This window comes from Ranitomeya imitator, chromosome 2, assembly GCF_032444005.1.
Source record: "Ranitomeya imitator isolate aRanImi1 chromosome 2, aRanImi1.pri, whole genome shotgun sequence".
Classification (NCBI taxonomy): domain Eukaryota; kingdom Metazoa; phylum Chordata; class Amphibia; order Anura; family Dendrobatidae; genus Ranitomeya; species Ranitomeya imitator.
Window position 1 is genome coordinate 371,913,053 of NC_091283.1, and position 72,089 is coordinate 371,985,141.

Below are 72,089 nucleotides of genomic sequence, written 5' to 3' on the forward strand. Positions count from 1 at the left end.
ATGGTGTTTATATTTTACAAGGGGGAATATAGTATTTAAGAAAGGGTTGTCCGAGAAGTAGACAACCCCATAAACATCTAAATAAGGCTGGGTTCACATTACTTTTTAAACGTCCGTTAGATGTCCGTTAATGCTGCCCTTAAGCTCTATTTCGGGCGCATCGCTAGCGCATGCCCAAAATGGGCATGCGCTAGCGATGTGCCATCACTGAGCGACGGACCCTGAGACGCGGGCTGCAGCGTTTCCAGGTCCGTCACCACTAGCGTAGATAGAGCATCTGCTAGCTCTATCTGCACTAGCAATATGATATGTTGGCACTTGCGTTAACGCAGCCCGTTTAATGCATATGTTGAACGGGCTGCTTTAACACAATGTGAACCTAGCCTAATAGAAAATCCCCGCATGTAAGCAGATATGAAACATTTATTATGTAATGGTAACAACAAAATTTGAGATTCTTTTATACATATTAATAGAATATACATGGTTGATGCATTGGCATGATAAATATGTTCTAATGCTTTTTGGATAAAAAAAATATTGCAAATTGCATACATTACTAGTTCAACTGAGCAGATTGCATCTTGGAAACTTGGCCCATGGTCCTGATCAGTGGTTTCTGGGGTGCACAGGAGCTGCCTTACTGATAGAGATCCCAAGCTTGACTTATGATTAGTTGGACTGGACCTCTGCACCGGACAGACGAAGTCATGCCAACCCTGTAAACTTAAGAAATTCACTTAGCTCTTGTCCATGACCAGAAAGATCTAACCTGGATTATAGGCCTAGGTTGCGTGAAGCAATCTACCCATCTGTAGTTATTAGTCATAATTCAGTTCTCCGAATTGCTTTCCCTTTCTAGTTTATCACATGGATATTTACTTTGACTGTATTTGTACAATTTTTTAAACTATTTGTCCAAAAAAAATGAAGCAAAAAGTTAACAACTATTTCTCTGGGGAGTTCTTCTATTATATTTATTGTGGGTAAAAAATTTTCAAAATTCTGAAAACTGAATATGGCTTCTTTTCTCTGTGTTTTTGTATGGGCAACAAGAACATTGGTTAAAATTATTTCCACTTTCTGAACTCTTTTTGTTATTTTCCAAATTTCGAACATAAAAATAGCTTCTCCACAATTCTTTATTGTTCGATATATATATTTTTTTAAATGTATGTGTAAAAATGATTTATAAATACAAACCTGCCTTGACCCCTTATCTGATGTCGGGCAAGATTTGTCTTAATGCTATAATATTTTCTTTTTTATACTAAAAATCTTCTCAGTGTGACTTCTCTGATGTTTAAGAAGATCTGATTTCCTAATAAAACAATTACCACATTCTGGACAGGAATATGGCTTCACCCCTGTGTGTATTCTCTGATGTTCAAAAAGAGTGGATTTAATGCGAAAACATTTCCCACATTCTGAACATAAATATGGCTTCTCCCCAGTGTGAGTTCTATGATGTACAACAAGAGCGTATTTAAAACTAAAACATTTTCCACATTCAGAACATGAATATGGTTTCTCCCCAGTGTGGCTTCTTTCATGACTAACAAGATATGATTTATTATTAAAACATTTTCCACATTCTGAACAAGAGTATGGCTTCTCCCCAGTGTGAATTTTCTTATGTCTTTCAAGATAGGATTTATGGTTAAAACATTTTCCACAATCTGAACATGAAAATGGTTTCAACCCATTGTGAATGCTCAGATGTCTAACAAAATGCGATTTGTGGCCAAAACATTTACCACATTCGGAACATGAAAATTTTTTCTCCCTTGTGTGAATTCTCTGATGCTTAACAAAAAAAGATTGAGCGCTAAAACGTTTCCCACATTCTGAACATGAAAATGGTTTCTCCCCTGTGTGAATTTTCTGATGTGTAATTAGACTGTATTTTTCCTTAAAACATTTTCCACACTCTAAACAAGAAAATGCTTTTGCCGCTATGTGACTCCTTCGGTGTCTAACAAGATCTGATTTCTGGTAGAAACATTTTAGACATTGTGAACATGAAAATGGCTTCTCTCCTGTGTGACTTTTCTGATGTCTGACAAGATCTGATTTACGTTTATAACATTTACCACATTCTGAACATGAAAATGGCTTCAGCACTCCATAAATTCTCTGACACGTAACAAGATTTAGTTTACTGGTATAACGTTTCCCACATTTCGAATATGAAACTGACTTCTCCCCTGTATGAATATTCTCAGTTTTAACAAGATTTGATTTGACGCTGTAATGTTTGCCACAATCTAAAAAAGAATATGTTTTTTTCTCTATATAAGTTTTTTGGTGATCATAACCCATTTTGGGATTCTTACATTGCTTAAAAGTCTGTGAAGAATCATAAGGTAGGACATGTTTTACAGGACCAGATAAATCTTTGCTGTGAAGTGTGCATGGTATATTTTGTACAATTGCTTTCTCTTCATTTGTATCTTGTATGATACCACAATCATCACCTTTACAATCTGAAGACATTCCATTTCCTCCTGATTTTCTGGTACAGTCATCTGCCAAAATATAACTGATTTTATTATACTAGAAAAGTTCAATAGAAATTGCAAGGTATGTAGTAAAATTCAATTAGTAACGGGCTATTTTGGAAGTGATCAAAATCTAAGAGGAGACCTCAGAGTAAGACCAGCAGACTGACCTGCAATTTTTCACTTCTATGTCAGAGTCTATGTTTATAACCAACATTTTATAGTGAAAAATTTGGTAGAGAATCATAAAGGGACCTGTGACGTACTGCTTTAGGTGGTGTCCATCTCACAAAATCCCTGACAACTGCATAGACTTTAGCACAGAGCAGGGTAGACAGGAGAAGTCTGGTAATGTAATTAGAAACCATGACTTTGATGCATGAGCAGAGTGAAATTGGCACCCAGGTTTCTCATGCAAAATTTTAGCTCTAGTTCTTCCCCACCAAAATACACACACATAACGTCACTCTGACACCACTGACTACAACCAGTCTGTAACAGAGTCTCACGTATCAAATAGTTTATTCGTAGAAATATCAGATTGTGTGGCTTGCAAATGTTGTGACAATGATCAAAAACACAGAGACTCCAATTCATCAAAGGGCTTATGCCAGAATTCTGGAATAAATGGTTTTGAAAAGTTACAAAAATTGTTGGGACTTTTGGCATTTTCATTTCACTTACAACAAGCTACGCCAAAGTGGGTCGAATGGGGGCTTGACATGACAGCTCATCTAATGCATGACTAGCTCTGGGGTTCCTCAAGCCGAAATTTTACTCCAGTTTCTGACTGGAGTAATATTTGCGTTGAGACACACAGAGGCAAGTGTCTCTTAAAGACATCAACATGCTCCCTCTTCAAGACTGGATTGAATATTGACAAATCATGGTCTGAGTGCATCTGAAAATAAATTAAAGTTTAAGTTTTTGATGAAAATATACCATTGGTATGGCTAGGGAGATTTAATTTATCCCTATGATGTGCAAGCTTTGTTAGATTAAAGTGGACCAGCCTGGAGCGGAGATAACTGGATCGATGCGTTTTACCCCCGCACTATAAAATCTCTATATCAGAAACAGCCTATGACAAATGGCAAAAAAAGCATAGGAAGAATGCCAAAAAAGTGATCTTAGATCCCACATCACTGCTATGTGCATCATCTTAGTCACCAAATAGTGGCCACAAACTAGTTCTACACACTAAAATGAAGTGTATACAGTACATTCACATGCAGTGACTAACAGGTGCCAAGTTCTCTGTTCTTCTACTTTCCATTTTCATCTCTATCCAGCCCAGACCACCACAAAGCCTTCTTCCAGCTACAAATTCTTTTTTCTCAATAGCCCTTTCAGTATCCCCAAAACAGTAAGAGTGCCCCATTTTGTGGGCTGCAAAAGAGTGCACTAGTGCTTTGTTGGTCGCAAAGTAAAATTGCTCTGACACAGCAATAACTCCCCTATTGTGTCCAATGTCAGGGCTGTGAAATCGGTAAGCCTATGACTCATCAATTTCACTGACTCCGACTCACGACTCTGACTCCACACAGCCCTGCCTCACTACTGAGCATGTACATAAACTGCAGCACAGATTCATCTCCACTATGACTCCACAGCACTGGTCACTACTGAGCATGTACATAAAGTGCAGCACAGATTCATCTCCACTACGACTCCACTGCACTGGTCACTACTGAGCATTTCCATAAAGTGCAGCACAGATTCATCTCCACTACGACTCCACAGCAGCGGTCACTACTGAGCATGTACATAAAGTGCAGCACAGATTCATCTCCACTGCGACTCCACAGCATCGGTCACTACTGAGCATGTACATAAAGTGCAGCACAGAATAATCTCCGCTACGACTCCACAGCACTGGTCACTACTGAGCATGTACATAAAGTGCAGCACAGATTCATCTCCACTACGACTCCAGAGCACTGGTCACTACAGAGCAGCTCAGATTCATCTCCACTATGACTCCACAGCATCGGTCACTACTGAGCATGTACATAAAGTGCAGCTCAGATTCATCCCCACTATGACTCCACAGTACTGGTCACTACTGAGCATGTACATAAAGTGCAGCACAGATTCATCTCCACTACGACTCCATTGCACTGGTCACTACTGAGCATTTCCATAAAGTGCAGCACAGATTCATCTCCACTACGACTCCACAGCATTGGTCACTACTGAGCATGTACATAAAGTGCAGCTCAGATTCATCCCCACTACGACTCCACAGTACTGGTCACTACTGAGCATGTACATAAAGTGCAGCACAGATTCATCTCCACTACGACTCCACTGCACTGGTCACTACTGAGCATTTCCATAAAGTGCAGCACAGATTCATCTCCACTACGACTCCACAGCACCGGTCACTACTGAGCATGTACATAAAGTGCAGCACAGATTCATCTCCACTACGACTCCACAGCACTGGTCACTACTGAGCATGTACATAAAGTGCAGCACAGATTCATCTCCACTACGACTCCACTGCACTGGTCACTACTGAGCATTTCCATAAAGTGCAGCACAGATTCATCTCCACTACGACTCCACAGCAGCGGTCACTACTGAGCATGTACATAAAGTGCAGCACAGATTCATCTCCACTACGACTCCACTGCACTGGTCACTACTGAGCATTTCCATAAAGTGCAGCACAGATTCATCTCCACTACGACTCCACAGCACCGGTCACTACTGAGCATGTACATAAAGTGCAGCACAGATTCATCTCCACTACGACTCCACAGCACTGGTCGCTACTGAGCATGCACATAAAGTGCAGCACAGATTCATCTCCACAGCAAGGGCCACTACTGAGCATGTACATAGAGTGCAGCACAGATTCATCATCACTATGACTCCACAGCACTGGTCACTATTGAGCATGTGCATAAAGTTCAGCACAGAATCATCTCCACTATGACTCCACAGCACTGCCTCACTACTGAGCATGTGCATAAAGTGAAGCACAGATTCATCTCAACGAAAAGCCGAGATTCTTAGATCAGGAACAGAACAGACATTTATAGGACATTTCATAACTTTCAAAATTCTTATGAAAACATTGACAGCCCATCCTGCATCATACTACTGTACACAATTTATTATGCAGTTGTGGGCAAAAGTATTGACACCCCTGCAATTCTGTCAGATAATACTCAGTTTCTTTCTGAAAATGAGTGCAATCACAAATTCTTTGGTATCATTATCTTCATTTAATTTGTCTTAAATGAAAAAAACATAAAAGAGAATGAAGCAAAAAGCAAAACATTGATCATTTCACACAAAACTCCAAAAATGGGCCAGACAAAAGTACTGGCACCCTCAGACCCTCAGCCTAATACTTGGTTGCACAACCTTTAGCCAAAATAACTGCGATCAACCGCTTCCGGTAACCATCAATGAGTTTCTTACAATGCTCTGCTGGAATTTTAGACCATTCTTCTTTGGCAAACTGCTCCAGGTCCCTGATATTTGAAGGGTGCCTTCTCCAAACTGCCATTTTTAGATCTCTCCACAGGTGTTCTATGGGATTCAGGTCTGGATTCATTGCTGGCCACCTTAGAAGTTTCCAGTGCTTTCTCTCAAACCATTTTCTAGTGCTTTTTGAAGTGGGTCATTGTCCTGCTGGAAGACCCATGACCTCTGAGGGAGACCCAGCTTTCTCACACTAGGCCCTACATTATGCTGCAAAATTTGTTGGTAGTCTTCAGACTTCATAATGCCATGCACACGGTCAAGCAGTCCAGTGCCAGAGGCAGCAGAGCAACCCCAAAACATCAGGGAACCTCCGCCATGTTTGACTGTAGTGACTGTGTTCTTTTCTTTGAATGCCTCTTTTTTCTCCTGTAAACTCTATGCTGATGCCTTTGCCCCAAAAACTCTACTTTTGTCTCATCTGACCAGAGAACATTCTTCCAAAACGTTTTAGGCTTTCTCAGGTAAGTTTTGGCAAACTCCAGCCTGGCTTTATGTTTCGGGGTAAGAAGTGGGGTCTTCCTGGGTCTCCTACCATACAGTCCCTTTTCATTCAGACGCTGACGGATAGTACGGGTTGACACTGTTGTACCCTCAGGCTCCAGGGCAGCTTGAACTTGTTTGGATGTTAGTCGAGGTTCTTTATCCACCATCTGCACAATTTTGCGTTGAAATCTCTTGTCAATTTTTCTTTTCCGTCCACATCTAGGGAGGTTAGCCACAGTGCCATGGGCTTTAAACTTCTTGATGACACTGCACACGGTAGACACAGGAGCATTCAGGTCTTTGGAGATGGACTTGTAGCCTTGAGATTGCTCATGCTTCCTCACAATTTGGTTTCTCAAGTCCTCAGACAGTTCTTTGGTCTTCTTTCTCTTCTCCATGCTCAATGTGGTACACACCAGGACACAAGACAGAGGTTAAGTCAACTTTAATCCATGTCAACTGGCTGCAAGTGTGATTTATTTATTGCCAACACCTGTTAGGTGCCACAGGTAAGTTACAGGTGCTGTTAATTACACAAAATAGAGAAGCATCACATGATTATTCTAACAGTGCCAATACTTTTGTCCACCCCCTTTTTTATGTTTGGTGTGGAATTATATCCAATTTGGCTTTTGGACAATTCTTTTTGTATTTTTTCATTGAAGACAAATTAAATCAAGATAATAATACCAAAGAATTTGTGATTGCAATCATTTTCAGGAAGAAACTGAGTATTATCTGACAGAACTGCAGGGGTGTCAATACTTTTGGCCACAACTGTATATTTTAGTAGTCGGAGTCGGTCCAGTTTATACAGACTGCGACTCCACAAGTCAAAATCCACAGCCCTGGTGTCCATCACCAAATAATAATGCTGCCTTTGAGCTCCCCAAAAACAGTTCTCTTCTTTTTGCCCCCGAAATTAATAATACCGCCTATGGAGACAAACTGTGGTGCCCTGTGCTGCATCTGTGAGGCAGCCCCCATATCCTGACCCTTTTTTTGTCTCCTCCTCCACTCTGCAGCTTCAGATGTCCATAATTTGCTACACTCCGTTTTATGTGAGGTGGCAGTAAAGCAGCATGAGAGCTCTAACTCATAGTGCAATTTCACTTTTAGGAAAGAATTCCACTGCACTTTGTTGAGGTTTTTCATGCCTGAGCTAGAAGTTGAACCAAGCAGGAGGGATATTTACGAGTCCTCATTAATATATCCCATTACTTTTAAACTTCACTTTGACCCCAAAAAGTGCATCAAAAACTACTGCAAAGCCGGACCTGCGTTGGTGCTGTTTGCTGTGCTGTATGCTGGGTTATTGCATCCTTTCTGCCTGCTTCCCTCCCTGCTCTTTACATTTTCCTTTTCTTGTCTGAACTTTTTTAAAGGTGTTGTACACTACTAGGACAACCCCTTCTTAAACTAAATGCTTGGACCCAATAAAATAAAGCCGATACTCAGCTCCCGTGCCAGTGCCGTCACCACGGTGTTGGCAGTCGCGGTCCCAGTGGATGTGATGGAATGACACGTGATGCCCGATGCCCAATCAGCGCTGGCATCAGGGCCGGCGTCAGCACCCGGCGCACCTGGGCAAATGCCGGGGCCCTGGGAAGAGAGGGGGGCCCACTCACGCTGTCATAGATACAGCTGGGAGAGCAGAGCAGGAGAACATGCTCTCCCCACCCACAAAGTCACTGCTGGCTGCGTTCTCTTAACCCCTATGTGCCAGCAATGACACAAGCATCTTCTCCCTCAGTCAGTGCAGCCAGGCAGGCACACATAGGGGTTAAGAGAAGGCAGCCAGTGTGACACTGTTTGTGGGCGGAGAGAGCAAGTTCTCCTGCTCTGCTCTGGCCCCTGGCTGGCTGCAGTGCTGAGCTGAACTTATCAGGCAGATTCTGGAGGAGCTCCTACCAGTGCCTGAGTGAGTGCAAAGGTATCCAGCAGTGATTGCAGTTGGTCTTATGGCTCAGTCTGCTGCTGTCTGTCTCCGCTGCCTAAAAATGTGGGTGATGTCTGGAGGAGCAGCTGGTGGGGTGCAGCCTGCAACCTGCAGCTGCCCAGCTCACCCAGAACCCCAGAATACATGCATGCCACACCGAACCTGCACCAGTGGGGTAGGAAGAAGCTTAACCCCTTCCCATCTGTATGAAGGTTATTACTAAACCTTAAAGATAACAATCCGACCCGCATAAATGGGGTTAACCAAATGCCAGGAGGAAGGGGAGCTGCTGCCATGGATAAAACTGAGCTGTGGGCTGTAGGTTGGGGCCCCGTGGCCCCATGCTGGTGACTGGAGGGACTCTGCCCAGTGCTGGCATGTGGGTGATTTCTGCTCCGGAGTCTCAGCTTCTCTCCTCCAGGTCACACAGTGCAGTCACAGCAACATTGGTTGTCTCTGTCCAGGTCCCAGCAGCTGCCACTGCTCCCACCAAGGACATGGCATCACTTAACCCTTCCCCTGCTGCCACCGGCAACAAATCCACATTATTCCTTGATTAAATCAGGTTCCAACCCAATAGAGGAGCAGACATTTCCTGCTGCCATTAGGGTCCGGGAGGGGGTGACCTGTGACATTGACTGCCCTGATACTCTGTAGTGGGGGTGACAAGTGTAACATGGGGTAACGATGAAGGAGAAATGCACAGGATAATAGTGAGCGCGACAGAGGGCAGTGTATGGTATGGAGCAGTCAGGGGGTGGGCTGCAGGATCCCCCCATACTGTACATGACTGCTCGAGACAGGGAGGCGTTTAATGAGCTTTTAATGACGGGGCACTAATTGGGTCATTAGGGTTTGTGGAAAGGATTCAGCATCAGGTCCCTCATTAATGCCCGAGCCGCCTGTTACTTTGTAGCACAGATCTGTTAGGGCCACAAAACCAAACAACGTTGTTTATGTAGAAAAGTCTTTGTTTCATAGAAAAACTCAAAACAGAAAAGATTTTCTGATACAACAACGCCCTGCTCACGACACTGCACTGCATCTCTCCTGTATATATACACTGCACAGCACCTCTCCCCCTTTATATATATACTGCCCAGTACCGCTCCTCCTGTATATATATACTGCACAGCACCTCTCCCCCTGTATATATACACTGCACAGCACCTTTCCTCCTGTATATGTACACTGCACAGCACCTCTCCTGTATATATACACTGCACCTTTCCTCCTGTCCTATATATACACTGCCCAGCACCTTTCCTCCTGTATGTATACACTGCACAGCACCTCTCCTGTATATATACACTGCACAGTACAACTCCTTCTGTCCTGTATATATACACTGCAGAATTTACAATAGCTGTCACTCATGTAAGAAGTATAATCTGGCATTGTACTATACATTTCTCTGCCGTATCTGTGCATCATAAATTGGGGTATGTGTTAAAGGGGGGGGGGGGCCCACTGAGACTCTTTCGCCCGGGGCCCTCGAAAACCTGGAGCCGGCCCTGGCTGGCATCACTGTCTCCACCATCGAACAAACTGAACAAGAAGAAGTCCGGGCAGCAGCTGATCCCCGACTTCCTTTTCATGTTCAGCTTGTCCAAAGGCGGAGACAGTGACGCCAGCACTGACTGGGCGCCGGGCATCACGTGTCACAACACCGCATCACAGCCCAGGGGAGACAAAGTGCCGACAGCGCTGGAATGGTGTCGTTATGGGAGGTGAGTATAGGCTTTATTATTTTACATTTAGTTTGAGAAGGGGTTGTCCTGGTAGTGGACAATCCCTTTAAAGGCTTCCTCTTGTTCTGTTTATGGTTGAAAACTTCATAACTGGAAATGTTATTTCTGCCTACTTCTTCTATGTAGGACATTTACCTCTCTATTTTATGTTGGTCCTGCGCGGCCAAACTGTTAATAATGTAATACTTTCTCATTGCTGCTTTCTTATTTGTTAAAATTGACCTTTAACCCCTTCAAGACCCAGCCTATTTTGACCTTAAAGACCTTGCCATTTTTTGCAATTCTGACCAGTGTCCCTTTATGAGGTAATAACTCGGGAACGCTTCAACGGATCCTAGCGATTCTGAGATTGTTTTCTCGTGACATATTGGGCTTCATGTTAGTGGTAAATTTAGGTCGATAATTTTTGCGTTTATGTGTGAAAAGATTGGAAATTTGGCGAAAATTTTGAAAATTTCGCAATTTTCAAATTTTGAATTTTTATTCTGATAAACCAGAGAGATATGTGACACAAAATAGTTAATAAATAACATTTCCCACATATCTACTTTACATCAGCACAATTTTGGAAAAAAAAAAAATTTTTTCTAGGAAGTTATAAGGGTTAAAAGTTGATCAGCGATTTCTCATTTTTACAACAAAATTTACAAAACCATTTTTTTTAAGGACCACCTCACATTTGAAGCCAGTTTGAGGGGTCTATATGGCTGAATATACCCAAAAGTGACACCATTCTAAAAACTGCACCCCTCAAGGTGCTCAAAACCACATTCACGAAGTTTATTAACCCTTCAGGTGTTTCACAGCAGCAGAAGCAACATAGAAGGAAAAAATGAACATTTCACTTTTTAGTCACAAAAATGATCTTTTAGCAACATTTTTTTTATTTTCCCAAGGGTAAAAGGAGAAACTGGACCACAAAACTTGTTGTCCAATTTGTCCTGAGTACGCTGATACCCCATATATGGGGGGGAACCACTGTTTGGGCGCATGGCAGGGCTCGGAAGGGAAGGAGCGCTATTTGACTTTTTGAATGACAAAATTAGCTCCAATCTTTAGTGGACACCATGTCGCGTCTGGAGAGCCTCTGTGTGCCTAAACATTGGAGCACCCCCACAAGTGACCCCATTTTGGAAACTAGACACCCCAAGGAACTTATCTAGATGCATAGTGAGCATTTTGTACCCCCAGGTGCTTCACAAATTGATCCGTAAAAATGAAAAAGTACTTTTTTTTCACAAAAATTTTCTTTTAGCCTCAATTTTTTTCATTTTCACATGGGCAACAGGATAAAGTGGATCCTAAAATGTGTTGAGCAATTTCTCCTGAGTACACTGATACCTCATATGTGGGGGTAAACCACTGTTTGGGCGCACGGCAGAGCTCAGAAGGGAAGAAGCACCATTTGACTTTTTGAATGAAAAATTAGCTCCAATCTTTAGTGGACACCATGTCGCGTTTGGAGAGCCTCTGTGTGCCTAAACATTGGAGCACCCCCACAAGTGACCCCATTTTGGAAACTAGACCCCCCAAGGAACTTATCTAGATGCATAGTGAGCATTTTGTACCCCCAGGTGCTTCACAAATTGATCCGTAAAAATGAAAAAGTACTTTTTTTTCACAAAAATTTTCTTTTAGCCTCAATTCTTTTCATTTTCACATGGGCAACAGGATAAAGTGGATCCTAAAATGTGTTGAGCAATTTCTCCTGAGTACACCGATACCTCATATGTGGGGGTAAACCACTGTTTGGGCGCACGGCAGAGCTCAGAAGGGAAGGAGCACCATTTGACTTTTTGAATGAAAAATTAGCTCCAATCTTTAGTGTACACCATGTCGCGTTTGGAGAGCCTCTGTGTGCCTAAACATTGGAGCACCCCCACAAGTGACCCCATTTTGGAAACTAGACCCCCCAAGGAACTTATTTAGATGCATAGTGAGCATTTTGTACCCCCAGGTGCTTCACAAATTGATCCGTAAAAATGAAAAAGTACTTTTTTTTCACAAAAATTTTCTTTTAGCCTCAATTTTTTTCATTTTCACATGGGCAACAGGATAAAGTGGATCCTAAAATGTGTTGAGCAATTTCTCCTGAGTACACTGATACCTCATATGTGGGGGTAAACCACTGTTTGGGCGCACGGCAGAGCTCAGAAGGGAAGAAGCACCATTTGACTTTTTGAATGAAAAATTGGCTCCAATCTTTAGTGTACACCATGTCGCGTTTGGAGAGCCTCTGTGTGCCTAAACATTGGAGCACCCCCACAAGTGACCCCATTTTGGAAACTAGACCCCCCAAGGAACTTATTTAGATGCATAGTGAGCATTTTGTACCCCCAGGTGCTTCACAAATTGATCCGTAAAAATGAAAAAGTACTTTTTTTTCACAAAAATTTTCTTTTAGCCTCAATTTTTTTCATTTTCACATGGGCAACAGGATAAAGTGGATCCTAAAATGTGTTGAGCAATTTCTCCTGAGTACACTGATACCTCATATGTGGGGGTAAACCACTGTTTGGGCGCACGGCAGAGCTCAGAAGGGAAGGAGCACCATTTGACTTTTTGAATGAAAAATTAGCTCCAATCTTTAGTGTACACCATGTCGCGTTTGGAGAGCCTCTGTGTGCCTAAACATTGGAGCACCCCCACAAGTGACCCCATTTTGGAAACTAGACCCCCCAAGGAACTTATCTAGATGCATAGTGAGCATTTTGTACCCCCAGGTGCTTCACAAATTGATCCGTAAAAATGAAAAAGTACTTTTTTTTCACAAAAATTTTCTTTTAGCCTCAATTTTTTTCATTTTCACATGGGCAACAGGATAAAGTGGATCCTAAAATGTGTTGAGCAATTTCTCCTGAGTACACTGATACCTCATATGTGGGGGTAAACCACTGTTTGGGCGCACAGCAGAGCTCAGAAGGGAAGGAGCGCCATTTGACTTTTTGACATACATAGTGTACATCAGGTTGGTGTGTGTGTGTTGTAGTGTACGTCAGGTTGGTGTGTGTGGTGTATACTGCACCACACACACCAACCTGATGTACACCACACCACACCACACACCAACCTGACATACACTACAACACACACACCAACCTGACGTAGGGTCAGGTTGGCGAGTGTGGAGTAGTGTACATCAGGGTGGTGTGTAGTGTACGTCAGGTTGGTGTGTGTGTGTTGGATACTACACCACACGCACCAACCTGACGTACACTACACCACGCACTAACCTGACATACATTACAACACACACACCAACCTGACGTAGGGTTAGGTTGGCGAGTGTGGAGTAGTGTACATCAGGTTGGTGTGTAGTGTACGTCGTGTACATCAGGATGTGTAGTGTACGTCAGGTTGGTGTGTGTGTGGTGTAGTATACACCACACACACACCAACCTGACGTACACCACACCATACACCAACCGGACATACACTACAACACACACACCAACCTGACGTAGGGTCAGGTTGGCGAGTGTGGAGTAGTGTACATCAGGTTGGTGGGTAGTGTACATGTGGTGTAGTGTATGTCTGGTTGGTTGGTGTGTGTGTGGTGTATACTACACCACACACACCAACCTGACGTACACCACACCACACACCAACCTGACATACATTACAACACACACACCAACCTGACGTAGGGTCAGGTTGGCGAGTGTGGAGTAGTGCACATCAAGTTGGTGGGTACTGTACATGTGGTGTAGTGTACGTCCGGTTGGTGTGTGTGTGTGGTGTATATTACACCACACACCAACCTGACGTACACCACACCACACACCAACCTGACATACACTACACCACACATACCAACCTGACGTAGGGTCAGGTTGGTGTGTGTGGTGTAGTGTATGTCAGGTTGGTGTGTGGTGTAGTGTACGTCAGGTTGGTGTGTGTGGTGTATACTGCACCACACACACCAACCTGATGTACACCACACCACACCACACACCAACCTGACATACACTACAACACACACACCAACCTGACGTAGGGTCAGGTTGGCGAGTGTGGAGTAGTGTACATCAGGGTGGTGTGTAGTGTACGTCAGGTTGGTGTGTGTGTGTTGGATACTACACCACACGCACCAACCTGACGTACACTACACCACGCACTAACCTGACATACATTACAACACACACACCAACCTGACGTAGGGTTAGGTTGGCGAGTGTGGAGTAGTGTACATCAGGTTGGTGTGTAGTGTACGTCGTGTACATCAGGATGTGTAGTGTACGTCAGGTTGGTGTGTGTGTGGTGTAGTATACACCACACACACACCAACCTGACGTACACCACACCATACACCAACCGGACATACACTACAACACACACACCAACCTGACGTAGGGTCAGGTTGGCGAGTGTGGAGTAGTGTACATCAGGTTGGTGGGTAGTGTACATGTGGTGTAGTGTATGTCTGGTTGGTTGGTGTGTGTGTGGTGTATACTACACCACACACACCAACCTGACGTACACCACACCACACACCAACCTGACATACATTACAACACACACACCAACCTGACGTAGGGTCAGGTTGGCGAGTGTGGAGTAGTGCACATCAAGTTGGTGGGTACTGTACATGTGGTGTAGTGTACGTCCGGTTGGTGTGTGTGTGTGGTGTATATTACACCACACACCAACCTGACGTACACCACACCACACACCAACCTGACATACACTACACCACACATACCAACCTGACGTAGGGTCAGGTTGGTGTGTGTGGTGTAGTGTATGTCAGGTTGGTGTGTGGTGTAGTGTACGTCAGGTTGGTGTGTGTGGTGTATTGTGTATATCAGCCTGGTGTGGGTGAGTGCTGTAGTCGAATATCAGGATGTGGCTAGTCCACGGACGTGTGATGAATTCTGAAGCATTCATCCAAACACAGTCCAGGTTTGTCGGGACACGTTTCACATTGGAAACGAGTTTCCTTTCTTATCCCCCTTTTATAACATACCCGGCACCTTTTTCTTTTTTGCCCCTCACCGGGAAAATGTTGCCCTGGTACCATACGGGATCCTTGAGTTCCAGCAGTGCTGAGGCCCGCTCCTTCCTCGTCTCCAAACATCAGGGCCTTTATCACCGCCTCCTGGAACTGAAGGAAGGTGTTGTTGGTCTGGCCTGCACATCGTGATAGCACGTATGCGTTATACAGTGCCATTTGTACGATGTGCACAGCCAGTTTTTTATACCACACCTTTGTCTTCCGCATGGCACTATAGGGCTGGAGGACTTGATCAGAAAGATCAACTCCCCCCATGTGTTTGTTGTACCCCAGCGCACAGTCCGGTTTGTGGACCTGTGCTGTGGTACCTCGAACGGTGGTGGCCGTGGTGCCGGGACCATGGATTGTTGTCAAGAAAAAGACGTCCCTTTTGTCTTTGAACTTGACCACAAGCATGTTGCCACTACATTGGGCCCGGCTCTCACCCTTTGGGAGAACCTGCTCAATTAGTGACAAAGGGAGACCCCTCTGGTTTCTGCGCACGGTACCGCAAGCAACGGTAGCTCTGGCAGAGAGGGATTGAAAGAGTGGGACGCTTGTATAAAAGTTATCAACGTACAGATGGTAACCTTTATCAAGCAGTGGGTGGACCAAATCCCACACTATTTTCCCACTCACCCCCAGAGCAGGTGGACATTCTGGGGGCTGGATCCTGGTGTCCTTTCCTTGATAAACTCTAAAGCTGAGAGTGTACCCTGAGGTACTCTCGCAGATCTTATAGAGCTTAATCCCGTACCTCGCCCTTTTGCTGGGCAGGTACTGACGGAACTGAAGCCTCCCTTTGAAGTGGATGAGGGATTCATCCACACAAATTTCCCTTTGGGGAATGTACACTTCAGCAAACTTGTTGCTGAAGTGTTCGATGACCGGCCGAATTTTGAACAGTCTATCAAAATTCGGGTCATCGCGGGGAAGGATGTCCGTGTTGTCCCTAAAGTGGAGAAATTTATGAATCGCCTCAAAACGTTTGCGATTCATAACCATGCCAAATACTGGAGTTTGATATAAAATATCAGTACTCCAGTATTGGCGAAGTTCTGGTTTCTTCACAATTCCCATATGAAGGACCAGTCCCCAATATTTCAACATTTCTGCAGAGTTAACGGGACTCCAAGCAGAAAATGATGAAACTGGGTTTTGGGCAAAAAATTGCAGGGCATATAAGTTTGTTTGCTCCACCATGAGACTGACGATTGACTCCGAGAAATAGACTTTGAAAAAGTCTATTTCCCTGAGGTTGGCAGTCTCAAATTGGATTCCTGATTGGGGAATGAAATCAGGAATCCGTGGAGCAAAATTTTCAGGGACGGGGGTCCAGGTGGGGGTACTAGTGCTAGGTTGGGCGTGACTAGCACTAGGTTGGGGGTTACTCACACTTGGTTGTGGGTCTTCTCCCCCGGCCTCCGACTCTCCTCCCCTGGGCTCCGGCTCCCCTCCCCTGGGCTCCGGACGATTTCTCGACCTGCGACATCTTGGGGGTGGCGAGTCGGTGTCACTAGAGGAGGAAGAGTGGGAGGAATACAGAAAAGTGGGGTCCTCTCCCTCACTATCAGCTTCGGAGGCAATAAAAGAATATGCCTCCTCTGCCGAGTACAGCCTTTGTGACTGGGACGAGCGGGACATTGTGTGTGCGTGCGTGTAAAAAAACTAAGCTTTATTAGTGTGCGTGTGTGTATGTGTGAGTGTTTAGTGAAACTTTACTGCAGGAGGGGGCTTTCAGGCGTGGGGGGCTGAGGAGATGCAGGAGCCGGCAGCAGCAGTAAGGGGAGCGATCAGCAGGGCACGGGAGCGATCAGCAGGGCACGGGAGCGATCACGCGGGAGCGATCAGCAGGGCGCGGGAGCGATCACGCGGGAGCGATCAGCAGGGCGCGGGAGCGATCAGCAGGGCACGGGAGCGATCACGCGGGAGCGATCAGCAGGGCGCGGGAGCGATCAGCAGGGCGCGGGAGCGATCACGCGGGAGCGATAAGTGGGGTGCGGGGGAGCTGTCAGGCGAAGGGGCCTGAGGAGACGCAGGAGCCGGCAGCAGCAGCGCGGGGGGGGGGGAGGGGAGGGGGGGTGATCACTGGGGCGGGTGATCACCGGCGGGGGGGGGCAGGAGGTGGCTGTCAGGTGCGGAGGAAATGTGGGGGCAGGGGAGATGTAGGAGCCTGCAGCAGGGAAGGGTGATCACTGGGCAGGGGGGTGATTTCCGGGGCGTGGGAGGGAGTGGCGGTTGGGAGGGGGGATCGGACAGCGGGGGGAGCGGGAGGCAGAGAGGGGGAGTACTGGAAGGCGGACAGGCGGCGATCAGCAGACCGGAAGGAGGACAGGCGACGATCAGCGGGGCACGGGGTAGCTGTCAGGCGAAGGGGCCTGAGGAGATTCAGGAGGCGGCAGCAGCAGTGGGGGGGGTGATCAGGGGGGCAGGGGGTGATCAGAGTGATCACTGGGGCGGGTGATCACGGGGGGGGGGGGGGGGCAGAAGGTGGATGTCAGGGGAGATGTAGGAGCCTGCAGCAAGGAAGGGTGATCACTGGACAGGGGGCTGATTTCTGGGGTGTGGGAGGGAGTGGAGGGGTTAACGGATGGCAGGGGGGGGATCGGACGGTTGGGGGAGCGGGAGGCAGAGGGGGGAGTACCAGAAGGCGGACAGGTGGCGATCAGTGGATGGGAAGGCGGACAGGCGGCAATCAGTGGGGCACGGGGGAGCAGTCAAGCGAAGGGGCCTGAGGTAATGCAGGAGCCAGCAGCAGCAGGGGGGGGGGTGATCAGGGGGGCAGGGGGTGATCAAAGTGATCACTGGGGTGGGTGATCACGGGGGGGGGGGAGGGGGGGTCAGAGGGTGGCTGTCAGGAGCGGGAGGGGGGGGGAGGAGGGGGCAGGGGAGATGTAGTAGCCTGAGTGATTACTGGGCAGGGGGCTGATTTCTGGGGCGTGGGAGGGAGTGCAGGGGTTAACGGATGGCGGGGGGGGGGGGATCGGATGGTGGGGGGAGAGGGAGGCAGAGGGGGGAGTACCGGAAGGCGGCAGCAGCGGCGATCAGGCAGCAGGGGGCGATCTAGCAGCGGCGGCGGCGGCGATCTGGCAGCGGGCAGCGGCGATCTGGCAGCGGGTGGCGGCGATCTGGCAGTGGCGGCGGCGGGTGCGGCACGCAGGGACCTCACTCTCCAGCTTCCACGGAAGGGATGAAGCTGGAGAGTGATGTCAGACATGTTTCACTCCGCCCCTCCACCGCTGATTGGAGTAAAAGCGTCACATGGACGCTTTCTCCAATCAGAGCTGGAGGGGGGTGAAACAGAGGGCACAGGAGCGATCGTGGCCACGGGGGGGCAAAGCCACCCCCCCTGGGGTCAACTAGAGGTCCTCACGTACCTGCGGGTCGGGTGACATTTCATTGACCCCGGTCACCCGACCCGCAGGAACGCGATCAAACCATGACGCATACGCTGCGTCATGGGTCGGAATGGCACCGACTTTCATGACGCAGCGTATGCGTCAAAGGTCGGGAAGGGGTTAATAAAAACAGATTGAACATAAACTAGTACAATTTTAGCAGCTCAAGAAGATTCTGTTACTTCTCTGCATTTAGGCTACGTTCACATTAGCGTTGCGCGCCAGTGCGTCGGCGACGCAACGGCGACGCAACGCACGACGCACCAAAAACGCACGCAAAAACGCTGCGTTTTGCGACGCGTGCGTCGTTTTTTGATGAAAATCGGACGCACGAAAAATGCAACTTGTTGCATTTTCTTGCGTCCGACGCTAGCGTTGAAAACGACGCACGTGTCGGAAAACGCAACAAAAAAAACGCACGCGTCCCCCATGTTAAACATAGGGGCGCGTCGCCGCTGCGTCGCCAACGCAACAGCGACGCACATTAGCGGAACGCTAATGTGAACGTAGCCTTAGTGGTTACTACTCACCTGGGCTATTATCTGTAGGAATCTCCTCTTTACACCGCTCATCACCCCTCACATATGTCTCTGTAGTATTAATATGGGTCAGATCTTCACCCTGAAACAAATATTGTAAAGGTCACAGACAGATGGAGAAGTCTCATCTATGATCAGCTCTAATCCTGCCATCTCCACCGCTCTCATTACACAAGTACAAAACATATAATACTGGTGCATAAAACAAGACTGAAAACAAGACCTTCACAGCCGTCTACACATCATAGGAGAGATCTTATGACACCTTTTCTCCATTTTATAAGATGCACTTTTTTTTCCCTCTAAAAATGTGGAAGAAAATGGGGGTGCATCTTATAATCTGGATGTACCTGCTCTGGCTGTGGTGGGGAGGTGGAGGAGCGGTGTCAGCGGAGCAGTGGATCACAGGAGGCTGGAGTTGGCTAACTCCTGTGCCTGCTGCTAAAGAGAAAAGAATATTCACTGCATTTCACTCCCATGGGCGTGGAATGCAGTGAATATTCATTCCCTTTAGTAGCGGGCACACATGATGGTCCGTCAGCTGCAGGAAGCCAGTGTCTGCGGTTAACTGTGCCCGCTATTAAAGAGCAATGAATATTAACTGCCCTCCACACACATAGTCCCAGCGTGGAGAGCAGTGAGTATTCTGGTAGCTGTCCTCGGCTTGTAACCAGTATATGACATCACTGCCATGCACTGCTTCCAAACATAAATCAGCTGCTGGCATCAGAACAAGACACTGCCAGGATAGTGATGAGGGGGCCATGAATACAGGATAAGAATGATGGGGCCATTCATACCAGGACAGCAATGATGGGACCATGCATACCAGGATAGGGATGATGGGACCATGCATACCAGGATAGGGATGAGAGGGCCATACATACCAAGATAGGGAAAAGGGGGCCATGCATACCAGGGTACGGATGAGGGGGCCATGTATACAGGATAGGGATGAGGGGACTATATATACCAGGAGAGGGGATATTAAGAACAGATTTGACCACATTTTTTTGCTTCATATTTTTTAACAATTTGTTCGTCTAAAACCTAGGTGTATCTTATGGTCCGGTGCGTCTTATGGTCCGGGAAAAAAAATGTACCTGAGGAACATTGACATTTTCTTGTTTACAGTCCCATGGAAGAAGAGGACGGGGACATCTCTCTGGTGTTGTCATCTTACTGGATACAACTGGAGGAAACACATACAGGGACTGAATTCATTCTTTACATACAGATAATTATAGGCCATGTGTATTTAGTACTGTCTATTACCTGGTGGTGTGAAGGGCTGGGGAACCTCCATCATGACGTCCTTGTACAGATCTTTGTGCCCTTCTAAATACTCCCACTCCTCCATGGAGAAATAGACGGCGACATCCTGACACCTTATAGGAACCTGACACATACAGTGATAACGTCAACCCCCCCGATCCCTTCATAGTGTTACTATATAATGTCCCAGCATTCCCAGCAGTGTCACCTCTCCAGTCAAAAGCTCTATCATCTTGTAGGTGAGTTCTAGGATCTTCTGGTCATTGATTTCCTCATGTATCAGGGGGTGAGGTGGAGCCTCCGTGATTGGGCTCAGGGGTCTTCCCCATCCATCAGACAAAGGGTTCTGACAGCGCTCACTAGAGGTCTTCCTCACTACTGTGTAATCCTGATTATGGAGAGACATTAATAAATCTCACTACAGACATTTCCAGAGTCCTCACCTCTCCATTTCAGTCCATCTGTTATTCCCATAGATAAGAATGATGTAATGTGACAACATCAGAATCTCTCACCTCTCCAGTAAGCCGGAAGAGGATCTCTAGGGTGAGGTGTAATATCCTCTTCGCCATCTTGTCCCTGTCCCTATCCATCCTTGATGTTTCAACCAGGAAAATTCTCTTATACAGAATATCTCCACTGAGAAGATCTGATATTGTAGGGTCCTGAATGGGGAGAAGATGACGATGTAACATCCTAAAGACCTCACCTCATGTAATAATACAATTACTGGAGATAATGAGGAGAACATATCAAGAGATACAAATTGTAGATGTTGTATTTTCTCCCTTTTGTGTACACAGATCATTAGGCAGATCTTTTATGTTTGAGGTCAGAGCACAAGGCATCTTCACATGAATGCTACACCCAATCACTGGCCACAAAGGTGATGCCAGCATGTATAGGATATTACCACTTTCATCCACCATATGGTAAGAGTCGTAAGAACTGGGATCCCAATGCAATCAATGTTGAAGTTGCTGTGACAAACAGAAACATTCTATAAGAGAACGTGCCTCCTTGGTATCCTATTATAATAATACGTTATCCAACCCGATTTGCAGTCCCAGGGCTGGAAGTGTCAGGACACTTGCTTCATATGGGTTGGTACAAATATAACAATCTGAGTGAGGTCTGGAGTTTTTCTCAAACAGCGAGCGGTGCCATAAGTGACGTGACCGGGGTTCATCAACTATGAACACCAATGACCTTTCTCACGGTAGCTCAGCGCTACACAGAGATGCAGAGAAACAAAGGAAACGCTGTGCCCTGTTAACAGTCACAGGATGCAGCAGATGGACGCTAGTGGGGTCACTGAAATTCACCCCCACTATGCTGTTGATTGATCTCGCTCTGATCCTCGGTGGCTTTTGAGCCCGCGCCTGAGGACGCCCTGAGTCAGATGCTGAGATCAAGGGGGAATTTCCACCCTACAATGACAAGTAGTGTTAATGTAGCTGAGAAGCCACTATTAGGCGCTGACTGCTTGCTCCACTCACCCTAATACCCAGACAACAACCAAAGGGATGGGGATCATTTAGGAGCATTCACCAGTATCAATCTCTCTCTCAATCAATCTCTCAGCACACACATACATAATCAAGTCTATATTAGTGCATGGCCGAGCGGCCATGCGAACCTTTTATAGTCGCAGCCTTCCAGGACCTTCCTGTGGTCCAGTCAGAGCTGCTTCAGGACTTGGGCATGTGACCTCTGACCTCCAATGAGAGGTCGACCCATGGGCCTGCTCAGTAGATGAAAAGCAGGGTATGTCTTTGGAATGTCTGCTTGCTGCTGATCAATGCTGGTTACAAAGGCTGAACCTGGGACGGCAGCTGTAACCAGACGCACAGTATCAGCTTGAGCCAGACGCTTGGACTGATGTCTCTGCTGAGCAGGCTCCACTGTGGCTGGGGAAGAATAGGTGACCGCAGAGGACATGGTGCGAGATTCCCCATGTGCAGCGGCGGAAACTCAACACCTAACATATGGTTGAATATTATTGCTATTCTTTTACAGGTGACAATGACTTCAATGGATTAGGCTTAAAGGTAAGTATAATTCTTTTTATCCTTTTACAGGGGACATGGGCATCAGTGGATTAGGTGTAAAGGTGAGTATAATTGTGCTTTTTTAATTCAAATATGTCATTATTTCACTTATAGGATTTTATTCTGGCTGTGTTTTTTCTTTTACAATGTAACTATGAGGATAGTAATGATGGTGTCTTATAGATGCCTCTTCATGACTAACCCCTGGGCTTGATGTCATCATCCATAAAACAGCTGACATCAATACCACAACTAAAACCCCACTTGCCATCGCATCAGGGCAAGTGGGAGAGCCAGGCAAAGCATTAGATGCACATTTTCTGGGGCAGCTGATATTTTTAGGCTGGGGGGCTATTATCATGGCCCCTTACCTGTCTGAGAATACCAGCCCCCAGCTGTCTGCTTTAGCAAGGCTGGTTGTCAAAAATGCTTTTTTTTTTTAAATTATTTATATAATTAAAAAAAAGTGTGTGGACCCCTCTATTCTTGATAACCAGCCTTGCTCTAGCTGACAGCTGAGGGTTGCAGCCCCCAGCTCTGAGTTTTGCCTGGCTTGACCCTAAACATTTTTTAAAATTTATTTATAGCACAGTCACCGGCTGATGAATACTCTCATCTAGGGTTGAGCGACCTTCACTTTTATAGGATCGGGTCGGGTTTCACGAAACCCGACTTTTGGAAAAGTCGGGTCGAGTGAAATCGGCCGATACTGTAAAAAAGTCGGGGTCGGGGTCGGCCGAAACTCGAAACCCAATGCAGTGCATTGGGTTTCCATGGTTCCCAGGGTCTGAAGGAGCGGAAACTCTCCTTCAGGCCCTGGGATCCATATTTAAGTGTAAAATATAGAATTAAAATAAAAAATATCCTTATATTTACCCTCTGACGCGCCCTGGTACTAACCGGGAACCTTCCTTCCTAAGAATCAGCCCTTCCAGGACCTTCGGTGACGTCGCGGGTGACGTCGCGGCTTGTGATTGGCCGAGCGAGCGGTCACATGGGCGGCCGCGCGGCCAATCACAAGCCGCGACGTCACCCGCGACATCACCGAAGGTCCTGGAAGGCTGATTCTAAGGAAGGAAGGTTCCCGGTTAGTACCAGGGCGCGTCAGAGGGTAAGTATAAGGATATTTTTTATTTTAATTCTATATTTTACACTTAAATATGGATCCCAGGGCCTGAAGGAGAGTTTCCGCATAGGAATACATGCAGCCGCATGCTCTGCTCCTCTATGCCAGGTGCAGTGCCGGGTATGGCCGTGCGAGACTCATCCGAGTTTCGCACAAGTGAGTATGAGCCCCAATACTCTCATCAGCCAATGCCTGTGACTGGCGGTAACCTTTTTATCGCCGGTCACAGTTGCTGGCTCACGCGGTCATCTGACGTGGGAACTGCAGCTCTCTGACTAGCAGTAATGATCTTTCTACCGATTAGAGAACATGATTGCTGCGCGGTCGCCCAGATAACAGCACAACAAACAATGGATGTTTGGGGTCCCCCATTCATTTGAATGGGATCCATGTTCGGGTACTGAAATTTTATACAGATGTTTGGCTGAACCCTCTGAACACCCACAGGCTCACCCATCACTAATTATGAAGTGATAACATATTGGACATGATTAACTCCTTACCGACATCGGGTGTAATAGTACGCCGATCTCGGACTCCCGCCCTTTGATGTGGGCTCCGGCGGTGAGCTCACATCTTTCCCGGGACTTATCAGCTGTTTTGATCTGCTGACATGTGTGTGACCACAGAGGAGAAAGTAGAGTGTAATGGTACCGTCACACTGAACGATATCGCTAGCGATCCGTGCTGTTGCAGCGTCCTGGCTAGCGATATCGTTCAGTTTGACACGCAGCAGCGATCAGGATCCTGCTGTGATGTCGTTGGTCGCTGCAGAAAGTCCAGAACTTTATTTCGTCGCTGGACCTCCCGCAGACATCGCTGAATCGGCGTGTGTGATGCCGATTCAGTGAGGTCTTCACTGGTAACCAGGGTACACATCGGGTTACTAAGTGCAGGGCCGCGCTTAGTAACCCGATGTTTACCCTGGTTACCAGCGTAAAAGTAAAAAAAACAAACACTACATACTTACCTTCAGCTGTCTGTCCCCGGCGCTCTGCTTCCTGCACTGGCTGTGAGCGCTGGTCAGCCGGAAAGCAGAGCGGTGACGTCACCGCTCTGCTTTCCGGCCGCTGTGACAGCGACCAAACAGCGACGCTGCAGCGATCGACATCGTTGTCGGTATCGCTGCAGCGTCGCTTAGTGTGACGGTACCTTAAAAGGTAAGGATCACCACAAACAATATAACAAAGAACAATATTATTTTATTAAGACAACTAAAGTTAGACAAGCCACAAACAAGTTAAAAACAATTAAAAAAACACAAGGTTAACAAGTGAACAACAGTGTGGAGGGCCTTGTAAGTGCCCCGCACACACAAAGAGACCTTCTTCCACTATGTGCACAAGGAGTGTGTTATGATAAAACACACTAGGCTACTCAGGATGGTAACTAGAGCTGATGAGGCTCACCAGGGTAAATCCTGCAAATTAACAGATAGCAGCAAATGTGATGACAAAATCCAATCGTGGTACCAAAGACAAAAATGACTCAGCAGGATAAGGCCTGCAGACTCACAAAATACTAATAATGATTAAGTAAATAAAGCTTATAACCCTCCTAAGAGCAGTTCAGTAATCCTGACAGATGGTCAAAAAAGATAAGTGACCCTCTGAGAAATAAACAGAGAGTTAAAGGAGGGAAAAGAAAGAGTAAAGGTACCGTTACACTAAACGACTTACCAACGATCACGACCAGCGATACGACCTGGCCGTGATCGTTGGTAAGTCATTGTGTGGTCGCTGGGGAGCTGTCACACAGACAGCTCTCTCCAGCGACCAACGATCAGGGGAAAGACTTCGGCATCGTTGAAACTGTCTTCAATGATGCCTAAGTCCCCGGGTAACCAGGGTAAATATTGGGTTACTAAGCACAGGGCCGCGCTTAGTAACCCAATATTTACCCTGGTTACCATTATAAAAGTAAAAAAAAAAAAAACAGTACATACTCACATTCCGATGTCTGTCATGTTCCCCGGCGTCAGCTTCCCGCACTGACTGTGTCAGCGCCGGCCGGCCGTAAAGCAGAGCACAGCGATGACGTCACCGCTGTGCTCTGCTTTATGGCCGGCCGGCGCTAACACAGTCAGTGCGGGAAGCTAACGGCGGGGGACGTGACAGACATCGGAATGTGAGTATGTACGGTTTTTTTTTTTAACTTTTACAATGGTAACCAGGGTAAATATCGGGTTACTAAGCGCGGCCCTGCACTTAGTAACCCAATATTTACCCTGGTTACCAGTGAACACTTCGCTGGATCGGCGTCACACACGCCGATTCAGCGATGACAGCGGGTGATCAGCGACCAAAAAAAGGTCCTGATCATTCCCAGCGACCAACGCTCTCCCAGCAGGGGCCTGATCGTTGGTCTCTGTCACGCATGATTTCGTTAACGATATTGTTGCTACGTCACAAAAAGCGTGACGTTGCAACGATATAGTTAACGAAATCGTTATGTGTGAAGGTACCTTAAGGCTGCATAAGACCTGTTGGATCCTGGAGAAAGAGAGTAACCCAGTCACATCATAGAGGAGGGGGAGAAACCCCACACGTATCGCCACACAGCATGGCTTCCTCAGGGAAAAGTGAGGGAAAAGAGAGCTTGTCCGTTTTATATATTCAAAGTAACTGAGTAAATTGTCAATCAGGCAGGTGTGAGAGACCATCTGGCAATACCAATGCATGACGTTGTTAAGGTTACTGAGTAAATAATCATTCTTACCCCTATATCCTAGGAACGGAACAGTGATCCTTAGATGCAATATAAAAGGACCTGTATGTTGAGATAGAGCATACTCAGAGAGGTACAGGTAAAGAGGACCTTGCGGTCACGTGATCATCCTCTTCCAATGAAATATATGCAGAAAAAAAAGTGAATGTTTAAGCGCAAGATGTTATGGAATAGGCATCTCACAGAAGCCCCAGATAGGGCCTGAACGTCCCATAAGGCATGCGCAGACAGTACAGTAAACCAAGTGTGCACCAGGACCTTAAGTCACATATCCGATCCTCATGTGCACACAAGTAGCACAGGAGACCGGTAGCAATGACGCCTGCGCACCTATATCACAGTGGGATCCATCAGCTGGGCATCATACATATTCAATAATGATGTACAGCGTGCGATAGAGGGTGTGCAGTTAGTCTGATAAGCAAGAGGGACACCAGGACCTTTGGGACACGTGTCCATTTTCGCGCATACGAAAAAAGAAATACACAGAAGACCGGCGGTGATAGTACCTGGTCATCCATACCACAGTTAACTCCGTCAATCGGGCAGTAAATATGCCTGTCAGTAGTTTGCATGTTATGCGCTTGCACAACAGTACTAATGTCAATTTAAGGATTATATTATAGCAAAGTATTAGAAATACCAAAAAAGCAGCATGTAGACATGCATGTACAAAAAAAGGAATCTTATTGTTAAATGCCGGTCATACAAAGGCCTAGTAAATATAAAATGTCCACACCATAACAAGAGAACTATTTCATTCCATTTAGGTCCATGAGCATCATGACCACAAAGGAGGAACTGAAGGAATGGAGTGAAATAGTCCTTTTTTGTACATGTATGTCTATATGCTGCTTTATTGGTATTTCTAATACTTTGCTATAATATAATCCTTAAATTGACAATGGCGTCTGATATTTTATTTTTTCTTCTGGTGCGCAATTCTCTCAATTAGTTTAATAGCCTCTATTGCGCGGGCGCAGAATACGCTTTGTTTTTTTATTTTCTATTAAACATCGCTCAGCTATACAAATTGTGCAAAAGCTTTGCAGCGCTCATTGCATTAGTACTGTTGCTCAAGCGCATAACATGCACACTACTGATAGGCATATTTACTACACGACTGACGGAGTTAACTGTGGTATGGATGAGCAGGTACTATCACCGCCAGTCTTCTGTGTATTTCTTATGCGTATGCCCAGTAATGGACATGTGTCCCTAAGGTCCTGCTGCCCCGCTTGCTTATCAGACTAACTGCACACGCTCTATCGCACGCTGTACATCATTATTGAATACGTATGATGCCCACCTGATGGATCCCACTGTGATAGAGGTGCGCAGGCGTCATTGCCGCCGGTCTCCTGTGCACCTTGTGTAATTTATGCAATGTAAATTTTTGGTGAAGAATCAACAAGTGGAACACAATTGTGAAGTTGAACGAAATTTATTGGTTATTTAACATTTTTGTGGAAATTCAAAAACTGAAAAGTGGGGCGTGCAATATTATTCGGCCCCTTTACTTTCAGTGCAGCAAACTCACTCCAGAAGTTCATTGAGGATCTCTGAATGATCCAATGTTGTCCTAAATGCCTAATGATGATAAATATAACCCACCTGTGTGTAATCAAGTCTTCGTATAAATGCACCTGCTCTGTGATAGTCTCAGGTTTCTGTTTGAAGAACAGAGAGCATCATGAAGCCCAAGGAACACAACAGGCAGGTCTGTAATACTGTTGTGGAGAAGTTTAAAGCTGGATTTGGATACAAAATGATTTCTAAAACTTTAAACATCCCAAGGAGCACTGTGCAAGCGATCATATTGAAATGGAAGGAGTATCATACCACTGCAAATCTACCAAGACCTGGCCGTCCCTCTAAACTTTCATCTCAAACAAGGAGAAGAATGATCAGAGATGCAGCCAAGAGGCCCATGATCATTCTGGATGAACTGCAGAGATCTACAGCTGAGGTGGGACAGTCTGTCCATAGGACAACAATCAGTCGTTCACTGCACAAATCTGGCCTTTATGGAAGAGTGGCAAGAAGAAAGCCATTTCTCAAAGATATCCATAAAAGGTGTCGTCTAAAGTTTGCAACAATCCACCTGGGAGACACACCAAACATGTGGAAGAAGGTGCTCTGGTCAGATGGAACCAAAATCGAACTTTTTGGCAACAATGCCAAACGATATGTTTGGCGTAAAGGCAACACAGCTCATCACCGTGAACACACCATCCCCACTGTCAAACATAGTGGTGGCAGCATCATGGTTTGGGACTGCTTTTCTTCAGCAGGGACAGGCAAGATGGTTAAAATTGATGGGAAGATGGATGGAGCCAAATACAGGACCATTCTTGAAGAAAACCTGTTGGAGTCTGCAAAAGACCTGAGACTGGGACGGAGATTTGTCTTCCAACAAGACAATGATCCCAAACATAAAGCAAAATCTACAATGAAATGGTTCACAAATAAATGTATCCAGGTGTTAGAATGGCCAAGTCAAAGTCCAGACCTCAATCCAATCGAGAATCTGTGGAAAGAGCTGAAAACTGCTGTTCACAAACGATCTCCATCAAACCTCACTGAGCTCGAGCAATTTGCCAAGGAAGAATGGGCAAGAATTTCAGTCTCTCGATGTACAAAACTGATAGAGACATACCCCAAGCGACTTGCAGCTATAATTGCAGCAAAAGGTGGCGCAACAAAGTATTAAGTTAAAGGGGCCAGTTTTTGAACTTCCACAAAAATGTTAAATAACCAATAAATTTTGTTCGACTTCACAATTGTGTTCCACTTGTTGTTGATTCTTCACCAAAAATTTACATTTGGTATCTTTATGTTTGAAACATGATATGTGGGAAAAGGTTGAAAAGTTCCACGGGGCCAAATACTTTCGCAAGGCACTGTATATCTTTTTTATATTTTGTCTTTTTACACAAAAACTATTTTATGGAAAAATGAATTATTTTTGCATCGCTTTATACTGAGAGCTATAACTTTTTTATTTTTCTCCTGATGGAGCTGTAAAAGTTAAAAAGTTCCAGTAGGCCAAATACTTTCGCAAGGCACTGTATCTGCATCAAAATGGTATCATTAAAAACAACAGCCCAGTACGCAAAAAATAAGCCCTCACCAAACCCCAGATCATGAAAAATGGAGACGCTACGGGTATTGGAAAATGGTGCAATCTTTATTTTTTTTTTTTTTTTACAAACAATGGAATTTTTTTTCACTACTTAGATAAAAAAAATAACCTAGGCATATTTGGTGTCTATGAACTCGTAATGACCTGGAGAGTCATAATGATAGGTCAGTACATAATGGCATAGAAAATGTTACTATATAAAAAAATAATAATAATAATAATACAAAAAAATTAATGATAGCATACAGGTTTTATATTTTGGCCTATCAATAAAAAGGTGGGGGAGATAGGGAAGGTTAGGGCTGTTCACACTAGTAGTATAGACTCATCCATTGCTGTAATTGGCAACCAGTGGGGGCTGCACCTGACACAGAAAATAAGAGAGAGAGAGAGAGACACAGGGTCGCATTCAGCATAACGAGCAGGAGAAACAATGTACTAAAAATCCATAAGTCAGCTTTTATCCCACTCCCCCCTGATTACTGTAGGTGAATCAGAGGCGTAGCTAGAGCTTTTGCCGCCCGGGGCTGCTCCCGAGTTTGGCGCACCCTTCCCCCCCCCCCCCCCGCTCAATACACACAAAGTTTACCAAAAATAGTTTTCCTGTCTTGTAGAACTTAAACTGGGTGTCACCCCCACATGCCAAACCTGTGACTTTTAATTAATTAATATCAGAGAGAACAAATGACCGCCATACACAACAGAATCCACTATACCAAGACCAATAATATCACATACAGGAAGAAACACCACCACACCATGACCAGACCACATAGTGACCGAATAATACTATATACAAGGGACAAATACCGCCTCACCATGACCAGATCACATATTACCACCACTTGGTGACCAAATAGCACATACAAGGGACAAATACCACAACACCATTTCCAGACCACATATTACCACCACATAGTGACTGAATACTACAGTACTGATCAGTAATAAAGAAAAAAAAACACAATACTATCACCATAAGTGCCAGTATTCACAGGAGATCTGTACTTAGTATGCAGTGTCTGTGTAGAGGTAATACAAAGATCACTGGTGGTATTATACACAGGAGCTCTGTATATAATGTATAGGTAATACAGTGATCACTGGTGACATTGTACACAGGACCGCTGTATATAGTATATAGTGTATAGTGTCAGTGTATAGGTAACACTGACTCACCAGTGACGTCTCTAGATGAAGTCCTTCATTCATCTTTCATCCAGCACAGACCGCCATCATTTCTCCCAGCCAGCACTCGTTTCTGCAGGAAATAACACAGTTATCTCGAGCTCCGCTTGCAGAACACATTACTTAATTTTTCACAACTTCTACATTACACCACATGAAGAAAAAAAGGTGATATATTGTCACTCTGCACAGTAACAGGACCGCCCCCCCATTTAAAACAGTATACTCAAAAAATAAATTAAATACATCACTGCAGTAATAACATCCCTTAATTAGCCCCTATGGTAATACTATTCCCCACCCTGGCCCCGTTTATCTCATTCCTGGCTCCAGCCATATGTTCTCCCATCCTGCCCTCATGAGTATCCATTCTACACCATATGATCTCCCCATCCTGCCCCATCAGTCTCCATCGCATCGTATCCATCCTGCCCCATGATCCAATCCTGCCCCATGTCTTTCATTCTGGCCCGTGTCTCCAATCATGCCCCGTATCTACATTCTGCCCATGCCTCAAGTCCTGCCCCCAGTGTGTCCAGCAATCTGCCCCAGTGTGTCCAGCATATTACCCCCAGTGTGTCCAGCATATTACCCCCAGGTTGTCCAGCAATCTGCCCCAGTGTGTCCAGCATATTACCCCCAGTGTGTCCAGCATATTACCCCCAGGTTGTCCAGCAATCTGCCCCAGTGTGTCCAGCATATTACCCCCAGTGTGTCCAGCATATTACCCCCAGGTTGTCCAGCAATCTGCCCCAGTGTGTCCAGCATATTACCCCCAGTGTGTCCAGCAATCTGCCCCAGTGTGTCCAGCATTGCCCCAGTGTGTCCTGCATTGCCCCCAGTGTGTCCAGCATTGCCCCCAGTGTGTCCAGCATTGCCCCCAGTGTGTCCAGAAATCTGTCCCAGGGTCTCCAGCATTGCCCCAGTGTGTCCAGCATATTGCCCCCAGTGTGTCCAGCAATCTGCCCCAGTGTGTCCAGCATATTACCCCCAGTGTGTCCAGCATATTACCCCCAGGTTGTCCAGAAATCTGCCCCAGTGTGTCCAGCATATTACCCCCAGTGTGTCCAGCAATCTGCCCCAGTATGTCCAGCAATCTGCCCCAGTGTGTCCTGCATTGCCCCCAGTGTGTCCAGCATTGCCCCCAGTGTGTCCAGAAATCTGCCCCAGGGTCTCCAGCATTGCCCCAGTGCGTCCAGCATAGCCCCCAGTGTGTCCAGCGATCTGCCCCAGTGTCCAGCATTGCCCCAGTCTGTCCAGAAATCTACCCCAGTCTGTCCAGAAATCTGCCCCAGTCTGTCCAGAAATCTGCCCCAGTCTGTCCAGAAATCTGCCCCAGTCTGTCCAGAAATCTGCCCCAGGGTCTCCAGCATTGCCCCCAGACAGACAGAGTCAGACAAAGAAAAAAAAAAAGTAAAATGCTCACCTCTCCCGTTCCCAGCGCAGGTCCGGTGCACTCAACGTCTCTCCGGCTCTGCAACGCTCAGGACAGAGAGGCTGAGGGCGCAGTGATGACGTCATCGCGCCCTCTGCCCTGAGAAGTCGCAGAGTCAGAGAGCGCTGAAGACGCTGCAGCTACCACGCAGCCGCAGGAACCAGGAGAGGTGAGTATTAGCGCTGGCACGGGGGGGGGGAGCACCCGAAGATTTAAAGGGCACACATCTTTTTTTTTTTTTCCCCTCCTCCTGCAGCGCCGGCCGCGGCCCGGTGACCCGCCCCCCGCAGTGTGCCGCCCAGGGCGGCCCGCCCCCCCCGCACCCACCTTCCTACGCCACTGAGGTGAATAGTATAAAGCCTGACACAAACAAAAAAAATCAATATAAAAAAAGTAATATATATTTTTAGTATTTTTTTAAGTTAAGGGAACCAAAAGGAAACTATATCCATATTAAATGATACAATAACGAGCGTGATTCCTGACATCCAGTCGAATATAGAATAGATCATTCTTATAGTTCATTTCCATGTTTGGTCTCTAACACGAGGATCCAATGTGACTCCTTTAATGCCAGTGGTTTCAGACAATTTCCCCCCCTAATAGGACAAGCAACCAATGAAGAAAACATTGGATAAATCACCATGTTCAGGTATTCTATTTTTTTTTAATTAGGGCTGAACATTTAGTTTAAGAAGGGGTTGTCCCAGTAGTGGACAACCCCTTTATTTGATTAATTGCTGCGAGGCGTATTCATGGTGCCTCTGAACGCACGTTGACATGGACTGTTGCAAACTCAATTCAATAGTCGGTTACTAATGATGGAACTGTCAGCCTGAAATTTTTCATCAGTAGAATAGATGCGCCTGTCACGGTATTAATGCTGCGGGGAGAGCTACACACAGCAGCAAAGGAGCTGAGCTAAACGCCGGGTACTAACCTGGTAACCACAGGACCTTAGACATGTCACAGAGTGAGAGGTCAGGGGGCGGAGCCAGACGTCGGGGAACAGAAGAGATAAACACTAGAGTTACCAAACAAGCAAAGATCGGAGCCAGGAGATCATGAGGTACCAAAGGGAAGAGACAGGGGATTGTTAGAAGCAAAGCCAGAGGTCAGAAATCCAGAATAGCAAACAGAGTAACGCACAGAGAGCAAGATAAACACAGTGCAAACTGGCCACACACTCCAGGGGTCAAGCACACAGACTGAAGCAGAATGTATAGCTGACAAAGAAACCCAGCTAAGAGTGAGTATAAATATCCCTCCCATCTTAATAGAGAGGCTAACCATATTAACCCTGAGAGAACAGGACATTAACCATGTCCTAACCATGACAGCGCCTAGCTGTAGCGTACTCTCCTTTGGGTAATGGCCTGGATCATATGCCTGGGGTGAGAACTAGATGTATGGGCATTACCACTGAGGAGTACGTGTAAGAAGGCCAACAATGTTAAACTGCAATCGACATCTGGTAAAAAAAAACTGCATACCAAGCTGATAGTAAACTAGCACTTTGGATATGTTTATTATTTTTGTTATTTTTTTTACATGGGACATGGGCTTCATTGGATTAGGCATAAGGTGATTATTATGGTTGTTTCTTATTTTCATGTTTTTTTTTACAGGGGACAAGGGCTTCAATTAATTAGCCATAAGGTGATGATTATGGTTGCTTCTTATTTACAGGGTTGTTTGACAGGAGACAATGGCTTCAATGGAATAGGTGTAAAGTGCTTAATATTGTTTATTTTCAGTTGTTTTTTTACAAGTGACAATGGCTTCAATGGAATAGGGGTAAGGTGAGTAGTATGGTTGTTTCTTATTTCCTTTTTTTTTTTTTTACTGGGGACAAGGGCTCCAGTGGGATAGGCGAAAAAAAGATCCACAACCGTGGTGAATTCTTCTTCAATGGAAGTCTTCAAACAGAGGCTGGACAGACATCTGTCTGGGAAGGTTTAGTGAATCCTGCATTGAACAGTTGGTTGGATACGATGACCATGGAGGTCCCTTCCAAATCTAACATTCTATGATTCTAGGTTAACGTCATAAAATTGAATGCTTGATTGAATAATATATACATTTTATCGAAGGCTAAAACATAACAGCTATGAATGAACAGTGTTAAATGCAGGTGGCAGTAGCAACTAGTTAAGTGCAAAGTGCAGACTAAGATCATTGTGATAAATAATTTAAAGGGAACCTGTCATCTGATTCATGTTGCTAAACTGTGAACAATATGAATCAGAGCCTGGCAGGTAGGTATCTTTAAATATACTTTGGTACTTCCCAGTGTCATTCTGGGTGATTGACAGATTCCCTTGGTATGGGAGAGACCTGTCAATCAACTGTAGCAGAGCTGGGAATAGCCGTCCAAGGCACTACCGCATACCTCCCAACCGTTCCGGAACCAGCGGGACTGTCCTGATTTTGACAGTTAACCCCGCGATCGCGGGCGGGACATTACTTGTCCCGCACTGGTTGGGAGGTGTGTAATACACCCGGTCCGCTCCCTGAGTCCCTGCACCCACAGAGCAGCACAACACATATCGGCTGCTCTGTGCGCACAGGACCTGTGATAAGGTCACAGGATGGGAGGAGTCAGGGGGTCACATGATCGGAAGGAGTCAGGGGGTCACATGATCGGGAGGGACCTCCATGTACAGGACTCTGCTGGTTGCCATGGCGCCGGACGAGGGTAAGTGTGTATGTGTGAGGTCAGGAGGTGTTTACAGTGTGGATGTAGCAGAGCTGTGTGTGTACGAGGTGTACAGAGCGGAGCAGCATGTGAAAGGTGTACGGAGTGGAGTCGTGTGGGTAAGAGGTGTATGGAGCGGAGTCACGTGTGTATGAGGTGTACGGAGCGGAGCCACGTGTGTATGAGGTGTACTGTTGTGAATTCTGTGGCCAAGCTCCCTCCTGTGGTCGAGAGTGGTACTTCGGCTGGTTCTGTCTATGAGCTTCCTTTGGTGGATGAGAGTGGTACTGCGGCTTCTGAGTTTCCTTCGTCAGGTGATGTGGTGAAGTCGTTAGGTGCTGCTCTATTTAACTCCACCTGGTGCTTTGATCCTGGCCTCCAGTCAATGTTCTAGTATTGGTCTTGCTTCCTCCTGGATCGTTCCTGTGGTCTGTCTATCCTGCATAAGCTAAGTTTGGCTTGTGTTATTTTTGTTTGCTATTTTTTCTGTCCAGCTTGCTATATTGGTTTTTCTTGCGTGCTGGAAGCTCTGAGACGCAGAGGGAGCACCTCCGTACCGTTAGTCGGTGCGGAGGGTCTTTTTGCCCCTCTGCGTGGTTGTTTGTAGGTTTTTGTGTTGACCGCAAAGCTATCTTTCCTATCCTCGGTCTATTCAGTAAGTCGGGCCTCACTTTGCTAAATCTATTTCATCTCTGGGTTTGTATTTTCATCTTTACTCACAGTCATTATATGTGGGGGGCTGCCTTTTCCTTTGGGGAATTTCTCTGAGGCAAGGTAGGCTTATTTTTCTATCTTCAGGGCTAGTTAGTTTCTCAGGCTGTGCCGAGTTGCATAGGGAGTGTTAGGCGCAATCCACGGCTACCTCTAGTGTGGTGTGATAGGATTAGGGATTGCGGTCAGCAGAGTTCCCACGTCTCAGAGCTCGTCCTATGTTTTTGGTAATTGTCAGGTCACTTCGTGTGCTCTGAACTTCAATGTCCATTGTGGTTCTGAATTACCTGTTCATAACAGTACTGGAGGCCCAAAGTACTAATGCTTCTCAATAGAGGGAAAAGAGAAGTTCTGAGACCATTTTTTTTTCTTTGCACTGTGTTCTGTCTTTCTTTTCCCCTTTACATCAGGGTGGTTCAGAACACAGGTGTGGACATGGACAGTCAAGGTCTGTTCTCTTTGATGGATAATCTCGCTATAAATGTACAGAATATTCAAGATTTAGTGGTTCAGAATCCTATGTTAGAACCTAAAATTCCTATTCCTGAGTTATTTTCTGGAGATAGAGCTAAGTTTTTGAATTTTAAAAATAATTGTAAACTATTTCTGGCTTTGAAACCCCGCTCCTCTGGTGACCCAGTTCAACAAGTTAAGATTATTATTTCTTTATTACGTGGCGACTCTCAAGACTGGGCATTTTCCCTTGCGCCAGGAGATCCTGCATTATGTAATATTGATGCGTTTTTTCTGGCGCTCGGATTGCTGTACGACGAACCTAATTCAGTGGATCAGGCAGAGAAAAATTTGCTGGCTCTATGTCAGGGTCAGGATGAGATAGAGATTTATTGTCAGAAGTTTAGAAAGTGGTCCGTGCTCACTCAATGGAATGAATGTGCGCTGGCAGCTATTTTCAGAAAGGGTCTCTCTGAAGCCCTTAAGGATGTCATGGTGGGATTTCCTATGCCTGCTGGTCTGAATGAGTCTATGTCTTTGGCCATTCAGATCGGTCGACGCTTGCGCGAGCGTAAATCTGTGCACCATTTGGCGGTATTATCTGAGCATAAACCTGAGCCTATGCAGTGCGATAGGACTTTGACCAGAGCTGAAAGGCAAGAACACAGACGTCAGAATGGGCTGTGTTTCTACTGTGGTGATTCCACTCATGCTATCTCCGATTGTCCTAAGCGCACTAAGCGGTTCGCTAGGTCTGCCACCATTGTTACGGTACAGTCGAAATTTCTTTTGTCCGTTACTTTGATCTGCTCTTTGTCTTCCTATTCTGTCATGGCATTTGTGGATTCAGGCGCTGCCCTGAATTTGATGGACTTGGAGTTTGCTAGGCACTGTGGGTTTGTCTTGGAGCCCTTGCAGTGTCTTATTCCATTGAGAGGAATTGATGCTACGCCTTTGGCCAAGAATAAGCCTCAGTATTGGACCCAGCTGACCATGTGCATGGCTCCTGCGCACCAGGAGGATATTCGCTTTCTGGTGTTGCATAATCTGCATGATGTGGTCGTGTTGGGGTTGCCATGGCTACAAGTCCATAACCCAGTATTAGATTGGAAATCAATGTCTGTGTCCAGCTGAGGTTGTCAGGGGGTACATGGTGATGTTCCATTTTTGTCTATCTCATCACCCACCCCTTCTGAGGTCCCAGAGTTCTTGTCTGATTACCGGGATGTATTCGATGAGCCCAAGTCCAATGCCCTACCTCGGCATAGGGATTGTGATTGTGCTATCGATTTGATTCCTGGTAGTAAGTTTCCAAAGGGTCGACTGTTTCATTTATCTGTACCTGAGCACGCCGCTATGCGGAGTTACGTGAAGGAGTCTTTGGAGAAGGGTTATATTCGCCTGTCATCGTCGCCATTGGGAGCGGGGTTCTTTTTTGTGGCCAAGAAGGATGGTTCGCTGAGACCTTGTATTGATTACCGCCTTCTAAATAAAATTACGGTCAAATTTCAGTACCCCTTGCCGCTGCTGTCTGATTTGTTTGCTCGGATTAAGGGGGCTAGTTGGTTCACCAAGATAGATCTTCGTGGTGCGTATAATCTTGTGCGTATTAAACGGGGCGATGAATGGAAAACAGCATTTAATACGCCCGAAGGCCATTTTGAGTACCTGGTTATGCCATTCGGGCTTTCTAATGCTCCATCAGTGTTTCAGTCCTTTATGCATGACATCTTCCGAGAGTACCTGGATAAATTCCTGATTGTATACTTGGATGATATTTTGGTCTTCTCGGATGATTGGGAGTCTCATGTGAAGCAGGTCAGAATGGTGTTCCAGGTCCTTCGTGCTAATTCTTTGTTTGTGAAGGGGTCAAAGTGTCTCTTTGGTGTTCAGAAGATTTCATTTTTGGGGTTCATTTTTTCTCCTTCTACTATCGAGATGGACCCTGTTAAAGTTCAGGCCATTTATGATTGGACTCAGCCAACATCTCTGAAGAGTCTGCAGAAGTTCCTGGGCTTTGCTAATTTTTATCGTCGCTTCATCGCTAATTTTTCTAGTATTGCTAAACCGTTGACTGATTTAACCAAGAAGGGTGCTGATGTGGTCAATTGGTCTCCTGCTGCTGTGGAAGCTTTTCAGGAGTTGAAGCGTCGTTTTTCTTCTGCCCCTGTGTTGTGCCAACCAGATGTTTCGCTTCTGTTCCAGGTCGAGGTTGATGCTTCCGAAATTGGAGCAGGGGCTGTTTTGTCGCAGAGAAGTTCTGATTGCTCGGTGATGAAACCATGCGCCTTCTTTTCCAGGAAATTTTCGCCTGCTGAGCGAAATTATGATGTTGGCAATCGAGAGTTGCTGGCCATGAAGTGGGCATTCGAGGAGTGGCGTCATTGGCTTGAAGGAGCTAAGCATCGCGTGGTGGTCTTGACTGATCACAAAAACTTGACTTATTTCGAGTCTGCCAAACGGTTGAATCCTAGACAGGCTCGTTGGTCGCTGTTTTTCTCCCGTTTTGACTTTGTGGTTTCGTACCTTCCGGGCTCTAAGGGTGTGAAGGCGGATGCCCTGTCTAGGAGTTTTGTACCCGATTCTCCGGGTTTGCCTGAGCCGGCGGGTATTCTCAAAGAGGGGGTAATTTTGTCTGCCATCTCCCCTGATTTGCGGCGGGTGCTGCAAAAATTTCAGGCTAATAGACCTGACCGTTGCCCAGCGAAGAAACTGTTTGTCCCTGATAGGTGGACGAATAAAGTTATCTCTGAGGTTCATTGTTCGGTGTTGGCTTGTCATCCTGGAATCTTTGGTACCAGAGATTTGGTGGCTAGATCCTTTTGGTGGCCGTCTCTGTCGCGGGATGTCCGTTCTTTTGTGCAGTCCTGTGGGATTTGTGCTCGGGCTAAAGCTAGGGTCATATTGCGTTAGTGCAATCCGTTTAGCGCTAGCGGATTGCGCTAACGCAATGTTTTTTATGGGGCCGCGTTCGGGGTCGCGGTAACGTCCCCGCTCTCGCAGATCCCCGATCGGCGAGAGCGGGGAACGGACCACGGGCGCGCCTCGGACGCTGCAAGCAGCGTCCGCGGCGCGCCAGGAATCTCCGGCGCGTCGCTAGCGCGTGCCGAACATGGCACACGCTAGTGTAGCGCGTTCCCATTAGCGTGAATGGGCGCGTTAACGGCCGCGTTGCACGGCGTTAATTTCGCCGTGCAACGCTGTCCGTTTAACGCGGTCCCATAACGCAATGGGAACCCAGCCTAAGCCCTGCTGTTCTCGTGCCAGTGGGTTGCTTTTGCCCTTGCCGGTCCCGAAGAGGCCTTGGACACATATCTCTATGGATTTTATTTCGGATCTCCCCGTCTCTCAAAGAATGTCGGTCATTTGGGTGGTTTGTGATCGCTTCTCCAAGATGGTCCATTTGGTGCCCTTGTCTAAATTACCTTCCTCCTCTGATTTGGTGCCGTTGTTTTTCCAGCATGTGGTTCGTTTACATGGCATTCCAGAGAACATCGTTTCTGACAGAGGTTCCCAGTTTGTTTCGAGGTTTTGGCGAGCCTTTTGTGCTAGGATGGGCATTGATTTGTCTTTTTCCTCGGCTTTCCATCCTCAGACAAATGGCCAGACTGAACGAACCAATCAGACCTTGGAAACATATCTGAGATGTTTTGTTTCTGCTGATCAGGATGATTGGGTGTCCTTTTTGCCTTTGGCTGAGTTCGCCCTTAATAATCGGGCCAGCTCGGCTACTTTGGTTTCGCCGTTTTTCTGCAATTCTGGGTTCCACCCTCGTTTCTCTTCAGGGCAGGTTGAGTCTTCGGACTGTCCTGGTGTGGATACTGTGGTGGATAGGTTGCAGCAGATTTGGACTCATGTGGTGGACAATCTGACTTTGTCCCAGGAGAAGGCTCAACGTTTCGCTAACCGCAGGCGCTGTGTGGGTCCCCGACTTCGTGTTGGGGATTTGGTTTGGTTGTCATCTCGTTATATTCCTATGAAGGTTTCCTCTCCTAAATTTAAGCCTCGTTTCATTGGTCCATATAGGATTTCTGAGGTTCTTAATCCTGTGTCTTTTCGTTTGACTCTTCCAGCTTCTTTTTCCATCCATAACGTGTTCCATAGGTCATTGTTGCGGAGATACGTGGCACATGTGGTTCCATCTATTGATCCTCCTGCTCCGGTTTTGGTTGAAGGGGAATTGGAGTATATAGTGGAGAAGATTTTGGATTCTCGTGTTTCGAGACGGAAACTCCAGTATCTGGTTAAGTGGAAAGGTTATGGTCAGGAAGATAATTCCTGGGTCTTTGCCTCTGATGTCCATGCTGCCGATCTGGTTCGTGCCTTTCATGTGGCTCATCCTGGTCGGCCTGGGGGCTCTGGTGAGGGTTCGGTGACCCCTCCTCAAGGGGGGGGTACTGTTGTGAATTCTGTGGCCAAGCTCCCTCCTGTGGTCGAGAGTGGTACTTCGGCTGGTTCTGTCTATGAGCTTCCTTTGGTGGATGAGAGTGGTACTGCGGCTTCTGAGTTTCCTTCCTCAGGTGATGAGGTTAAGTCGTTAGGTGCTGCTCTATTTAACTCCACCTGGTGCTTTGATCCTGGCCTCCAGTCAATGTTCTAGTATTGGTCTTGCTTCCTCCTGGATCGTTCCTGTGGCCTGTCTATCCTGCATAAGCTAAGTTTGGCTTGTGTTATTTTTGTTTGCTATTTTTTCTGTCCAGCTTGCTATATTGGTTTTTCTTGCGTGCTGGAAGCTCTGAGACGCAGAGGGAGCACCTCCGTACTGTTAGTCGGTGCGGAGGGTCTTTTTGCCCCTCTGCGTGGTTGTTTGTAGGTTTTTGTGTTGACCGCAAAGCTATCTTTCCTATCCTCGGTCTATTCAGTAAGTCGGGCCTCACTTTGCTAAATCTATTTCATCTCTGGGTTTGTATTTTCATCTTTACTCACAGTCATTATATGTGGGGGGCTGCCTTTTCCTTTGGGGAATTTCTCTGAGGCAAGGTAGGCTTATTTTTCTATCTTCAGGGCTAGTTAGTTTCTCAGGCTGTGCCGAGTTGCATAGGGAGTGTTAGGCGCAATCCACGGCTACCTCTAGTGTGGTGTGATAGGATTAGGGATTGCGGTCAGCAGAGTTCCCACGTCTCAGAGCTCGTCCTATGTTTTTGGTAATTGTCAGGTCACTTCGTGTGCTCTGAACTTCAATGTCCATTGTGGTTCTGAATTACCTGTTCATAACAGTACTGGAGGCCCAAAGTACTAATGCTTCTCAATAGAGGGAAAAGAGAAGTTCTGAGACCATTTTTTTTTCTTTGCACTGTGTTCTGTCTTTCTTTTCCCCTTTACATCAGGGTGGTTCAGAACACAGGTGTGGACATGGACAGTCAAGGTCTGTTCTCTTTGATGGATAATCTCGCTATAAATGTACAGAATATTCAAGATTTAGTGGTTCAGAATCCTATGTTAGAACCTAAAATTCCTATTCCTGAGTTATTTTCTGGAGATAGAGCTAAGTTTTTGAATTTTAAAAATAATTGTAAACTATTTCTGGCTTTGAAACCCCGCTCCTCTGGTGACCCAGTTCAACAAGTTAAGATTATTATTTCTTTATTACGTGGCGACTCTCAAGACTGGGCATTTTCCCTTGCGCCAGGAGATCCTGCATTATGTAATATTGATGCGTTTTTTCTGGCGCTCGGATTGCTGTACGACGAACCTAATTCAGTGGATCAGGCAGAGAAAAATTTGCTGGCTCTATGTCAGGGTCAGGATGAGATAGAGATTTATTGTCAGAAGTTTAGAAAGTGGTCCGTGCTCACTCAATGGAATGAATGTGCGCTGGCAGCTATTTTCAGAAAGGGTCTCTCTGAAGCCCTTAAGGATGTCATGGTGGGATTTCCTATGCCTGCTGGTCTGAATGAGTCTATGTCTTTGGCCATTCAGATCGGTCGACGCTTGCGCGAGCGTAAATCTGTGCACCATTTGGCGGTATTATCTGAGCATAAACCTGAGCCTATGCAGTGCGATAGGACTTTGACCAGAGCTGAAAGGCAAGAACACAGACGTCAGAATGGGCTGTGTTTCTACTGTGGTGATTCCACTCATGCTATCTCCGATTGTCCTAAGCGCACTAAGCGGTTCGCTAGGTCTGCCACCATTGTTACGGTACAGTCGAAATTTCTTTTGTCCGTTACTTTGATCTGCTCTTTGTCTTCCTATTCTGTCATGGCATTTGTGGATTCAGGCGCTGCCCTGAATTTGATGGACTTGGAGTTTGCTAGGCACTGTGGGTTTGTCTTGGAGCCCTTGCAGTGTCTTATTCCATTGAGAGGAATTGATGCTACGCCTTTGGCCAAGAATAAGCCTCAGTATTGGACCCAGCTGACCATGTGCATGGCTCCTGCGCACCAGGAGGATATTCGCTTTCTGGTGTTGCATAATCTGCATGATGTGGTCGTGTTGGGGTTGCCATGGCTACAAGTCCATAACCCAGTATTAGATTGGAAATCAATGTCTGTGTCCAGCTGAGGTTGTCAGGGGGTACATGGTGATGTTCCATTTTTGTCTATCTCATCACCCACCCCTTCTGAGGTCCCAGAGTTCTTGTCTGATTACCGGGATGTATTCGATGAGCCCAAGTCCAATGCCCTACCTCGGCATAGGGATTGTGATTGTGCTATCGATTTGATTCCTGGTAGTAAGTTTCCAAAGGGTCGACTGTTTCATTTATCTGTACCTGAGCACGCCGCTATGCGGAGTTACGTGAAGGAGTCTTTGGAGAAGGGTTATATTCGCCTGTCATCGTCGCCATTGGGAGCGGGGTTCTTTTTTGTGGCCAAGAAGGATGGTTCGCTGAGACCTTGTATTGATTACCGCCTTCTAAATAAAATTACGGTCAAATTTCAGTACCCCTTGCCGCTGCTGTCTGATTTGTTTGCTCGGATTAAGGGGGCTAGTTGGTTCACCAAGATAGATCTTCGTGGTGCGTATAATCTTGTGCGTATTAAACGGGGCGATGAATGGAAAACAGCATTTAATACGCCCGAAGGCCATTTTGAGTACCTGGTTATGCCATTCGGGCTTTCTAATGCTCCATCAGTGTTTCAGTCCTTTATGCATGACATCTTCCGAGAGTACCTGGATAAATTCCTGATTGTATACTTGGATGATATTTTGGTCTTCTCGGATGATTGGGAGTCTCATGTGAAGCAGGTCAGAATGGTGTTCCAGGTCCTTCGTGCTAATTCTTTGTTTGTGAAGGGGTCAAAGTGTCTCTTTGGTGTTCAGAAGATTTCATTTTTGGGGTTCATTTTTTCTCCTTCTACTATCGAGATGGACCCTGTTAAAGTTCAGGCCATTTATGATTGGACTCAGCCAACATCTCTGAAGAGTCTGCAGAAGTTCCTGGGCTTTGCTAATTTTTATCGTCGCTTCATCGCTAATTTTTCTAGTATTGCTAAACCGTTGACTGATTTAACCAAGAAGGGTGCTGATGTGGTCAATTGGTCTCCTGCTGCTGTGGAAGCTTTTCAGGAGTTGAAGCGTCGTTTTTCTTCTGCCCCTGTGTTGTGCCAACCAGATGTTTCGCTTCTGTTCCAGGTCGAGGTTGATGCTTCCGAAATTGGAGCAGGGGCTGTTTTGTCGCAGAGAAGTTCTGATTGCTCGGTGATGAAACCATGCGCCTTCTTTTCCAGGAAATTTTCGCCTGCTGAGCGAAATTATGATGTTGGCAATCGAGAGTTGCTGGCCATGAAGTGGGCATTCGAGGAGTGGCGTCATTGGCTTGAAGGAGCTAAGCATCGCGTGGTGGTCTTGACTGATCACAAAAACTTGACTTATTTCGAGTCTGCCAAACGGTTGAATCCTAGACAGGCTCGTTGGTCGCTGTTTTTCTCCCGTTTTGACTTTGTGGTTTCGTACCTTCCGGGCTCTAAGGGTGTGAAGGCGGATGCCCTGTCTAGGAGTTTTGTACCCGATTCTCCGGGTTTGCCTGAGCCGGCGGGTATTCTCAAAGAGGGGGTAATTTTGTCTGCCATCTCCCCTGATTTGCGGCGGGTGCTGCAAAAATTTCAGGCTAATAGACCTGACCGTTGCCCAGCGAAGAAACTGTTTGTCCCTGATAGGTGGACGAATAAAGTTATCTCTGAGGTTCATTGTTCGGTGTTGGCTTGTCATCCTGGAATCTTTGGTACCAGAGATTTGGTGGCTAGATCCTTTTGGTGGCCGTCTCTGTCGCGGGATGTCCGTTCTTTTGTGCAGTCCTGTGGGATTTGTGCTCGGGCTAAAGCTAGGGTCATATTGCGTTAGTGCAATCCGTTTAGCGCTAGCGGATTGCGCTAACGCAATGTTTTTTATGGGGCCGCGTTCGGGGTCGCGGTAACGTCCCCGCTCTCGCAGATCCCCGATCGGCGAGAGCGGGGAACGGACCACGGGCGCGCCTCGGACGCTGCAAGCAGCGTCCGCGGCGCGCCAGGAATCTCCGGCGCGTCGCTAGCGCGTGCCGAACATGGCACACGCTAGTGTAGCGCGTTCCCATTAGCGTGAATGGGCGCGTTAACGGCCGCGTTGCACGGCGTTAATTTCGCCGTGCAACGCTGTCCGTTTAACGCGGTCCCATAACGCAATGGGAACCCAGCCTAAGCCCTGCTGTTCTCGTGCCAGTGGGTTGCTTTTGCCCTTGCCGGTCCCGAAGAGGCCTTGGACACATATCTCTATGGATTTTATTTCGGATCTCCCCGTCTCTCAAAGAATGTCGGTCATTTGGGTGGTTTGTGATCGCTTCTCTAAGATGGTCCATTTGGTGCCCTTGTCTAAATTACCTTCCTCCTCTGATTTGGTGCCGTTGTTTTTCCAGCATGTGGTTCGTTTACATGGCATTCCAGAGAACATCGTTTCTGACAGAGGTTCCCAGTTTGTTTCGAGGTTTTGGCGAGCCTTTTGTGCTAGGATGGGCATTGATTTGTCTTTTTCCTCGGCTTTCCATCCTCAGACAAATGGCCAGACTGAACGAACCAATCAGACCTTGGAAACATATCTGAGATGTTTTGTTTCTGCTGATCAGGATGATTGGGTGTCCTTTTTGCCTTTGGCTGAGTTCGCCCTTAATAATCGGGCCAGCTCGGCTACTTTGGTTTCGCCGTTTTTCTGCAATTCTGGGTTCCACCCTCGTTTCTCTTCAGGGCAGGTTGAGTCTTCGGACTGTCCTGGTGTGGATACTGTGGTGGATAGGTTGCAGCAGATTTGGACTCATGTGGTGGACAATCTGACTTTGTCCCAGGAGAAGGCTCAACGTTTCGCTAACCGCAGGCGCTGTGTGGGTCCCCGACTTCGTGTTGGGGATTTGGTTTGGTTGTCATCTCGTTATATTCCTATGAAGGTTTCCTCTCCTAAATTTAAGCCTCGTTTCATTGGTCCATATAGGATTTCTGAGGTTCTTAATCCTGTGTCTTTTCGTTTGACTCTTCCAGCTTCTTTTTCCATCCATAACGTGTTCCATAGGTCATTGTTGCGGAGATACGTGGCACATGTGGTTCCATCTATTGATCCTCCTGCTCCGGTTTTGGTTGAAGGGGAATTGGAGTATATAGTGGAGAAGATTTTGGATTCTCGTGTTTCGAGACGGAAACTCCAGTATCTGGTTAAGTGGAAAGGTTATGGTCAGGAAGATAATTCCTGGGTCTTTGCCTCTGATGTCCATGCTGCCGATCTGGTTCGTGCCTTTCATGTGGCTCATCCTGGTCGGCCTGGGGGCTCTGGTGAGGGTTCGGTGACCCCTCCTCAAGGGGGGGGTACTGTTGTGAATTCTGTGGCCAAGCTCCCTCCTGTGGTCGAGAGTGGTACTTCGGCTGGTTCTGTCTATGAGCTTCCTTTGGTGGATGAGAGTGGTACTGCGGCTTCTGAGTTTCCTTCCTCAGGTGATGAGGTTAAGTCGTTAGGTGCTGCTCTATTTAACTCCACCTGGTGCTTTGATCCTGGCCTCCAGTCAATGTTCTAGTATTGGTCTTGCTTCCTCCTGGATCGTTCCTGTGGCCTGTCTATCCTGCATAAGCTAAGTTTGGCTTGTGTTATTTTTGTTTGCTATTTTTTCTGTCCAGCTTGCTATATTGGTTTTTCTTGCGTGCTGGAAGCTCTGAGACGCAGAGGGAGCACCTCCGTACTGTTAGTCGGTGCGGAGGGTCTTTTTGCCCCTCTGCGTGGTTGTTTGTAGGTTTTTGTGTTGACCGCAAAGCTATCTTTCCTATCCTCGGTCTATTCAGTAAGTCGGGCCTCATTTTGCTAAATCTATTTCATCTCTGGGTTTGTATTTTCATCTTTACTCACAGTCATTATATGTGGGGGGTGTTACCGCTACTGCTGCGGCTGCTCGCCGCAGGCTGTGTGCTGGGGCCGGGCGTCTCAGTACCTCTTCTCCGGCTAGGATCCCTGCTCGTGCTGCGGCGCGCTCTCGCCGCTCTGCTCCTGTCTCTGCAGCGGCGCGCTCTCGCCGCTCTGCTCCTGTCTCTGCGGCGGCGCGTCCCCGGCGTTCCACTTCCGGGTCCGGGCATCTCGCTGACTCCGCCTCCTCTCCGGAGTTCTCTGCTGCTGGAGGCTTGCTGACCCTGCGCAGGCGCTCTGGGTTCCACAATAGACGCAGGCGCATCACACCTGATACCATTCCTCTGAGTTCAAGGTCAGTGTAGCCTCAACCAATCCCTACCCTTGTCTTTGCTATATTAGGCGTCCTCCTCTGTGCCTCGTGGCCTGTTTGTCATAGCATTGTCTGTGCTTCTGGCCCCTGTGGTGCTCGTGTTTGGTTCGCCAGTTCGCTGTCTCTTGTTGGACTTCGCTCCTCTCTGTATTTGTCCCTTGCTCTTGTTTTTTCCCGTTTCCGTTTTGTCTTGTACTCTTAACCCTTCCTTTTGTTTTTGTTCCACAGTCTCCAGAGTCTTCTCCTGGTTCTTACTCCTGCCGGTGTTCCTTCAGTGCCTTTTCGTTTCTTCCTGGAGCCGTCCCTCTCGGTACTTCCACTGTGGGTAAGTGACCTCCGGGCCTGCTCCTTACGGTCCCTGTATAGGGGTCGTTTCATTCCAAGGTCGCTCGCTCAGGGGTAGGGCTGCCCACGGTCCAGAGGGTCCACTCTCAGTTCTAGTTGAGTTCGTTATAGTACATACAGGCCATGGAGCCCACTAGTACACCCTTCTCGGCCCAGAAAGAGTTGGCCCTTTTGCGCGATAACCAGCAGCGCATTATGGCTTTTATGAAGACTATGGAGTCACGCTTAACCTCCCTGCAAACTGCTGATCCTGTGAACGCCGCTCAGCTAGCTAACCTACAGCAGGAATTATCTCTACAGCGGGATACTCAAACCCGTATGTTGAGTCATATGGCATCTATTGATGATCGCCTATTCAGCTTACAGTCGGCTCCTGTTGCTCCCGCTCTGGATTCCACTCCAGTTCCAACTTCTCATCCTCCTCCTCGTCTGGGTAAACCTCCCCGGTATTCTGGCGATCCCAAACTCTGCAGAGGGTTTTTGAATCAATGCCGTCTCCATTTCGAGCTTCTACCTCAGCAGTATCCTACTGAACGAGCCAGAGTAGCGTTTATTGTCTCTCATTTGGAGGGGGAGGCTTTAGCCTGGATCAATCCCTTGTGGGAACGGGATGATCCCTTAGTCTCCCATTTAGGAGATTTCCTTGAGACCTTCCGCAGGGTTTTTGACGAGCCCGGACGTTTAGCCTCTACTACTGAGTCTCTGTTTAATTTACGTCAGGGTTCTTTATCTGTGGGACAGTATGCCATCCGCTTCCGTACCCTGGCATCGGAGCTCGGATGGAATAACGAGGCTCTAGTGGGTGCGTTTTGGCGGGGTTTGTCCAGCCGTATTAAGGACGAACTCGCTGGACGAGATACTCCAACCACCCTGGAGGATCTTATCTCTCTCGCTACGCGTATAGACCTTCGCTTTCAGGAACGTTCCCGAGAATCCGCTTGTGTCAGAAGGTCTAATGTCTCTGCTCCTCTCCGTCGGTCCAGTAGCCCTCGAGTTCCCGCCGCAGCTTCTTCTTCCGCTTCTTCTCCTGAACCCATGCAAGTGGATCGAGTAAAGTTGGCGGAGCAACGTTGCAAGGAAAGGCGTACCCAAGGCCTCTGCTTTTATTGTGGTAGCGCCGCTCACTTGCTACGTAGCTGTCCGGAGAGACCGGAAAACTTCTCCGCCTAGGACAGGTAAGAGAGGCCTCCCTAGGTGTTCCAGCTTCCTCTCAGCCTTTAACCCTTTCCGTTTTACTAATTTCCGATCTAGGTCGCTTTTCTGAGACTGCGTATGTGGATTCGGGCGCGGCAGGTAATTTTATCAGTCTTGACGCGGTTCGGAGGCTTCGCATTCCAGTCTACTCTCTGGACTCTCCTCGTTTAATTGCTTCTGTGGATGGAAGGCCCTTACGGGAGGCCGTCTCGTTGATTACTGAGGAGGTGGAGATACAAATCGGGGCTCTTCACCACGAGAAAATTGCCTTCTACGTTCTCCCGAACCTGTCTCACACGTTTTTGTTTGGACTGCCATGGCTTCGAGTGCATGAACCAACCCTTAATTGGCGTACCGGAGATGTCCTACGGTGGGGGTCTACTTGTCATTCACGTTGTCTACAGTCAGTTCGTCCAGTTCTGCCGTCTCGGTCTGCCTGTGTTCCTGAGGGGTTACCTACTCCTTACTGGTCCTACGCGGATGTCTTCGACAAGAGAGAGGCGGAGGGTCTTCCCCCACACCGGCCTTATGACTGCCCGATTGATCTCCTTCCCGGTTGTTCTCCACCCAGAGGAAGAATCTACCCTTTGTCTGCTGCTGAGACCCAGTCTATGTCGGAATACATTAAGGAGAATCTGGCTAAAGGGTTTATCCGAAAATCTTCTTCTCCTGCCGGAGCTGTTTTTTTCTTTGTGAAAAAGAAAGACGGTTCTTTACGTTCCTGTATTGATTACCGAGGATTGAACAATATTACGGTCAAGAACAGGTACCCCCTACCTCTCATTCCCGAGCTCTTCGACCGTCTCCGTGGTGCCCGTATCTTCACCAAGCTTGATCTTCGAGGCGCTTACAACCTTGTTCGTATTCGCGCCGGTGACGAATGGAAGACCGCTTTTAACACTCGAGACGGTCACTACGAATATTTGGTTATGCCTTTTGGGCTTTGCAACGCCCCCGCGGTTTTTCAAGAGTTCGTCAACGATATCTTCAGAGATCTTCTTAACTCGTGTGTTGTGGTGTATCTGGATGACATTCTTGTTTTCTCCACTGATCTTCCGTCTCATCGTAGAAGTGTTCGCAAGGTCTTGCTGCGTTTGAGAGAGAACCACCTGTTTGCCAAATACGAGAAATGTCTGTTTGAACAGACCTCCTTGCTGTTTCTGGGATACATCATTTCGGATTCTGGTCTTAGGATGGATCCTGAGAAAGTGAGTGCCATACTCAAATGGCCGCAACCCTGTGGAGTAAAAGCCATCCAACGATTCATTGGGTTTGCCAATTACTATAGACAATTCATTCCGAACTTCTCGTCTATGATCCAACCCCTTTCTATTCTCACCCGGAAAAGTTCCAACGCTAAGGGATGGACTCCTGAAGCTGAAGTCTCCTTTGAATCTCTTAAGAAGTCTTTTTTCCTCCGCCCCAGTCTTGCATCATCCAGAGGTTAATAAACCCTTCATTTTGGAGGTAGACGCGTCCTCTACTGGAGCTGGAGCTGTGCTCTCACAAAAGTCTTCTGAAGGGCGAGTGGTTCCCTGCGGTTTTTACTCTAAGAGATTTTCTAACTCCGAACGAAACTATACCATTGGTGATCGTGAGTTATTAGCCATCAAGTTGGCCTTGGAAGAGTGGAGGTATCTGCTGGAGGGGTCAGTATATCCATTCGTTATCTACTCCGATCATAAGAACCTTGCGTATCTACAAACCGCGCAAAGACTAAATCCTCGTCAAGCCAGATGGCCTCTATTTTTTGCCCGTTTTGAATTTGAGTTACGCTTTCGGCCCGGCAACAAGAATCTTAAGGCTGACGCACTGTCCAGGTCCTTTCAGCCGCCGGATGCGGAGGAGCCGCCAGCATACATTATAGACCCATCCAAGATCATGACGGTAGCGCCGCTACAGATGCTTTCTCCGCCACCAGGTAAAACCCTCGTCTCGGACTGCAGCAGGGTGAGAGTGTTCTCTTGGGGTCATTCCTCCAAACTGGCAGGACATGCGGGTTATAAGAAGACTTTCCTCCTCATCTCGTGGTATTATTGGTGGCCTACTCTACGCCAAGATGTCAAAGAATTTGTCGCATCTTGTCCTTCTTGTGCTAGGAACAAAGTGCCCCGACAATTACCTTTCGGCAACCTTCTTCCTCTACCGATTCCATCTATACCCTGGCAGCATATAGCCATGGATTTCATTACCGATCTACCAAGTTCCTCAGGTTGTACCGTCATTCTTGTCGTAGTTGACCGGTTCTCCAAGATGGCTCACTTCATTTCACTTCCCGGTTTACCCTCCGCTCCTGAGTTGGCAAAAATATTTATCCAGAACATTTTCAGACTCCATGGCTTTCCTCTTCATATCGTCTCCGACAGAGGAGCACAATTCACCTCTCGATTCTGGAGAGCTCTGTGCAAACTCCTTAAAGTTTCTCTAGACTTTTCCTCCGCCTACCATCCTCAAACGAACGGTCAAGCTGAGCGGACAAACCAGACTTTAGCCGCCTATCTGCGACACTTCACCAATGCTCATCATAGTGATTGGGTCGATCTGCTTCCTTGGGCGGAGTTTGCTTTCAATAACCACTCCAGTGAAGCCTCTGCGAAGACTCCTTTCTTTGTAGTGTTTGGTCAACATCCTGGCTTGCCCCTACCGGTCTCCTCTGTCTCCGGAGTTCCAGCGGCAGACTCTTCAGCTTGCAACTTCTCTACAATCTGGGGTGAAGTTAAGAAGTCGCTCGAGAGAGCTTCCTTATTAATGAAGAGACAAGTTGACTAGAAATGCTTGGATTCACCTCCTTTTGTACCCGGTGACAAGGTCTGGCTTTCTTCTAAATACATCAGACTCAAGATCCCCTCCTATAAGCTTGGTCCTCGCTACATTGGTCCTTTTGAGATTCTGCGTCGAGTTAACGAAGTCGCTTACAAGCTGAAGTTACCTGCCTCGCTCCGTATTCCCAATACTTTTCATGTCTCTCTTCTCAAACCAGTTATCTTTAACCGCTTCCATTCTCCATCTAGTTCCTCCTCGCAACCAGTGTCTGCAGATAATATTTTCGTTGTGAAGGATATCCTTGCAGTTAAGAAGATTCGTGGAAAGGATTTTTTTTTGGTTGATTGGAAGGGTTTTGGTCCTGAGGAGAGATCTTGGGAGCCCTCTGAAAACATTAATGCTCCTCGTATTCTTAACAAATTTTTTGCCCGCTTACGTAGAGGGGGTTGTAAGGAGGGGGGTACTGTTACCGCTACTGCTGCGGCTGCTCGCCGCAGGCTGTGTGCTGGGGCCGGGCGTCTCCGTACCTCTTCTCCGGCTAGGATCCCTGCTCGTGCTGCGGCGCGCTCTCACCGCTCTGCTCCTGTCTCTGCGGCGGCGCGTCCCCGGCGTTCCACTTCCGGGTCCGGGCGTCTCGCTGACTCCGCCTCCTCTCCGGAGTTCTCTGCTGCTGGAGGCTTGCTGACCCTGCGCAGGCGCTCTGGGTTCCACAATAGACGCAGGCGCATCACACCTGATACCATTCCTCTGAGTTCAAGGTCAGTGTAGCCTCAACCAATCCCTACCCTTGTCTTTGCTATATTAGGCGTCCTCCTCTGTGCCTCGTGGCCTGTTTGTCATAGCATTGTCTGTGCTTCTGGCCCCTGTGGTGCTCGTGTTTGGTTCGCCAGTTCGCTGTCTCTTGTTGGACTTCGCTCCTCTCTGTATTTGTCCCTTGCTCTTGTTTTTTCCCGTTTCCGTTTTGTCTTGTACTCTTAACCCTTCCTTTTGTTTTTGTTCCACAGTCTCCAGAGTCTTCTCCTGGTTCTTACTACTGCCGGTGTTCCTTCAGTGCCTTTTCGTTTCTTCCTGGAGCCGTCCCTCTCGGTACTTCCACTGTGGGTAAGTGACCTCTGGGCCTGCTCCTTACGGTCCCTGTATAGGGGTCGTTTCATTCCAAGGTCGCTCGCTCAGGGGTAGGGCTGCCCACGGTCCAGAGGGTCCACTCTCAGTTCTAGTTGAGTTCGTTATAGGGGGCTGCCTTTTCCTTTGGGGAATTTCTCTGAGGCAAGGTAGGCTTATTTTTCTATCTTCAGGGCTAGTTAGTTTCTCAGGCTGTGCCGAGTTGCATAGGGAACGTTAGGCGCAATCCACGGCTACCTCTAGTGTGGTGTGATAGGATTAGGGATTGCGGTCAGCAGAGTTCCCACGTCTCAGAGCTCGTCCTATGTTTTTGGTAATTGTCAGGTCACTTTGTGTGCTCTGAACTTCAATGTCCATTGTGGTTCTAAATTACCTGTTCATAACAGTGTACAGAGCAGAGCCATGTGTGCATGAGGTGTATGGAGCGGAGCCGTGTGTGCAAGGTATACGGAGCGGAGCAACGTGTGCAATGTGTATGGAGCGGAGCCGTGTGTGTACGAGGTGTATGGAGTAGTGCCATGTGTGTACGAGATGTATGGAGAGGAGCCGTGTGTGTATGAGGTGTACAGAGCGGAGCCCTGTGTGTGCAAGGTATACGGAGCGGAGTGAAAGGTGTATGGAGCAGAGTCGTGTGTGTAAGACGTGTACGGAGCGGAGCCATGTGTGTAAGAGGTATACGGATCGGAGCACAGTGTGAAAGGTGTATGGAGCAGAGTCATGTGTGTGTACGAGGTGTACGGAGCGGAGCCATGTGTGTACGAGGTGTACAGAGCAGAGCCACGTGTGTACGAGGTGTGCGGAGCAGAGCCATGTGTGTACAAGGTATATAGAGCGGAGCAGCGTGTGCAATGTGTATGGAGTGGAGCCGTGTGTGTACGAGGTGTATGGAGTAGTGCAGCGTGTGTACGAGATGTATGGAGAGGAGTTGTGTGTGTATGAGGTCTACGGAGCGGAGCCGTGTGTGTGCAAGGAATACGGAGCAGCGTGTGCAATGTGTATGGAGCGGAGGCGAGTGTACAAGGTGTATGGAGCGGAGCCGAGTGTACGAGGTGTACGGAGTGGTGCCGTGTGTGTATGAGGTGTATGGGGAGGAGCCGTGTGTGTATGAGGTGTACCGAGCGGAGCCGTGTGTGTATGAGGTGTACGGAGCGGAGCCGCATGTGCAAGGTGTATGGAGCGGTGTCATGTGTGTACGAGGTGTATGGAGCAGAGTCGCATGTGTACGAGGTGTATGGAGCAGAGTCGCATGTGTACGAGGTGTACGGAGCAGACGCTGGCTGAGTCGGATCGGAGCAGATATTGCTCCTCGCTCTGACACTGACTGGCACAGGAGACACGGAGAGGTCTTTATCAGTGGCGTATCACAGCTGCAGCAATGTGAGCAGTCAGCGGCGCAGCTGGATGACACCATTTAGCGCCGTGGGAGTGGAAGCTGCCGGATGCTGCGAGGGTGCGCAGTGAAAGGTGTGTGTGTGTGTGTAGTGATGGAGAAGGCAATGATGGGGGTGGAGGTAACCATGTGTGGCCATTATACTGTACCCAGCATCGTGTGGGGCCATTATACTGTACAAAGCATCATGTGGGGCCATTATACTGTATGGACCATGACATGGGGCAAGTATACTGTACGCAGCATCATGTGGGGCCATTATACAGTATGGAGCATAATGTGGCCATTATACAGTATGGAGCATTATGTGTGGCCATTACACAGTATGGGGCACTGTGTGGCCATTATAAAGTATGGAGCATCATGTGGAGCCATTATACAGTAAGGAGCATCATGTGTGGCCATTATACAGTATGGAGCATCATGTGTGGCCATTATACAGTACGCAGCATCATGTGTGGCCATTATACAGTACGACGCATCATGTGGGGCCCATTATACAGTACTAGATGGTACTAACGCATCGGGTATTCTAGAATATGCATGTCCACGTAGTATATTGCCCAGCCACGTAGTATATTGCCCAGCCACGTAGTATATTGCTCGGCCACGTAGTATATTGCCTGGCCACGTAGCATATTGCCCAGCCACGTAGCATATTGCCCAGTCACGTAGTATATTGCCCAGCCACGTAGTATATTGCCCAGCCACGTAGTATATTGCCCGGCCACGTAATATATTGCCTAGGGACGTAGTATATTGCCCAGTCACGTAGTATATTGCACAGCCCACGTAGTATATTGCCCAGTCACGTAGTATATTGCCTGGCCACGTAGTATATTGCCCAGCGACATAGTATATAGCAGAGCCACGTAGTACGGTATATTGCCCAGCCACGTAATATATTGCCCAGCCACATAGTATATAGCAGAGCCACGTAGTACGGTATATTGCCCAGCCACGTAATATATTGCCCAGCCACATAGTATATAGCAGAGCCACGTAGTACAGTATATTGCCCAGCGACGGCGTATATTGCCCAGTCACGTAGTATATTGCCCAGCCACATAGCATGTAGCAGAGCCACGTAGTATATTTCCCAGCACAGAGCCACGTAGTATAGAGACTTAAGAAAAAAAATAAACATATACTCACCTTCCGAAGGCCCGTTGGAAGTCCTGCTATACTCACCCTCTGCCGCCTTTGCCGCTGCTCGCCACGCTCCCAGGACCGCTGCATTGCAAGCGGGAGCTGGTGTGAGCAGGACCTATGATGACGTCGCGGTCACATGACCGTGATGTCACGGCAGGTCCTTGTCGCACACCAGCCCTGGGACGGGACCGGAAGCTGCCGCTTGCAATGGAGCGGTCCCAGGAGCGTGGCGAAGAGCGAGAAAGGCGGCGGAGGGTGAGTATAGCAGGTTTTTTTTTTATTATTATTTTTAACATGACATATTTTTACTATTGATGCTGCCTAGGCAGCATCAAGAGTAAATAGTTGGGGACACACAGGGTTAATAGCAGCGGTAACGGAGTGCGTTACACCGCGGACCGTTACCGCTGCCATTAACCCTGTGTGAGCGGTGAGCGGAGGGGATTACGGAGCGGGCACCGGGCAGCGAGTGCAGGGGAGTAGGGGAGGGACTAATCTGACTTTGCCCATCACTGATTGGTCGCGGCAGCCATGACAGGCAGCTGCCGAGACCAATCAGCGAACGAATAACCGTGACAGAAGGACAGACAGACGGAAGTACCCCTTAGACAATTATATATATATATATATAGATGGATCACAATGTGGCCATTATACAGTATGGAGCTGTCATGTCGGACGCTATTCACACTAGGGCGTCCGACAGACAGCGGTAATTCCACATTTGTCCACTATACGCTCAGTGGCGCCGGCTAGATTTTATACAGGTTATCCGGGGTTAATCTAGCTGGTAATCTGGTTGGAGGCTGGGTCACGCCCGTGGCCTATAAATAGTCATTCTGGACTTTGGGCATCGCTGATTATAACTTGTGTCTTGTGCCTGGTGATCTCGGTCTGGAGTGGTGGTCTAGAAGAAATATCATATCTGGTGGTGTATTATCCTGTGTCATATTTCTCCTTCCTATATTTGTGTTTGTTTTGCCCTGTGCACATTATAGTGTTTTCCTGTGTGTCTGCGGCGTGGTGCGTTTTTTAGTTTTCCCTGTCTGTGCTTTCTGTGGAGGTTGGTGTGTGGTCTTATCACTGGGTGGCGGGTGGAGGTTTCAGCATAGGGCTGAAACAGGAGTCAGGGTCAGGCCTGGTGGCCCAGACAAGCACACCATCAGTGTAAATTCTGGGAGAGGGACAGACAGGGTTTTCCCTAGTCTGAGGGATATCGCAGGGGCCCGGGTAATCAGCTGTAGTCTACCCAGTACCCCCGTGGCATTATAATCGCCCAAAATAAATTTTGGATGCCATGGATCCCATGACTTCCATAACCCGCCAGTTGGAGGCGCTGTCCTTACAGGTCACTGAGTTGAAGGGGGCAGTTCAGCAACAGGGTCTTGTAGTATCTAATGTGCAAGCTGAACCTGCAGGTAGAGTCGCAGAGCCAAAGATTCCTTTACCTGAGAGGTTGGCTGGGGAACGCAGTAAATTTGTTGCTTTTCGTGAAGCTTGCAAATTATATTTTCGTATGCGCCCAGTTTCCTCAGGTAATGAGGCTCAGCGTGTGGGCCTGGTATTGTCATTACTAAACGGAGACCCCCAAGCATGGGCATTTTCATTACCATCTGATTCAGCTGCATTTAACTCAGTGGAGATTTTTTTCTCTGCTCTTGGACACATATATGATGATCCTGACAGATTGACTCTGGCAGAGTCTAAAATACGCGCTCTCCTCCAGGGGGGGCGAATGGCGGAGTATTATTGTTCGTAATTTTGCCGCTGGGCGGTGGACACGCAATGGAATGACCCTGCGCTGCAGAGTTAGTTTGTACATGGGGTTTCGGGAAGGGTTAAACAAGCCCTCCTGATGTATGAGACTCCTGCTTCTCTAGAGTCTGCCATGAGTCTTGTTGTCCGCATTGATCGCCGTTTGCATCAGGGGGTGCAAGAGATGCCGCTTATGGGGGAGGGCATACGTGCACGTGAGGTTGCTGCAGGTGAGCCCACGGAGCCTATGCAAATCGCAGGGGTGTCACAACATCTTGCCTCCTCACTCAGGAAGCAGGGAGCCTGTTTTTGCTGTGGTAAAAAAGGGCATTATGTAAATGCTTGTCCTCTGTTTTCTAAGAAAAGCGCAACGGCGGAAAACTTCTAAGCTCAGAGGGTGTGGAGGAGGCCAATCTGAGCTTATGCATATCCTCCATGGGGGTCTCTCAATGTATGCTCCCTGCCAGAGTTATGGTCATGGCAGAGAGCTGCCAATCACTGTTTTTGTGGATAGTGGTTCCGCCACTAATCTCATTGATGAGGAGTTTGCGCGCATGGCCGGGTTCACGGTCGAGAAACTGCCTCATCCTATCCGGGTGGTCACCATCAATGCTACTCCACTCCCACAGGGGGAGATTACCGAGTTTGTGGCTGAGGTTAAACTCCACATTGGGGTCCTACATTCTGAGCAAGTTACATGTAGGGTGCTCAGTAATCTTCCTGCACAAATGGTTCTGGGTTTTCCATGGTTGTCTATGCACAACCCGGTGATTGACTGGAAAACTCAGGATTTCGCAGATGTGTTCTCTGAGAAGGGTTGCTCAGAATTGCCACCACATCGACCCTATGACTGTACTATTAGGTTTAAACCAGGGGCCAAATTGCTGAAAGCTAGGATGTTTAACATCTCTGGTCCTGAGAGGCAAGCTTTAAAAGACTACATTGCTGAGAGTTTGAGCAAAGGGCACATCAGGCCTTCGTCCTCGCCGGTGGCAGCGGGGTTCTTCTTCGTTAAGAAGAAAGATGGCGGACTACGCCCGTGTCTGGATTTTAGGGAGTTAAAACAGATTACGGTTCGTGATCCATACCCTATGCCACTGATACCCAATTTGTTCAACCAGGTGGCTGGTGCTAAGTGGTTTTCCAAGCTTGACCTCAGGGGGGCGTACAACCTCATAAGAGTCCGTCAAGGTGATGAGTGGAAGACGGCTTTTAATACTCCTGAGGGTCATTTTGAAAATTTGGTGATGCCATTTGGGTTGGCAAACGCGCCTGCTGTATTTCAACATTTCATAAATGATGTGTTCTCGCATGTACTGGGGAAATTCGTTATTGTGTACCTAGATGACATTCTCATTTATTCATGCGACCGTGATACTCATTTAGAGCATGTGAGGCAGGTGTTACAGCTACTCAGAGAAAATAAGCTCTATGCAAAACTTGAGAAATGTGTATTTTCGGTTCAGGAGTTGCCTTTCTTGGGTTATATTGTGTCCGCTTCTGGGTTTAAAATGGACGCTGCTAAGGTGCAAGCGGTGCTGCATTGGGAACGGCCTGATAACCTAAAAGCACTCCAACGGTTCCTTGGATTTTCTAATTATTATAGAAAATTTATCAAAGATTTTTCTACCATTGCTAAACCGCTTACTGACATGACGAAAAAGGGTACCAATTTCTCCGCCTGGCCTGAGGCTGCTGTGCGCGCATTCGAATTTCTGAAGAACAGTTTTGCTTCGGCCCCCATTCTGGTGCAACCGGACATATCAAAACCATTTACCGTGGAAGTCGATGCGTCTGAGGTTGGAGTGGGGGTGGTGCTGTCACAAGGCTCATCCTTGGGCGAGTTGCGTCCTTGCGCCTACTTTTCCAAGAAGCTGTCGCCCGCCGAACGTAATTACGATATCGGCAACAGGAAGTTGTTGGCAATCAAGTTGGCTTTTGAGGAATGGCATCACTTCTTGGAGGGGGCGGTCCACCAGGTTACAGTTATCACCGACCATAAAAATCTGCTTTATTTGGAGTCAGCCAAGCGTCTGTCTCCCAGGCAGGCTCGTTGGGCATTGTTTTTCACGCGATTCAACATTTTTGTCACGTACCACCCGGGGTCTAAGAACACTAAGGAAGATGCTTTATCCAGGTGTTTTCCGGGGGGAGAACCTCGGGAAGATCCGGTACCCATCCTCCAAAAGGGTGTAGTGGTCTCGGCTCTCACGACAAAGGTCGAGGCTGAGATTGCCGAGGCTCAGGAGGAGGTACCACCAGAGCTTCCCATTAACAAATCATTTGTACCGCTCCATCTTCGCTTAGAGGTGTTGGGTGAGCATCATGATGCTGTTCTGGCTGGCCATCCAGGGGTTAGGGGTACCTTGGAGTTGGTGTCACGTCGGTTTTGGTGGCCCAAAATCCGACAGCACGTGGTCTCGTACGTATCAGCATGTACCACGTGTGCTAGGGCTAAGACGCCTCGCTCCCGTCCTGCTGGCTCATTACATCCTCTAGGGGTATCCAGTAGGCCATGGACGGAGATCTCCATTGATTTTATTACAGACCTACCCTCCTCAGCTGAGAACACGGTCATCTTGGTGGTTGATCGGTTCTCAAAGATGTCGCACTTTGTGTCCTTGCCTTCGTTTCCTAACGCAAAGACTCTGGCTCAGGTTTTTGTGCAGGAGGTGGTCAGACTTCACGGGGTCCCATCTGACGTAGTGTCTGATAGGGGTACTCAGTTTATGGCAAAGTTTTGGAAAGCATTTTGCTCACGGCTGGGGATCAAGTTGTCGCATTCTTCGGCGTTTCATCCTCAGTCAAATGGTCAGACCGAGCGTATGAACCAGAATTTGGAGCAGTACTTACGCTGCTTTGTTACTGACAACCAGGAGGAGTGGTCGACGTTCCTTCCTTTGGCTGAGTTTGCCATAAATAATCAACACCAGAAATCGTCTGGGGAGTCCCCGTTCTTTTGTGTTTACGGGCACCATCCTCAATTTTGTACTCTGCGTCAGGGTGGCTCTGCTGGCATTCCGGAGGAGGACCAGCTAGGAGCACAACTGTCATCCATTTGGAGGAGAGTGAAACAGCGCTTGCTGAGCGTGGGTGCAAGGTACAAACGAGTGGCTGACAGTAAACGTGTGCCAGGTCCGGACCTGAGTGTGGGTGATTGGGTGTGGTTGTCCACAAAACCATAAAGCTCAAAGTACCATCCCTGAAATTGGGTCCAAGGTTTATTGGTCCATTTAGGGTCGCCGCCATCATTAACCCGGTAGCCTACCGATTGGAGCTTCCTACGGTATATAAAATACACAACGTGTTTCACAGATCTCTTTTAAAGAAGGTGGTGGGTTCCATGGACGCGGCACCGATGCCACCTCCAGTCTTGGTGGATGGCAATTTGGAGTTTGAAGTCTCCAAGGTGGTTGACTCTCGTATAGTGTGCCGCACATTACAGTACCTGGTACACTGGCGTGGTTATGGGCCGGAGGAGAGGTCTTGGGTACCAGCTTCGGACATACATGCGGACCGGCTGGTCAGTATGTTTCACCGTCGCCATCCGGACAAGCCGGGTCCTATAAGTCGTGAGGGCCCTGGGGTCCCTCGTAGAAGGCGGGGTACTGTCATGCCGGACGCTATTCACACTAGGGCGTCCGACAGACAGCGGTAATTCCACAATTGTCCACTATACGCTCAGTGGCTCCGGCTAGATTTTATACAGGTTATCCGGTGTTAATCTAGCTGGTAATCTGGTTGGAGGCTGGGTCATGCCCGTGGCCTTTAACCCCTTCATGACCCAGCCTATTTTGACCTTAAAGACCTTGCCGTTTTATGCAATTCTGACCAGTGTCCCTTTATGAGGTAATAACTCAGGAACGCTTCAACGGATCCTAGCAGTTCTGAGATTGTTTTTTCGTGACATATTGGGCTTCATGTTAGTGGTAAATTTAGGTCAATAAATTCTGCGTTTATTTGTGATAAAAACGGAAATTTGGCGAAAATTTTGAAAATTTTGCAATTTTCACATTTAGAATTTTTATTCTGTTAAACCAGAGAGTTATGTGACACAAAATAGTTAATAAATAACATTTCCCACATGTATACTTTACATCAGCACAATTTTGGAAACAAAATTTATTTTTGCTAGGAAGTTATAAGGGTTAAAATTTGACCAGCGATTTCTCATTTTTACAACGAAATTTACAAAACCATTTTTTTTAGGGACCACCTCACATTTGAAGTCAGTTTGAGGGGTCTATATGGCTGAAAATACCCAAAAGTGACACCATTCTAAAAACTGCACCCCTCAAGGTACTCAAAACCACATTCAAGAAGTTTATTAACCCTTCAGGTGCTTCACAGCAGCAGAAGCAACATGGAAGGAAAAAATGAACATTTAACTTTTTAGTCACAAAAATTATCTTTTAGCAACAATTTTTTTATTTTCCCAATGGTAAAAGGAGAAACTGAACCACGAAAGTTGTTGTCCAATTTGTCCTGAGTACGCTAATACCTCATATGTGGGGGTAAACCACTGTTTGGGCGCACAGCAGGGCTTGGAAGGGAAGGAGCGCCATTTGACTTTTTGAATGAAAAATTGGCTCCACTCTTTAGCGGACACCATGTCACGTTTGGAGAGCCCCGTGTGCCTAAAAATTGGAGCTCCCCCACAAGTGACCCCATTTTGGAAACTAGACGCCCCAAGGAACTTATCTAGATGCATAGTGCGCACTTTGAACCCCCAGGTGCTTCACAAATTGATCCGTAAAAATGAAAAAGTACTTTTTTTTCACAAAAAAATTCTTTTAGCCTTAATTTTTTCATTTTCACATGGGCAACAGGATAAAATGGATCCTAAAATTTGTTGGGCAATTTCTCCTGAGTACACTGATACCTCACATGTGGGGGTAAACCACTGTTTGGGCACATGGTAAGGCTCGGAAGGGAAGGAGCGCCATTTGACTTTTTGAATGAAAAATTATCTCCACCGTTAGCGGACACCATGTCGCGTTTGGAGAGCCCCTGTGTGCCTAAACATTGGAGCTCCCCCACAAGTGACCCCATTTTGGAAACTAGACCCCCCAAGGAACTTATCTAGATGCCTAGTGAGCACTTTAACCCCTCAGGTGCTTCACAAATTGATCTGTAAAAATGAAAAAGTACTTTTTTTTTCACAAAAAAATTCTTTTCACCTCAATTTTTTCATTTTCACATGGGCAATAGGATAAAATGGATCATAAAATTTGTTGGGCAATTTCTCCAGAGTACGCCGATACCTCATATGTGGGGGTAAACCACTGTTTGGGCACTCGGCAGGGCTCGGAAGGGAAGGCGCGCCATTTGACTTTTTGAATGGAAAATTAGCTCCAATTGTTAGCGGACACCATGTCGCGTTTGGAGAGCCCCTGTGTGCCTAAACATTGGAGCTCCCCCACAAGTGACCCCATTTTGGAAACTAGACCCCCCAAGGAACTTATCTAGATGCATATTGAGCACTTTAAACCCCTAGGTGCTTCACAGAAGTTTATAACGCAGAGCCATGAAAATAAAAAATAATTTTTCTTTCCTCAAAAATGATTTTTAGCCTGGAATTTCCCATTTTGCCAAGGGTAATAGGAAAAATTGGACCCCAAGTGTTGTTGTCCAGTTTGTCCTGAGTACACTGATACCCCATATGTGGGGGTAAACCACTGTTTGGGTGCACGGCAGGGCTCGGAAGGGAAGGCACGCCATTTGGCTTTTTAAATGGAAAATTAGCTCCAATCATTAGCGGACACCATGTCATGTTTGGAGAGCCCCTGTGTGCCTAAACATTGGAGATCCCCCAGAAATGACCCCTTTTTGGAAACTAGACCCCCAAAGGAACTAATCTAGATGTGTAGTGAGGACTTTGAACCCCCAAATGCTTCACAGAAGTTTATAACGCAGAGCCATGAAAATAAAAAAAAATTATTTTCTCAAAAATGATCTTTTAGCCTGCAATTTTTTATTTTCCCAAGGGTAACAGGAGAAATTTGACCCCAATATTTGTTGTCCAGTTTCTCCTGAGTACGGTGATACCCCATATGTGGGGGTAAACTACTGTTTGGGCACATGCCGGGGCTCGGAATTGAAGTAGTGACGTTTTGAAATGCAGACTTTGATGGAATGCTCTGCGGGCATCACGTTGCGTTTGCAGAGCCCCTGATGTGGCTTAACAGTAGAAACCCCCTACAAGTGACCCCATTTTGGAAACTAGACCCCGAAAGGAACTTATCTAGATGTGTGGTGAGCACTTTGAACCCCCAAGTGCTTCACAGAAGTTTATAATGCAGAGCCGTGAAAATAATAAATACGTTTTCTTTCCTCAAAAATAATTATTTAGCCCAGAATTTTTTATTTTTCCCAAGGGTAACAGGAGAAATTTGACCCCAATATTTGTTGTCCAGTTCCTCCTGAGTACGCTGATACCCCATGTGTGGAGGTAAACCACTGTTTGGGCACACATCGGGGCTCAGAAGGGAAGTAGTGACATTTGAAATGCAGACTTTGATGGAATGGTCTGCGGGCGTCACGTTGCGTTTGCAGAGCTCCTGGTGTGCCTAAACAGTAGAAACCCCCCACAAGTGACCCCATTTTAGAAACTAGACCCCCCAAGGAACTTATCTAGATATGTGGTGAGCACTTTGAATCCCCAAGTGCGTCACAGACGTTTACAACGCAGAGCTGTGAAAATAAAAAATCATTTTTCTTTCCTCAAAAATGATGTTTTAGCAAGCATTTTTTTATTTTCACAAGGGTAACAGGAGAAATTGGACCCCAGTAATTGTTGCGCAGTTTATCCTGAGTATGCTGGTACCCCATATGTGGGGGTAAACCACTGTTTGGGCACACGTCGGGGCTCGGAAGGGAGGGAGCACCATTTGACTTTTTGAATACAAGATTAGCTGGAATCAATGGTGGCGCCATGTTGCGTTTGGAGACCCCTGATGTGCCTAAACAGTGGAAACCCCTCAATTCTACCTCCAACACTAACCCCAACACACCCCTAACCCTAATCCCAACTGTAGCCATAACCCTAATCACACCCCTAACCACAACCCTAATTCCAACCCTAACCCTAAGGCTATGTGCCCACGTTGCGGATTCGTGTGAGATTTTTCAGCATCATTTTTGAAAAATCCGCGGGTAAAAGGCACTGCGTTTTACCTGCGGATTTACCGTGGATTTCCAGTGTTTTTTGTGCAGATTTCACCTGCGGATTCCTATTGAGGAACAGGTGTAAAACGCTGCGGAATCCGCAAAGAATTGACATGCTGCAGAAAATACAACGCAGCGTTTCCGCGCGGTATTTTCCGCACCATGGGCACAGCGGATTTGGTTTTCCATAGGTTTACATGGTACTGTAAACCTGATGGAACACTGCTGCGAATCCGCAGCGGCCAATCCGCTGCGGATCCGCAGCCAAATCCGCACCGTGTGCACATAGCCTAATTCTAAAGGTATGTGCACACACTGCGGAAAACGCTGCGGATCCGCAGCAGTTTCCCATGAGTTTACTGTTCAATGTAAACCTATGGGAAACAAAAATCGCTGTACACATGCTGCGGAAAAACTGCATGGAAACGCAGCGGTTTACATTCCGCAGCATGTCACTTCTTTGTGCGGATTCCGCAGCGGTTTTACAACTGCTCAAATAGAAAATCGCAGTTGTAAAACCGCAGTGAAATGCGCAGAAAAAACGCGGTAAATCCGCAGCGGTTTAGCACTGCGGATTTATCAAATCCGCAGCGGAAAAATCCGCAGAGGACCAGAATACGTGTGCACATACCGAAACCCTAACCCTAGCCCTAACCCTAACCCTAGCCCTACCCCTAACCCTATTCTAACATTAGTGGAAAAAAAAATTCTTTATTTTTTTATTGTCCCTACCTATGGGGGTGACAAAGGGGGGGGGGGTCATTTATTTATTTTTTTATTTTGATCACTGAGATATAATCTATCTCAGTGATCAAAATGCACTTTGGAACGAATCTGCCAGCCGGCAGATTCGGCGGGCGCACTGCGCATGCGCCCGCCATTTTGGAAGATGGCGGCGCCCAGGGAGAAGACGGACGGACCCCGGCATGACCGGTAAGTATGATGGGGTGGGGGGGAGCACGGGGGGGGGGGATCGGAGCATGGGGGGGTGGATCGGAGCGCGGGAGGGGTGGAACGGAGCACGGGGGGTGGAACGGAGCATGGTGGGGGTTGAACGGAGCACGGGGGGGAATGGAGCACGGGGGGGGTGGATCGGAGTGCAGGGGGGGTGATTGGAGCACGGGGAGGGTGATTGGAGCACGGGGGGAGCGGACAAGAGCACGGGGGGAGCGGAGCACAGGACGGAGGGGAGCCGGAGCAGTGTACCGGACAGATCGGTGGCTTGGGGGGGCGATCGGTGGGGTGGGGTGGGGGCACATTAATATTTCCAGCCATGGCCGATGATATTGCAGCATCGGCCATGGCTGGATTGTAATATTTCACCAGTTATAATAGGTGAAATATTACAAATCGCTCTGATTGGCAGTTTCACTTTCAACAGCCAATCAGAGCGATCGTAGCCACGGGGGGGGGGTGAAGCCACCCCCCCTGGGCTAAACTACCACTCCCCCTGTCCCTGCAGATCGGGTGAAATGGGAGTTAACCCTTTCACCGGATCTGCAGGGACGCGATCTTTCCATGACGCCACATAGGCGTCATGGGTCGGATTGGCACTGACTTTCATGACGCCTACGTGGCGTCATGGGTCGGGAAAGGGTTAAATAGTCATTCTGGACTTTGGGCGTCGCCGATTATAGCTTGTGCCTGGTGATCTCGGTCTGGAGTGGTGGTCTAGGAGAAGAAATATTGTATCTGGTAGTGTATTATCCTTTGTCATATTTCTCCTTCCTATATTTGTGTTTGTTTTACCCTGTGCACATTATAGTGTATTCCTGTGTGTCTGCGGCGTGGTGCGTTTTTTAGTTTTCCCTGTCTGTGCTTTCTGTGGAGGTTGGTGAGTGGTCTTATCACTGGGTGGCGGGTGGAGGTTTCAGCATAGGGCTGAAACAGGAGTCAGGGTCAGGCCTGGTGGCCCAGACAAGCACACCATCAGTGTAAATTCTGGGAGAGGGACAGACAGGGTTTTCCCTAGTCTGAGGGATATCGCAGGGGCCCGGGTAATCAGCTGTAGTCTACCCAGTACCCCCGTGACAGGAGCATCATGTGTGGCCATTATACAGTATCGAGCATCACGTGGGGCCAGTACACTGTACGCTGCATCATTTGGGGCTATTATACAGTATGGAGCATCATGTGTGGCCATTATACAGTATGCAGCATCATGTGAGCCCATTATACTGAATGGAGCATCATGTGGGGCCAGTACACTGTACGCAGCATCATTTGGGGCCATTATACAGTATGGAGTGTCATGTGTGGCCATTATACAGTATGCAACATCATGTGGGCCCATTATACTGTATGGAGCATCATGTGGGGCCAGTACACTGTACGCAGCATCATTTGGGGCCATTATACAAAATGGAGCGTCATGTGTGGCCATTATACAGAATGGAGCATCATGTGGGGCCATTATACGGTATGGAGCATCACGTGGGGCCAGTACACTGTATGCAGCATCATTTGGGGCCATTATACAGTATGGAGTGTCATGTGTGGCCATTATACAGTATGCAACATCATGTGGGCCCATTATACTGTATGGAGCATCATGTAGGGCCAGTACACTGTATGCAGCATCATTTGGGGCCATTATACAAAATGGAGCGTCATGTGTGGCCATTACACAGAATGGAGCATCATGTGGGGCCATTATACGGTATGGAGCATCACGTGGGGCCAGTACACTGTATGCAGCATCATTTGGGGCCATTATACAGTATGGAGCGTCATGTGTGGCCATTATACAGTATGGAGCGTCATGTGTGGCCATTATACAGTATGGAGCACTGTGTGGCCATTTTTTTTTGTTTATAATTATTGTTTACGAAACATTGAGATCAGAAGTGCTAAATTGTTGTGGTTGGGGCATGGATATGGGTGTGGTCAGAGGTGTGGCTTAAAATTTGCCGCAGCGCGCCGCTAACTTTGTCCCTTTTTCCCTTCCTCAAAAGATGGGAGGTATGGTACCGGAATAGTGTCATCTCTGGCTGTGGAGGTGGATCTTAAACTATATATCCGCTGAGAATTTCAGAAAAAAAACCCATACCTGGCTGCAAACGTGCTAAATCAGCCGATGGACAGTAAATTTCCCACCAAGCCTATACAAAATAAGGTACAATCGTCAGACTGCTGCTCCCAAAAAAAATTTCATTTTTGAGCTTCAGTTTTTTTCCTCCCCTCTTTCCTATAACACAAGTTGTAGCTTATAATGAGATCATTCATTATAAAATTTGAAAAATTAAAAAAAAAATCAAAATGCAAAGAAAAGAGAAGACAACTGCAATTCCACCATTGGTGTTGGGTTTTTACAACATATATTGAGTAATAAAAATAAAAATAAATGTTATACTCACCTCCTATACACATATATGGCTGCTCAGTGCGCACAGGACCTGTGATGAGGTCACAGGAGGGGAGGAGTCAGGGGTCACATGATCAGGGGCCTCAGTGTATGCAGGACTCTGCTGTGCTGTGGGCACTATCTCCGGGAATGGAGGGGTTACTGCCCCCTGCCCCCGCCCAGTAATGGGGAATCTCCAGCACCTACCTCCACCTGCAGAGCCACACACCATGTGATCAGTCCCATGGAGGGGAGGAGTCAGGTGGTTACTATGACACTCTATAAAAGGTTTCACTGTGACTGAAATCTCCTAAATCACTCAGAATGATAGGAAAGAGGGCCGTAATTTCTATTTTACAGTAAGCCCCTTCCTGAACCTCGCCCAGTCCTTTATATGTGCCCACTCAGCACTATTCTGCTAGTGAGGCTCACTAGTTCTACCATATTGATACAGGAAAGAAATATATCTTGGTACCGTGTTAGCCAGTGGATAGAAAAATATTTAGAATTGAGAATCCTCAGTGGTTGATACCTTTTAATGGCTAACTGAAAAGATGGTAACAAATTGCAAGCTTTCGAGACTACACATGACATAGGGTATACGTGAGTTCCGTGACCTGGAAAAAAATTACCCCAACCCCCTTAAACAGATCTCTTAACAATCTAAAGAATAAACTACTAACGTACTCAAAACAGCAGCCGGAGACATATGTTGGATTTAATTGGCCACAGCAGCCATTTTATTAAATAAAAGATAACAGAACTTTTATGACAACCCAGAATAGGAGGGGCGGTCCTCGAAGCCCCAAAGTTATAAAAAACTCAGTATCCCAAAAACTCCACAATGTTCAGCCCAGGATGAGTCTTACCCCCAGCCGTAAAGCACCAGCTCAGGGATAGATAACAACTAGTGTTGAGCGATACCTTCCGATATCGGAAAGTATCGGTATCGGTTTGGATCGGCCGATATTCAAAAAATATCGGATATCGCCGATACCGATACCCGATCCCAATGCAAGTCAATGGGACCAAAATATCGGAATTAAAATAAACCCTTTCTTTCCTTGTAGGTTCATTCTACATGAAGGAAAACAACTAAGAATAATGCCGGATGTATTTGGGGAGGTGGCGGAGACATTAAAGTCATAGAGGTTTATCCCAATCAAATAGAATAGCATGTTTTTTGTTTTTTTTTAAGACGTTCGGAGTGACAAAGATATTGACTATGTAAATTTTTTTTTTATTTTGTCAGATATTGATGTTTCACTATTCCACGCCCTTCCCCTTCTTTTTTTTCTTTTTTTTTTTCTTTTCCCACACTTTCATCTTCATCATCATCAGCATCTTTGACATCAACTTCTTCACCTTATTCATCTTCTTCTTCATCTTCTACCTATTTTTTTTTTTTTATTACATTCTTCATATTCATTTTATTCAACTATTATTATTCTTCTTATTCTACATATTCTTTTTATTCCACTGTTATTATTCTTCCTATTCTACTTCTTCATCATATTCTCATTTGTGACAGGCATTCCCGTAGTTGTTATCTATAAAAGTTTGAAGATTACACCTTCCGTTCTGCCAGTCACAAAAGTTACATTTGTCCGCGTTCAGTTTGGCCTGCAGCATCAGGCTTTATCCAGGGGCACCACGAGGAGGAACGGACTCACCCCCATACACTGCTTAGTCTTCTTCTGCATATAATTTAGATAATATCTTTTGCTCTGATATTAAGTCTTATGCTTAATGTTCTTCTGCTCTTTGTTCTGCAGCCTCTTGTTCTTCTGCTTCTCGGTCTTCCATGTTGTCGTCTCCAGGGTCGTCGTCTCCAGTGTCGTCATCTCCGCCGTCGTCGTCGTCGTCATCGGGGTGGTCTTCCGTGTCGTCGTCATCGTGGTGGTCTTCCGGGTCGTCGACGTTAGGGTCTTCAACTTGGAAATGTAGCAGAAGGTACAAGAAGGCTGAGAAAATGCCAAGAACCAGCTGATGGAACTGGAACTCGGATGGCTACCCGAAGGTTCAAGAGCCTATGGAACTACCGAGGACCAGCTGACGTTACTGGAACCCGGTTACTAAGCAGGAGGTACCCGTGCTAAAAAGCACTACCAAGGACCGCCTGACGTTGACGGAACTCGGATACCCAGAAGGAGGCACCTAAGCCAAAGGCTCTGCCCGGAACCAGCTGACGTTACTGGAACCAGGATGGGGAGCAGAAGGTACAAGAGCAAAAGACACTGCCGAGAACCAGCTGACGGTACTGGAACCCGGATGGGTAGCCGAAGGTCCAAGAGCCAATGGAACTACCGAGGACCAGCTGACGTTACTGGAACCCGGTTACTAAGCAGGAGGTACCCGTGCCTGAAAGCACTACCAAGGACCACCTGACGTTGGTGGAACTTGGATACCCAGAAGGAGGCACCTAAGCCAAAGGCTCTGCCCGGAACCAGCTGACGGTACTGGAACCAGGATGGGGAGCAGAAGGTACAAGAGCAAAAGACACTGCCGAGAACCAGCTGACGGTGCTGGAACCAGGTGGTGGACCCGAAGGCCCACAGGAGAGGAGAGAACAGCTAGGCCGCGAGGCAGCCGCAGTTACCGAACCCCAACAGTCCTACAGGGGGAGCTGGGCCTACTGGCACTACATAACCAGCCTTGACTACCAGTTCACGCAGCCCACATAGGAAGCTCCTAAACTGGAGGCACCCTGGAGTTGGCTAACTCGACCGCACCACGACGGGGCAAGCATAGGCGTCTCAGTGAAGTTGACACAACCCGGAAACAGCTGACGGTGCTGAAACCAGGCTTGGCACGAGGGAGTACCTGTGACAAGAACACTGCTGAGAACCAGCTGGCGGTGCTGGAACCCGGATGCGTTGCCCCAGTGTGCAAGAGCCAATGGCACGACCGAGGACCAGCTGACGGTGCTGGAACCCGGTTACTAAGCTGTAGGTGCCCGCGCTTAAAAGCACTACCAAGGACCGCCTGGCGTTGGCGGAACTCGGATACCCAGGAGGAGGCACCTAAGCCAAAGGCTCGGCCCGGAACCAGCTGACGGTGTTGGAACCAGGTGGTGGACCCGAAGGTCCACAGGAGAGGAGAGAACAGCTAGGCCGCGAGGCAGCCGCAGTTACCGAACCCCAACAGTCCTACAGGGGGAGCTGGGCCTACTGGCACTACAGAACCAGCCTTGACTACCAGTTCACGCAGCCCACATAGGAAGCTCCTAAACTGGAGGCACCCTGGAGTTGGCTAACCCGACCGCACCACGACGAGGCAAGCATAGGTGTCTCAGTGAGCTTGACACAACCCGGAAACAGCTGACGGTGCTGAAACCAGGCTTGGCACGAGGGAGTACCTGTGACAAAAACACTGCCGAGAACCAGCTGGCGGTGCTGGAACCCGGATGCGTTGCCCCAGTGTGCAAGAGCCAATGGCACGACCGAGGACCAGCTGACGGTGCTGGAACCCGGTTACTAAGCTGTAGGTGCCCGCGCTTAAAAGCACTACCAAGGACCGCCTGGCGTTGGCGGAACTCGGATACCCAGGAGGAGGCACCTAAGCCAAAGGCTCGGCCCGGAACCAGCTGACGGTGCTGGAACCAGGTGGTGGACCCCAAGGCCCACAGGAGAGGAGAGAACAGCTAGGCCGCGAGGCAGCCGCAGTTACCGAACCCCAACAGTCCTACAGGGGGAGCTGGGCCTACTGGCACTACAGAACCAGCCTTGACTACCAGTTCACGCAGCCCACATAGGAAGCTCCTAAACTGGAGGCACCCTGGAGTTGGCTAACCCGACCGCACCACGACGAGGCAAGCATAGGTGTCTCAGTGAGCTTGACACAACCCGGAAACAGCTGACGGTGCTGAAACCAGGCTTGGCACGAGGGAGTACCTGTGACAAAAACACTGCCGAGAACCAGCTGGCGGTGCTGGAACCCGGATGCGTTGCCCCAGTGTGCAAGAGCCAATGGCACGACCGAGGACCAGCTGACGGTGCTGGAACCCGGTTACTAAGCTGTAGGTGCCCGCGCTTAAAAGCACTACCAAGGACCGCCTGGCGTTGGCGGAACTCGGATACCCAGGAGGAGGCACCTAAGCCAAAGGCTCGGCCCGGAACCAGCTGACGGTGCTGGAACCAGGTGGTGGACCCCAAGGCCCACAGGAGAGGAGAGAACAGCTAGGCCGCGAGGCAGCCGCAGTTACCGAACCCCAACAGTCCTACAGGGGGAGCTGGGCCTACTGGCACTACAGAACCAGCCTTGACTACCAGTTCACGCAGCCCACATAGGAAGCTCCTAAACTGGAGGCACCCTGGAGTTGGCTAACCCGACCGCACCACGACGAGGCAAGCATAGGTGTCTCAGTGAGCTTGACACAACCCGGAAACAGCTGACGGTGCTGAAACCAGGCTTGGCACGAGGGAGTACCTGTGACAAAAACACTGCCGAGAACCAGCTGGCGGTGCTGGAACCCGGATGCGTTGCCCCAGTGTGCAAGAGCCAATGGCACGACCGAGGACCAGCTGACGGTGCTGGAACCCGGTTACTAAGCTGTAGGTGCCCGCGCTTAAAAGCACTACCAAGGACCGCCTGGCGTTGGCGGAACTCGGATACCCAGGAGGAGGCACCTAAGCCAAAGGCTCGGCCCAGAACCAGCTGACGGTGCTGGAACCAGGTGGTGGACCCCAAGGCCCACAGGAGAGGAGAGAACAGCTAGGCCGCGAGGCAGCCGCAGTTACCGAACCCCAACAGTCCTACAGGGGGAGCTGGGCCTACTGGCACTACAGAACCAGCCTTGACTACCAGTTCACGCAGCCCACATAGGAAGCTCCTAAACTGGAGGCACCCTGGAGTTGGCTAACTCGACCGCACCACGACGAGGCAAGCATAGGTGTCTCAGTGAGCTTGACACAACCCGGAAACAGCTGACGGTGCTGAAACCAGGCTTGGCACGAGGGAGTACCTGTGACAAAAACACTGCCGAGAACCAGCTGGCGGTGCTGGAACCCGGATGCGTTGCCCCAGTGTGCAAGAGCCAATGGCACGACCGAGGACCAGCTGACGGTGCTGGAACCCGGTTACTAAGCTGTAGGTGCCCGCGCTTAAAAGCACTACCAAGGACCGCCTGGCGTTGGCGGAACTCGGATACCCAGGAGGAGGCACCTAAGCCAAAGGCTCGGCCCGGAACCAGCTGACGGTGCTGGAACCAGGTGGTGGACCCCAAGGCCCACAGGAGAGGAGAGAACAGCTAGGCCGCGAGGCAGCCGCAGTTACCGAACCC

General features: G+C 47.7%; 1 protein-coding gene across 1 annotated transcript; it reads right to left on the bottom strand.

Moving 5' to 3' along the window:
- Nucleotides 1–406: 406 nt before the first annotated feature.
- Nucleotides 407–46,955, bottom strand: LOC138666603 (gastrula zinc finger protein XlCGF26.1-like). The gene is made up of 5 exons (XM_069754800.1): nt 46,833–46,955; nt 20,381–20,504; nt 20,209–20,297; nt 19,097–19,187; nt 407–2,528 (listed from the first exon to the last, which is right to left on the bottom strand). The coding sequence occupies exons 1-5, from the start codon at nt 46,953–46,955 to the stop codon at nt 1,249–1,251; spliced, it is 1,707 nt and encodes a 568-aa protein (XP_069610901.1). The 3' UTR covers nt 407–1,248.
- Between the last annotated feature and the right edge of the window lie 25,134 nt (nt 46,956–72,089).

Coding starts and splice junctions, on each gene's coding strand:
- LOC138666603 (XM_069754800.1), bottom strand. CDS start 46,955: ATGAAACGACCCCTATACAGGGACCGTAAGGAGCAGGCCCGGAGGTCA. Junction 19,188..20,208: donor AAAATGTCAATGTTCCTCAG/GTACATTTTTTT, acceptor TATTTGTTTCAG/GGTGAAGATCTGACCCATAT. Junction 2,529..19,096: donor TCCTACAGATAATAGCCCAG/GTGAGTAGTAAC, acceptor ATATTTTGGCAG/ATGACTGTACCAGAAAATCA.